Source organism: Gorilla gorilla, chromosome 20 (assembly GCF_029281585.2).
Source record: "Gorilla gorilla gorilla isolate KB3781 chromosome 20, NHGRI_mGorGor1-v2.1_pri, whole genome shotgun sequence".
In the NCBI taxonomy this organism is placed as follows: Eukaryota; Metazoa; Chordata; class Mammalia; order Primates; family Hominidae; genus Gorilla; species Gorilla gorilla.
This window is the reverse complement of record NC_073244.2, coordinates 12259405-12328832: the sequence shown is the minus strand read 5'-3', so window position 1 is coordinate 12328832 and position 69428 is coordinate 12259405. Positions and strand designations below refer to the sequence as shown.

Below are 69428 nucleotides of genomic sequence, written 5' to 3'. Positions count from 1 at the left end.
GGCACGCACCACGATGCTCAGCTAATTTAGTATTATTTGAAGAGATGGGGTTTCACCATATTGCCCAGTCCACCTCCTTGGTTCAAGTGATCTGCTCATCTCGACCTCACAAAGTGCTGGGATTATAGGCGTGAGCTACCTCGGTGGGCTGCTGAGTCGCCAGGCCCTTTTTCATTCTTATTTTTTATTTTATTTTATTGTATTTTTTCCTAAGTGAATGCACACAGGATATTTTATTTTATATTTTAATTGAGACAGAGTCTCTCCATGTTGCCCTGGCTGGTCTCTAACTCCTGGGCTGAATGGATCCTCCTGCCCTGGCCTCCGAAAGTACTGGGATTACAGGTGTGAGCCACCGCGTGCAGCCTTTTTTTTTTTTTTTTTTTTTTTCCTTAAGAAAAAGGAATGGCCAGGGGCGGTGGCTCACACCTGTAATCCCAGCACTTTGGGAGGCCAAGGCAGGTGGATCACAAGGTCAAGAGATCGAGACCATCCTGGCCAACATGGTGAAACCCGTCTCTACTAAAAATACAAAAAATTACATGGGCGTGGTGGTGCGCACTGTAGTCCCAGCCACTCGGGAGGCTGAAGCAGGAGAATCGCTGGAACCCAGGAGGCGGAGATTGCAGTAAGCCGAGATCACCCCACTGCACTCCAGCCTGGCAACAGAGCGAGACACCGTTTCAAAAAAAAAAAAAAAAAGCAGAAAGGAAAACGGGCTGGGCGCGGTGGCTCACACCTGTAATCCCAGCACTTTGGGAGGCCGAGGTGAGTGAATCACCTGAGGTTAGGAGTTCAAGACCAGCCTGGCTAACATGGTGAAACCCCGCCTCTACTAAAAATACAAAAAAAAATTAGCCAGCGTGGTGGCACATACCTGTAATCCCAGCTACTTAGGAGGCTGAGGCAGGAGAATTGCTTGAACCCGGGAGGCAGAGGTTGCAGTGAGCCAAGATCACACCTTTGCACCCCAGCCTGGGCGACAAGAGTGAAACTCCATCTCAAAAAAAAGCAAAAAAAAAAAAAAAAAAAAAAAGAGAGAGAGAGAGAGAGAGAAAGGACAATGGCAGAGTTTCTGGAAAGAGAAAAAAAATGGCAGGTAGTGGGAAACAGGAGTGTTCATTGAACCTGGAATGTGAATGTTGAAATTAAGACACACACATGCCCTCAGCGCTTGCCTCTACTCCCTCCACATCCAGGATCCAGAAGATGCATAGGTAGAAGGTCGCTCTCCAAGGAAGCTGACCAACCAGGAATAAAGATTTTTTCTTTTTTCTTGAGACAGTTTTGCTCCGTCATCCAGGCCAGAGTGCAGTGGCACCATCTCGGCTCACTGCAACCTCTGCCTCCTTTTAGTAGAGACAAGGTTTCTCCATGTTGGCCAGGCTGGTCTTGAACTCCTAACCTCAAGTGATCCACCCGCCTCAGCCTCCCAAAATGCTGGGATTACACACATGAGCCACCGCGACAGGCCAGGAATAAAGATTTAAAGATACTGATGCCACTGAGCATGGTGCCTCATGCCTGTATTCCCAGCTACTCAAGAGGCTGAGGTGGGAGGACTGCTTGAGCCCAGGAGGTCAAGGCTGCAGTGAGGTATGATTGTCCCACTGCACTCCAGCCTGGGCAACAGAGCGAGATCCTATCTTTAAAAAATAAATAAAATAAATAAAAAAAGGAAAAGAGAAAGAAATATAGCATAAAGGTTAAGAGCACTCTAGGCGGGGCGTGATGGCTCACGCATGTAATCCCTACACATTGGGAGGCCGAGGCAGGCGGATCACTTAAGGCCAGGAGTTCGAGAGCAGCCTGGCCAACGTGGTGAAACCCCATCTCTACTAAAAATACAAAAATTAGCTGGGCGTGGTGGTGGATGCCTGTAATCCCAGCTACTCGGGAGGCTGAGGCAGGAGAATCGCTTGAACCTGGGAGGCGGAGGTTGCAGTGAGCCGAGGTCACGCCACTGCTCGCCAGCCTGGGCAACAGAGCAAGGCTCTGTCTCAAAAAAAAAAAAAAAACTTAATTAATTTTAAAAAGATTTAAAGATCCTGATGCCACTGGGCATGGTGGCTCATGCCTGTAGTCCCAGCTACTTAGGAGGCTGAGTTGGAAGATCACTTGAAACCAGAAGGTTGCGGCTGCAGTGAGCTAGGATCGCACCACTGCACTCCAGCCTGGGTGACAGAGTGAGACTCTATCTCAAAAAAAAAAAAATGAAAAGAAATAATTACAGCATAAAGGTTAAGAACACTCTAGAGCCAGGATCAGCAAACTCCAGCCAAAAGCTAAATATGGCCCACTGCCAGTTTTTGTACAGCCTTGCAAATGAAGATCCTTTCACTTAATTGTTTTTGTTTTTGAATGTCTGGAAAAATGTCAAAAGAAAAATAACATTTCCTGACGTGCAAATGATATGAATTTCCCATTTACTGTCCATAAATAAAGTGTGCCTGGCACACAGCCACACTCATTCATTCCATATTGTCTTTTCTGGTTTTGTTTTTGTTTTTGTTTTGAGATGGAGTCTCGCCCTGTCGCCCAGGCTGGAGTACCATGGCATGATCTCAGCTCACTGAAAACTCTGCCTCCCAGGTTCAAGCAATTCTCTGCCTTAGCCTCCTGAGTAGCTGGGATTACAGGCACCCGCATCCATGCCTAATTTTTATGTTTTTAGTAGAGACAGGGTTTACACCATCTTGGCCAGGCCGGTTTTGATCTCCTGACCTCCTGATCCACCTCTTTGGCCTCCCAAAGTGCTGGGATTACAGGCCTGAGCCACCGCACCTGGCCTTCATTCATTCGAACTCCCAGGCTCAAGGGATCCTCCCTTCATTCCGTATTGTCTATGGTGGCTTTCCTGACACTATGGTGGAGTTGAAGAGTTGTGACAAGGGACTGACTAGCTCACAAAGCCCAAAATATTTACTGTCTGGTCCTTTTCAGAAAAATGTTTGCTGCCTCTGGAGTCTTCAATTCCAGCTCTTCAGAGTTCTGGCTGTGTGGGATGGGCACAGTGGCTCATGCCTGTAATCCGAACACTTTGGGAATCCAAGGTAGGATGATCGCTTGAACCCAGGAGTTCAAGACCAGCCTGGGCAGTATAGCAAGATCCCATCTCTACAAGAAAAAAAAAACAAGGCCGGGGCCAACATACTGAAACCCCGTCTCTACTAAAAATACAAAAATCAGCCAGGCATGGTGGCACACACCTGTAGTCCCAGCTACTTGGCGGACTAAGGCGGGAGAATCTCCTGAACCCGGGAGGCAGAGGTTGTGGTGAGCCAAGATCATGCCACTGCACTCCAGCCTGGGCAACAGAGCGAGACTCCATCTCAAAAAAAAAGAAAAGAAAAGTAATTAGCCAGATGTCATGGCACACACCTGTGGTCCCAGCTACTTAGAGAGGCTGGGGTGGGAGGATCGCTTGACCTGGGGAGGCAGAGGTTGCGGTGAGCTATGGTCACACCACTGCACTCCAGCCTGGGCAAAAAAGAGCAAGACCTTGTCTTTAAAATAAAAACAAAAATAAAAAAAGACAGGCTGGGCATGGTGGCTCATGCCTGTAATCCCAGCACTTTGGGAGGCCGAGGCAGGTGGATCACCTGAGATCGGGAGTTCGAGACCAGCCTGATTAACATGGTGAAATCCCGTCTCTACTAAAAATACAAAAAATTAGTTGGGCATGGTGGCACATGTCTGTAATCCCAGTTACTCGGGGGGCTGAGGCAGGAGAATCGCTTGAATGCGGGAGGCAGTGGTTGCAGTGAGCGGGGATTGTGCCACTGCACTCCAGCCTGGACAACAGAGCAAGACTCTGTCTCAAAAAAAGAAAAAGAAAAAAAGAGAGAGAAAGAGTGGGAGTTTTTGCTGTGTGATCTTGGGCAAGCTGCTTCACTTCTCTGATTCAGCTCCTTGTTCCGATGTGTTAAATGGGAATCATAGTGGATCTCAAAGAATGGGGGAAAGCTTGGCTCTGAGCACCGTGCCGAGCACATAGTAAATGTTCAGTAAAGGCAACCTGTCACTGTGATGGTCACTGACGTTTCTCTACAGCTCTGTGGTACAACATCATCCCTAAAACGTGGGCACAGAAATTAAAACTCCAGAAAGTGAGGTCTCTTGGCCGAGGTCTCACTGTGACTGGTCTGAACTCCTATCTGTGCTGGGGGGCTTGGCGGAGCTCTGAACATGCCCCCCAGGGAAGGGAAACAAGACCTCAACGCCTGGGGAAGACGCAGGCCGCAGTCAGGGAGCGCCGTGACGCACTGTGGTCGGGACATCTGAGCCAGGCGGCCCCGCCCACCGTGGAGCACTCAACGTCACCCTCTTAGCACCTCACGTTTGCTGGAGTCACACCTCTGTGCTCAGCTGTCTCCTCGAAGTAAGCGTGGGCCCTGGTTTTCCTCACCCACTGGGGAAGGGCCTCACTCTCCACCCTCACCATCACAGGCCTTGAGGGAGGGATTGCACAGGAAGTAGTTGGAAGGGACAGCACCCCAGGCTCTGCCAGGGGGGCCCTCCTTCTTCTGCCTCTGAGGTTGAGTGAACAGACTCCTCCCCCAGGAAGTCCACCTTGATTGTTTCCTAGCAACAATCTTCTCCTCTCAGGGTCCTTGTAGTGTGTCTCCCATCATGTAGCCAGTGACCTCTTCGAGTGTTAACTTTTACCTGGCCTGGGTCCTCTATCTACCCCAGGGCAGAGTGAAGCCTAACAGAGCATTAGTGGTGTGAGTGGAGCAATTTGCATGAGTCAGACAGCTACGGAGTGAGCTAGGGGCCAGATGGAACTGAAGAAAAGAGGAAAGGAAAGTGTGGAGTGAAGTGCATCTTATTGTTTTTTGAGACACGGTCTCGCTCTGTTGGCCAGGCTGGAGTGCAGTGGCATAATCATGACTCACTGCAGCCTTGAACTCCCAGGCTCAAGTGATCCTCCCACCTCAGTCTCCTGAGTAGCTGGGACTACAGGCACGTGCCACCACACTCAGCTATTTTATTATTATTATTTCTTGTAGAGATGGGGTCTCACTATGTTGCCCAGGCTGGTCTGGAACTCCTGGGCTCAACCAATCCTCCTGCCCCAGCCTCCCATGTATTAATAGCTGGGACTACAGGTGCACACTACCATACCCTGCTTTTTTATTTTTTTTTTTTTTGAGATGGAGTCTCGCACTGTCGCCCGGGCTGGAGTGCAGTGGCGTGATCTCAACTCGCTGCAACCTCCGTCTCCCGGCTTCAAACGATTGTCCTGCCTCAGCCTCCCAAGCAGCTGGGATTACAGGCACCCGCCACCACGCCCAGCTAATTTTTTGTATTTTTAGTAGAGACAGGGATCCACTATGTTAGCCAGGCTGGTCTCAAACTCCTGACCTCATGATCTTCCCGCCTCGGCCTCCCAAAGTGCTGGGATTGCAGGCATGAGCCACAGCACCAGGCCTTTTTTTTTTTTTTTTTTTTTTTTTTTTTTAAAGACGGGGTCTCGCTATATTCCCCAGGCTGGTCTCCAACTCCTGAACTCAAGTGATCCTCCTGCCTTGGCCTCCCAAAAATGCTGGGATTATAGGCATGAACACCCAGCCTGAGATTGATCTAGAGCCATAAAGGAGTGTTTACACATGTTGAAGGAGAAAAGAGACACAGAGAGGGGAATTACATCATCCAAATGAGTCGAGTAGCTGGAAAAGCTACATCCAGGTCTCTGGAAAACACGGACTGGCACCCGAGTGTGTGCACCTGGGGTTTTGTGTAAGAGTTGCAAGGTACAGGCCAGGCATGGTGGCTCACGCCTGTAATCCCAGCACTTTGGGAGGCCTAGGCAGGCGAATCACCTGCGGTCAGGAGTTCAAGACTAGCCTGGCCAACATGGTGAAACCCCCGTCTCTACCAAAAATACAAAAAAAATTAGCTGGGCGCAGTGGCGGGCGCCTGTCATCCCAACTACTTGGGAGGCTGAAGCAGGAGAATCACTTGAACCCACGAGGCGGAGGTTGCAGTGAGCCGAGATTGTGCCACTGCACTCCAGCCTGGGCATCAGAGCAAAACTCCGTCTCAAAAAAAAAAAAAAGAGTTGCAAGTCTTGCTCAGACTGGTCTGGAACTCCTGAAGTTGAGGAAACGACCACAACATTTCCTCAAGAGATCCTCCCGTCTCAGCCTCCCAGGGTGCTGGGATTAGAGGCAGGAGCCATCACTCCCAGCTTGCAAGGTATGATTGTGCAAAGCAATTGAGCTTTGTGAAGTTGAGGCACACATCCTCCTACTCTGGGACTGAGTGTCTCTGATGTGATACTGTGTACTCAGGAGGATGCATGCGGGCATCGATGTGTTTCCAGTTGAGCAGCAGCATAGCAAAGGATTTGACTCACTTGGCTTCAAATCCCAGCTCTGCCTCTGCTGGCTACATGACCTTGAAATCTCTCCATCTCTCTGTGCCTCAGTTTCCCCGCATATGAAATGAGACTAACACCAGTGACCACCTTGTGGGACTGTTGTCCAGAATCAGGGAGCCAGAATAGTGCCTGGCATACAGCAGGTGCTCAATAGGACCAGCCATCATTGCTGCCAGTGGGCTGAGAGTGCGGTGCCTCCACGTGACTGTGTACATGGGTTGATCTTGTTTGGGCAAAAAGGCAGGCACGGCCGGGGGCTCACGCCTGTAATCCCAGCACTTTGGGAGGCTGAGGGGGGCGAATTACTTGAGCTCAGGAGTTCAAAACCAGCCTGGGCAATATAGTGAGACCCCGTCTCTACTAAAAATACAAAAATTAGCCAGGCGTGGTGGTCCACACCTGTAATGCCAGCTACTAGGGAGTCTGAGGCAGGAGAATCCCTTAAACCCAGAAGGTGGAAGTTGCAGTGAGCCGAGGTCACGCCATTGCACTCCAGCCTGGGTGACAGGGCAAGACTTGTCTAAAAAAAAAAAGGCCAGGTGCAGTGGGTCATGCCAGCCTGGCTAACATGGTGAAACCTTGTCTCTGCTAAAAATACAACAAAAATTAGCTGGGCGTGGTGGTGGGCGCCTGTAATCCCAGCTACTCGGGAGGCTGAGGCACGAGAATCGCTTGAACCCGGGAGGCAGAGGTTGCAGTGAGCTGAGATCATGCCACTGCACTCCAGCCTGGGTGACAGAGAGAGACTCAGTCTCAAAACAAAACAAAACAAACAAAAAAACAAAAAAATAAATAAAAACAACGGGCAGGCAGGAATATGTGGTGCAAAATTGTTGAAGATGAAAGTAACTGCATTGGTCATCAGAAGGAAAACTGCCAGGTTATTACTCACAGAATCGGTTTAAAAATTAAAAACATGTCTGAGTCATCTCTTGACAGAGATCTCCAAGGGCTAAGAGAACAAGGCACTCAGACTTTGCCTCCTCTACTCTTTCAAAGATTAAGGTTTTTAGTGTCAAATGGGCCTTACCCATCAGGTTGAGTCTCTGTCCTGTTTGAACTTTAGGTTGAAAATTTGGCGTGATTATTCTATGTAATTGCTTTTTTGGGCAGATGGTTTACAAAACCTTTAAAGGGGGCTAGGCGGCCGGGCGCGGTGCTTCACGCCTGTAATCCCAGCACTTTGGGAGGCGGGGGCGGGCAGATACGAAGTCAAGAGATCGAGACCATCCTGGCCAACATAATGAAACCCCGTCTCCACTAAAAATACAAAAATTAGCTGGGCGTGGTGTCGAGCCTCTGTAGTCCCAGCTACTCGGGAGGCTGCGGCAGGAGAATCGCTTAAACCGGGGAGGTGGAGGTTGCAGTAAGCCGAGATCACACCACTGCCCTCCAGCCTGACAACAGAGTGAGACTCCATCTCAAAAAAAAAAAAAAAAAAAAAGAGGCTGGGCATGGTGGCTCACGCCTGTAATCCCTGTACTTTGGGAGGTCCAGGCAGGTGGATCACGAGGTCAGGAGTTCAAAACCAGCCTGGCCAACATGGGGAAACCCCATCTCTACTAAAAATACAAAAATTAGTCAGGTGTGGTGGCACATGCCTGTAATCCCAGCTACTCAGGAGGCTGAGACAGGAGAATCACTTGAACCCAGGAGGCAGAGGTTGCAGTGAGCCGAGATCATCATGCCACTGCACTCCAGCCTAGGCAACAGAGTGAGATTCTGTCTCAGGGAAAAAAAAAAAAAACCTTTAAAAGAATAACCAAGTGAGGAAAAAAAGAAACGAAAGCAAGGTGCAGGCTGCTATGTGCAGAATGCACGCTTTGGGTTTCAGAGCAGAAATAGGTTTGTATAAAACATTTCAGAAAGATGTGCAAAAATTGAGGGTATTGGGGTGAGAAGATGTGGATGTTTCATGGTGTATGATTTTGCATGCTTGCATTTTCCATGGGTTCGTTTTGTTTGCTTTGTTTTATTCTTTTTGTTTTAACATTAAGCACAGAATCGTGGCCAGCTTTCACACACGCAGAAAGAAACCAGTGGCCAGAGCCACTTGGAGGAAGGAAACTTTTTGTACCTAGTGACATCAAAGGCAGGAAATGGTGTTTCCCTGTTGAGGGCAGTGGAAGGAGGAGTCAGGGTTGGGGAAGACCCAGGCAGACTTGGGGCAGACCCAGCGACCCCTTCAAAGAGCTTGAAGAGGCAGCTCACGGTGCTGGGAAGTCAACCCGCTTTGGAAAGGGAATCCCAGCAGGGTAACTACCTGGAAAGGACTTTCCAACTCCCCTGGGGGAGGGACACAATTAGACACACACAGACACCAGAACACAAAGGGCACACCCATTCTGGACATATACAATCACACAAAACAAGACAGACATACAGACACACCATGCAGACATACACACAATCACACACACACACACACACACACACCTGGACACACAATCATAGATACACAACAACCATCAAAGCTAGCCACAGACCGGGTGCAGTGTCTCACGCCTGTAATCCCAGCACCTTGGGATGCCAAGGCAGTCGGATCACTTGAGGTCAGGAGTTCGAGACCAACCTGGCCAACATGGTGAAACCCTGTCTCTACCAAAAATACAAAAAAAAAAAAAAAAAATAGCCGGGCATGGTGGTGAGTGCCTGTAGTCCCAGCTACTAAGGAGGCTGAGATGGGAGACTCTCTTGAACCCGGGAGGCAGAGGTTGCAGTGAGCCAAGATGGCGCCGCTGTACTCCAGCCTGGATGACAGAGTAAGATTCTGCCTCAAAAAAAAAAAAAAAAAAAAGCTAGTAACAGACACACACAAGGACACAAGAGACATATATTCAGGGCATATAACCAAACACACCGAGACTAGAACACACCAACACAGACACACCATCACACACATACCAAAACAGACATGGAGGTACACAACACACACGTACACGGTTACACACTGAGACAGACACCCAAAGACACAATCGTAGATACACATGGCAGGCACCATGGCTAGTCATAGACATAACGCAAGAACACACGTTATGGGCATGCACAATCACATACACGGAGGTCCAGGTCCAATCCTACGACCATCCAAGGTCTGCCCCTCTCCCAGAGGAGTCCCCAGGGACTACCCCTCAGAACACCCAAGTTCCACCCTCTACCCACAGAGGACCACCCAAGATCCACTCCCGCCAGGGAACCCAGGACTCACTCCTCAGACCACCTAGGATCCATCCCCCAAGAGGAAACCCAGGCCCTTCCCTCTGGGGACCTCCCCCTCCCTCCCCTGAGGAATAATCACTCTGGGCCCCTTTTCTCCGCAGCGATACCCAGCTTGGGCAGCGGGCGCCCCCTGGTGGACCTGGAGCCCCAGTCCAGGACTGCACGGAGCTGGGGCCCAAGAGCCAAGGCGCGCGGGGAGTTCCGGTGCTCTAGGGCTTGGAAGCATTCATGGCAGAGCCGGGGAAGGAAAGAGCGTGGAGACGCGGGAAGGGGAGATGGGAGGCCGGAACTGGATCGGGCAGGGCATTGAGCGCGGGAACAGAACGTCGGAAGCAGGAATGGGTTGGAGGAGGTTGGACCGAAGATCTCCTACTCCCGCACCCCAGCCAGCCCCGCGTCTCCACCCGGCAGGTGCGGCTCCTGGAACGCGGAAGACCCCGGAGGCGGATTCCCAACGAGGCACAGCGAGGGCAGGGTCGGGGAGGTTAGAGTGCTGAGGGTGGGAGGTCTTCGGTCCCACGGCCGAAGCTCGCCTAGTCATGGCTCTCAGCCTGGAAGTAACGCCAAGAAATCGCCCGAGACTGGGAATGCCCAGCGCTCAGCCTGGATGATCACCAGCACCAACGTGGCTTTGGCTCGCGGGTTCAAGAGAAAGATGGGCCCGCGCCTTCCACGACTGATCCCTGTCAGTCTACCGAAGCCCCATTCCGCTGTCATCCGCCTCCCACCTCCCTAGCTTCTCCCCAGGCCCTGCCCTCGTACCCATCCGTTTGCCGCTCAGGCTCTGCCCCCTCCTCAGTCCTTCCCACTTTCCTGTCATTCTCTCGAGGACCGTCCACTTCCCCAGCACTCCCAGGCCCAGCCCACTCCTCAGTTCCCCTACCCCACTGTCATTCTCCCTAGACTCCGCCCACTTCATAGTCATTTGTCTCCCAGCCCTTACTAACTCCTTAGTCCCTCCCACTTCCCTGTCATTCTCCCCAGGCCCCGCCCACTTCCCTGCTGTCCGCTCCAGGCCCTTCCCACGCCACAGTTCCTCCCAATATTATCTCCAGGCCCCGCCCACTTCCCCTGTTATCAGCCTCCCAGGCCCTGCCCGCTCCTCAGTCCCTCACACCTCCCTGTCATTCTCCCAGGCCCCGCCCATTTCCCAATCATTAGTGACCTGGGAATAGGGCCTGGAGACTCTTCCTGCCCCACTCTGTTTTCTGCTTTTTTTTTTTTTTTTTTGGAGACGGAGTTTTGCTCTTGTCGTCCAGGCTGCAGTGCAATGGTGCGATCTCGGCTCACTGCAACCTCCGACTCCCGGGTTCAAGTGATCCTCCTGCCTCAGGCTCCCGAGTAGCTGGGATTACAGGCATGCACCACCACGCCCGTCTAATTTTTTTTTTTTTTTTTTTTTGTATTATTAGTAAGGACAGGGTTTCACCATGTTGGTCAGGCTGGTCTCGAACTCCTGACCTCAGGTGATTCACTCACCTTGGCCTCCCAAAGTTGTGGGATTACAGGTGTGAGCCACCACGCCTGGCACTTTTCTGCTTTTCTTAGTCCATACCACCCTCTCCTCAGGCTCGGCACCTCTCCCCCTTTGAGGGTTTGTCCTGTCTCAAACCCTAGCCCTTTTTCTGGGTTCTGCCCTTCCGGAGTCCTGCACCCTCTTCCCACTCCAGGTTTTCAAGCCATGCTCATCCCTCACCAATTTCGCTGGGACTTGCAGCCGCCCTTTGTTTCCTTTAGGCCTTGCCCCATTAGTTCTGCCCTCCAAACATGCAGGCTCTGCCCTCACCCATAATCCGCATGTACATCCACCAAGACCCCACCCCAGACCTGCCACGCCCCTGGTGTGGGTTGGGGGCTGTGTCTTAAATCACTAACAGGAGCTACGGAGGCCTTGGTTTCTCCGCCCCACCCTTCCTCCATGAGGCCTGGTCTGAGTGGGTGAACCCATCCCAAAGCCCTCTGCTCCCCTGACGTGGAAAAGGTCACCACGTGGGGTGATGGCCCCACCCCAGCAGGAATCCTTTCTCAGCGCCAGTGGCCTGGGGACTCGCACAGGATGCCCCCCAGCCACTCCACTGTCACCAGAACTCTGGCACCACCAAGATGTTGGATGCGGCTGGACACAGTGGCTCACGCCTGTAATCCAAGCACTTTTGGAGGCCGAGGCGGGTGGATCACCTGAGGTCAGGAGTTCCAGACCAGCCTGGCTAACGTGGTGAAAACTGTCTCTACTAGAACTACAAAAAAGTTAGCTGGGCGTGGTGGCACATGCCTGTAATCCCAGCTACTCAGGAGGCTGAGGCAGAAGAATCGCTTGAACCCGGGAGGCAGAGGTTGCAGTGAGCCAAGGTCACTCCATTGTACTCCAGCCTGGGCAGCAAAAGTGAAAATCCATCTCAAAAAAAAAAAGAAAAAAGGCCGGGCGCAGTGGCTCACACCTGTAATCCCAGCATTCTGGGAGGCTGAGGCAGGCAGATCGCCTGAGGTCAGGAGTTCGAGACCAGCCTGGCCAACATGGTAAAACCTCGTCTGTACTAAAAATGTGAAAAAATTAGTCAGGCATGGTGGCCAGCACCTGTAATCCCAACTACTCTGGAGGCAGGAGAATTGCTTGAACCCAGGAGGTGGAGGTTGCAGTGAGCCGAGATGGTGCCACTGCATTCCAGCCTGGGCAACAGAGCGAGACTCTGTCTCAAAAAAAAAATGTTGGATGCTTCTGACTTTTTCTATCTGATGCTGGGTGAGCCCCTCCATACCAGCCTTGAGCACCCCCAGCCTGAAATTCAAGGGCCCATGTTGGGGTCTGTCTGCTTGTCTGTCTTTATCTGAGGGTCGCTAGACTTGGGGGATGGCAGTCTGCCCTGGCTTGTGGACTGCAGTCGTGTGTGTGTCCTTGTGTGGGGGCGTCTGGGTCAATGTGTGTTTGAGTGAATGAGAGAAAAAACTCCCTACGGTGTGGCTTTTGTGTCCAAAGCACCCAGCATGTATGCCCGTGTGTTGCCAGCTCCCTGGGTCTGTGCGCTGGCTTTTTTTTTCTTTTTTTTTGAGTTGTGTATCCAGGTCTGTCTGTAGGGCTGTGCAGGTGCATTGCATATCTCTGTGTATGTTTGATTGCATGTATGTAGTATGTGTGTACCCAATTCTGTATTGTGTTTTTTGTTTTTTGGGGTTTTTTATGGAGACAGAATCTTGCTCTGTCACCCAGGCTGGAGTGCAATGGCACAATCTTGGCTCACTGCAACCTCCGCTTCCTGGGTTTAAGTGATTCTCCTGCCTCCGCCTCCTGGGATTACAGGCGCGCACCACCACCCCCGGCTAATTTTTGTGTTTTTAGTAGAGACAGGGTTTCACCATGTTAGCCAGGCTGGTCTCGAACTTCTAACCTCAGGTGATCCACTCACCTTGGCCTCCCAAAGTGCTGGGATTACAGTCGTGAGCCACCACGCCCGACGTGTGTTGTGTTTATAACCATGTATAATAGTCTGGCTATGTCTTAGGAGACTCCATTTTGTTCTGTACTAAGAAAAATTCTTCTGCCTTGGGATGCTGGTAATCTATAACCTTACCCCCAACCCCGTGCTCTCTGAAACATGTGCTGTGTCCACTCAGGATTAAATGGATTAAGGGCGGTGCAAGATGTGCTTTGTTAAACAGATGCTTGAAGGCAGCATGCTCCTTAAGAGTCGTCGCCACTCCCTAATCTCAAGTACCCAGGGACACAAACACTGCGGAAGGCCGCAGGGTCCTCTGCCTAGGAAAACCAGAGACCTTTGTTCACATGTTTATCTGATGACCTTCCCTCCACTGTTGTCCTATGACCCTGCCAAATCCCCCTCTCCAAGAAACACCCAAAAATGATCAATAAATACTAAAAAAATAAAAAAATAAAAATAGTCTGGCTATGTCTGTCCTGGGGTCTGATTCTAGGGCTATGTATCTGTGTGTATCTCATTGTGTGTGTGTGTGTGTGTGTGTGTGTGTGTGTGTGTGTGTGTGTGTCTTTTTTTTTTTTTTTTTTGAGATGGAATCTCGCTCTATCACCCAGGCTAGAGTGCAGTGGTGCCATCTGGGCTCACTGCCAGCTCCGCCTCCCGGGTTCATGCCATTCTCCTGCCTCAGCCTCCCCAGCAGCTGGGACTACAGGCGCATGCCGCCATGCCCGGCTAATTTTTTTTTTTTTTTGTATTTTTATTTTTAGTAGAGAGGGGGTTTCACCGTGTTAGCTAGGATGGTCTCGATCTCCTGACCTTGTGAACCGCCCACCTCAGCCTCCCAAGGTGCTGGGATTACAGGCGTGAGCCACTGCACCCATCTGCTCTCTCTCTCTCTCTTTTTTTTTTATTTAAAAAAAAAAAGGAGTCTCACTCAGGCTGGAGTGCAGTGGCACAATCTCGGCTCGCTGCAACCTCCACCTCCTGGGTTCAAGTGATTCTCATGCCTCAGCCTCCAGAGTAGTGGAACCACAGACATAAACCACACACGCTACCTAGGAGGCTGAGGTGGGAGGATCACTTGAGCCAGGGAGTTGGAGTCTGCAGTAACCTATGATCCTGCCACTGCACTCCAGCCTGGGCAACAGAGCAAGAACTTAACTCAAGATAGATGGATAAATACATTAATTAATTAATTAAAATAAAACTCCAGTCTCCCATTCATCCAGCTCTGCATGAATTAAACTCTTTGTTGCAATTCTCCTGTCTTGATACATCCATTCTCTCTGGGCAGGGGACAAAGTGAACCCACTGGGCAGTTACAGAGCCCTGCAGATCAGCCTGGGAGAGATGATTCATGTCCATGTGAACCCCAAATATCAGAGGCGGGTCTCAGTGAATTTAGTTTTTTATTTTTTACTTTTTTTTTTTTGGAGACAGAGTCTCATTCTATTGCCCAGGCTAGAGTGCAGTGGCACGATCTCAGCTCACTGCAACCTCCGCCTCTTGAATTCAAGCAATTCTCCTGCCTCAGCCTCCTGAGTAGATGGGATTACAGGCATGTGCCACCACGCCTGGCTAATTTTTGTATTTTTAGTAGAGATGAGGTTTCGCCATGTTGGCCAGGCTGGTCTCTAACCCCTGACCTCAGGTGATTCACCCGCCTCAGCCTCCCAAAGTGCTGGGATTACAGGCGTGAGCCACTGCGCCCGGCCATCAGTTAATTTAGAAAGTTTATTTTGCCAAGGTTGAGAATATGTATATGTGACACAGTCTCAGGAGATCCTGATGACATGTGCCCAGGGTGGTCAGAGCACAGCTTGGTTTTATACATTTTAGGGAGACATGAGACATCGATCAACATATGCAAGATGAACATTGGTTCGGTCTGGAAAGGAGGGACAACTGGAAACAGGGAAGGGTCTTCCAGGTCATAGGTAGATAAGAGACAAATGCTTGAATTCTTCTGAGTTTCTGATTAGCCTCTCCAAAGGAGCCAATCAGATATGCAGGTATCTCAGTGAGCAGGTGGGGACTTTGTTCTTGTTGTTTTTTGTTTTTTGTGGGTTTTTTTTTTTTTTTTTTTTTGAGACGGAGTCTTACTCTGTCGCCCAGGCTGGAGTGCAGTGGCGTGATCTCTGCTCACTGCAAGCTCCGCCTCCTGGGTTCACGCCATTCTCTTGCCTCAGCCTCCCAAGTAGCTGGAACTACAGGCGCCCGCCACCACGCCTGGCTAATTTTTTTGTACTTTTAGTAGAGACGGGGTTTCACCATGTTGGCCAAGATGATCTCAATCTCCTGACCTCATGATCTGCCCGCCTCGGCCTCCCAAAGTGCTAGGATTATAGGCATGAGCCACCGCGCCCGGCCCTTGTTTTTTGTTTTTTGAGAGGGACTTTCCCTCTTGTCACCCAGGCTGGAGTGTAATGGCATGATCTTGGCTCACTGCAACCTCCACCTCCCGAGTTCAAGTGATTCTCCTGCCTCAGCCTCCCAAGTAGCTGAGATTACAGGCATGCACCACCAGGCCCAGCTAACCACCAGCCTCAGCCTCCCAAAGTGCTGGGATTACAGGCATGAGCCACCACGCTGCCCAGCCAGAGGGGTGACTTTGAATAGAATGGGAGGCAGGTTTGCCCTAAGCAGTTCCCAACTTGACTTTTTCCTTTAGTTTAGTGATTTAGGAGCCCCAAGATTGATTTCTTCTTTCACAATCAGAACCTGCAGCCGAGCTTGCCGGCCTTCAAGGGCAAAATCTACAGGGCCATGGTTTATGAGCAGCGGAGCACCTTCATCTCTGGTGACATGGCCAGCTCCTCCCTGACCAGAATCTCCAAGATGACCATGGATAGCCTGCAGCCCCACTTTCTGACCATGTGCCTGCCACATCCGGCCTCCTTAAACTGTGAGAGCAGCTGCACACCAGCTACACCTGCAGCGGGTGCCCAGATGAGGTCCTCACTGCCAGGCAATGGGGTGGGTAGGGAAGAGGAGTTCAGGAAGTGTCCCCTCCCCATTCCAGCCCCAGCCCTAGCTGATCTCAACACTCCTCCCTCCCCATCTCCCAGGAAATCCTTCTATTATTATTTCTTTTCTTTTTCTTTTTCTTTTGAGATGGAGTCTTGCTCTGTCTCCCAAGCTGGAGTGCAGTGGCTCACTACAACTTCCCCTGCCCGGGTCCAAGTGATTCTCAAGCCTCAGCCTCCCAAGTACCTGGGACTACAGGTGCCTGCCACCATGCCCAGCTAATTTTTTGCATTTTTAGTAGAGATGGGGTTTCACTGTGTTGGCCAAGCTGGTCTCGAACTCCTGACCTCAGGTGATCCGCCCACTTCGCCCTCCCAAAGTGCTGGGATTACAGGTGTGAGCCACGGCATCTGGCCCTATTTTTTTATGGTTTTTGTTGTTGTTGTTGTTTGTTTGTTTGTTTTAATAGAGATGGTATCTGGCTTTGTTGCCCAGGCTGGTCTTGAACTCCTGGCCTCAAGTGATCCTCCTGCCTCAGTCTCCCAAAGTGCTGGGATTACAGACATAAGCCAACACACCTGGCTCAGGAAATCCTTCTAGTTTATTTACTTAATTATTTTAAATTAGAGACAGAGTCTCACTTTGTTGCCCAGGCTGGTCTTGAACTCCTGGCCTCAAGCGATCTTCCCTGCTTGGCCTCTTAAAGTGATTACCCACGTGAGCCACTAGGAAATCCTTCTATTCTGAACACGCCTTCTTCGGGATGTACTGCATGGGGTATCTGGTGGCGGTAGGCCCAGCAAGGCCAGAGAATGCTCCATTGTCCCCCTCCCCACCCCTTCCAGCACCCCCCACCCCATAATTGGTCCCAACAGTGCCAGGCACGGCTTCCACAGAGCTTGTGTGTGTCCCTGGAGTTGGGAGGGCTTCTCTTAAGACTCATTCAGCATCCCTGTCTCAGAACAGTAGCCGTTCCAACCCTCTGTCTCCCGCTGCCTCTAGCTGGAGAGGGCCCATGCTGGCTGTGTGAATGCCCAGGGATGGGCTCCACCCTGGCAGAGGAAAAGGAAATCAGACTCTACCGTCTGGGTGGGGAGGTGGAAGGAGGGGCCGGGAAGAAGGGGCGGCAAGGACCTTGGGAAAAGGGCCAGTGACCCACAGGCCAAGTACACAAAGACAGCATAGATTCCGATGCTGGAAGCTGACAGCACACATCAGAGCCAGCCGGGAACACCGGGCACCGTGGTGGGCAGACACATGACACAGAGAGGCCCAGGCCACGGAGCACGTGACAGTCACACGGCTGCCTCAACACCAGCAACATTTTCCTCCTGAAAGACAACTCACTGGATTGCCAGCCTTTTGGGTTTTTTTGTTTTTTTTTTCTTTTGACACAGAGTCTCGCTCTGACACCCAGACTGGAGTGCAGTGGCGCAATCTCAGCTCACTGCAACCTCCGCCTCACGGGTTAAAGCAATTCTCCTGCCTCAGCCTCCCTAGTAGCTAGGATTACAGGCACCTGCCATCACGCCCGGCTAATTCTTGTATTTTTAGTACAGACGGGGTTTCACCATGTTGGGCAGGCTGGTCTCAAACTCCTGGGCTCAAGCAATCCACGTACCTTGGCCTCCGGAAGTGCTTGGATTACAGGCATGAGCCACTGTACCCCGCCTCTTTTTTTTTTTTTTTTTAAGATCAAATAACAGGACGGGCATGGTGGCTCACGTCTGTAATCCCAGTAATTTGGGAGGCCAAGGTGGGCAGATCACCTGAGGTCAGGAGTTTGAGACTAGCCTGGCCAACATGGCGAAACCCCGTCTCTACTAAAAATACAAAAATGAGCCGGGTGTGGTAGTGTGCGTCTGTAATCCCAGGTACTCAGGAGGCTGAGGCAGGAGAATCACTTGAACCCAGAGGCAGAGGTCGTAGTGAGCCGAGATCATGCCACTTCAGTCCAGCCTGGGTGACAGAGCAAGACTCTGCCTCAAAACAAAAAACAAAAAACAAAACAAAAAAAGTCAAATAACAAAGTAACTCCAACATCCTGTAGCGATAAAGAGCAGGGTCTTTGGACCTGGAATGCGGGGCTCTTTTGACTCTATTCCCAGCCTCAACAGTACGGGACAGTCGGGTGAGATACTCAACTTCCTTAGGCCTCCATTTTCTCATCTGTAGAATAGGCATAGAACAGCAACTACCCCCTAGGTTGTGGTTTCATCAGCTAAAAATATAAACAAGCTGGCCAGGTGCCATGGCTCAGGCTTGTAATCCCAGCACACTGGGAGACCAGCCTGGCCAACATGGTGAAGCCCCATCTCTACTAAGAATACAAAAATTAGCCGGGCGTGGTGGTGGGCGCCTGTAGTTCCAGCTACTCAGGAGGCTGAGGCAGGAGAACCATTTGAACCCGGGAGGCGGAGGTTGTGATGAGCCGAGATCAGGCCACTGCACTCCAGCCTGGGTGACACAGTGAGACTCTGTCTCAAAAAGTAAATAAATAAGTAAAATATAAACAAGGCCAGGTGCAGTGGCTCATGCCTGTAATCCCAGCACTGGGAGGCCGAGGTGGAGGTTGCAATAAGCTGAGATTGGGCCACTGCACTGCAGCCTGGGAGACAGAGTGAGACTCCACCTAAAAAAATAATTATATATATATATACACACATACACACACACACATATATATACACATATATATACACACATATGTATATACACACATATACACACACACACACATATATATATATATATACACACACACAAGCTGATACAGCAAGCACTTGAAAACAAGATCTGGCCATAGATCTGGTCTACACAGCACTATTATTATTAATAATAGGCAGAGTGGGCTCTCTCTGTCCCCTCGGGGTGGATGAGGAGCTGGGGTGTATGTCAACAATTTCTCGAGGCTCACAGAGAGGGTGGAAACGTTGCCCTAGCCCCAGATGACAGGCAGATCACACCAACAAGGAGGCAGGCCTTTTCCTGGTTTTACGGACCTCAGAAAGAGAGATCAATTTTTTTCTTCTTTTTAGAGAGAAGGTCTCTCTGTCACCCAGGCTGGAGTGCAGTGGTACAATCTCAGCTCACTGTAACCTCTGCCTTCTGGGTTCAAGTGATTCTCATGCCTCAGCCTCCTGAGTAGCTGGGACTGCAAGTGTGCGCACCATCATGCCCAGCTACTTTTTGTATTTTTAGTAAAGACAGGGGTTTTGCCATGTTGGCCAGGGCAGCCTTAAACACCTGGTCTTCAGTGATCTACCTGACTCAACCTCCCAAAGTGCTGGGATTACAGGCATGAGCCACCACGCCCAGCCCACATCACTGCTTTTAAAGCTGGAAGAATCTTCAAACTTTCAGATATTCGTGAGCAAGATAAGAAGCACAGGGGCCGCGGCCGGGCGCAGTGGCTCACGCCTGAAATCCCAGCACTCTGGGAGGCTGAGGCTAGTGGATCACCTGAGGTTGGGAGTTCGAGACCACCCTGACCAACATGGAGAAACCCCGTCCCTACTAAAAATACAAAATTAGCCAGGTGTGGTGGCACATGCCTGTAATCCCAGCTACTCAGGAGGCTGAGGCAAGAGAATCCCTTGAACCTGGGAGGCAGAGGTTGTGGTGAGCCGGAGATCGCACCATTACACTCCAGCCTGGGCAACAAGAGCGAAACTCCGTCTCAAAAAAATAAAAAATAATAAAAGAAGCATAGGGGCCAGGCGTGGTGGCTCACGCCTGTAATCCCAACACTTTGGGAGGCCGAGGCGAGTGGATCACCTGAGGTCAGGAGCTTGAGATCAGCCTGGCCAACATGGTGAAACCCTGTCCCTACTAATAGTACAAAAACTTGCTGAGGGTGGTGGTGCACACCTGTAATCTCAGCTACTCAGGAGGCTGAGGCAGGAGAATCACTTGAACCCGGGAGGCAGAGGTTGCAGTGAGATGAGATTATGCCACTGCACTCCAGCCTGGACGACAAGAGCAAAACTCCATCTCCAAAAAAAAAGAAGTATAGGTGGGGAGGGGTTTGGGAGGGTTTTTTTTTTTTTTTTTTTTTTTGAGATGGTGTCTCTCTCTGTCGCCCGGGCTGGAGTGCAGTGGCGCAATCTCGGCTCACTGCAAGCTCCGCCTCCTGGGTTCACGCCATTCTCCTGCCTCAGCCTCCTGAGTAGCTGGGACTACAGGCGCCCGCCACCACGCCCAGCTAACTTTTTTTTTTTTTTTGTATTTTTAGTAGAGATGGGGTTTCACCATGTTAGCCAGGATGGTCTCGATCTCCTGACCTCATGATCTGCCCGCCTCCCAAAGTGCTGGGATTACAGGCGTGAGCCACCACGCCCGGCCTGGAGGGTTTTTTAAGGCACTGTTAGGTGTGGGTCAGAGAAACCTTAGGATGCCTTCAAGATTGTGCTGGAGCTGTAGAGAGTGCTAAGCCAAATTACTTTCCTATTGGAGCTATACTATGCGAGTAAATAAAAAATCATTTGCTGGCCAGGCGCAGTGGCTCACACCTATCATCCCAGCACCTTGGAAGGCCAAGGCAGTGTCTCACGTGTCCGTGTGAGGAGGCCACCAAACAGGCTTTGTGTGAGCAACAAGGCTGTTTATTTCACCTGGGTGCAGGCGGGCTGAGTCGGAAAAAGGAGTCAGCAAAGGGTGGTGGGATTATCATTGGTTCGTATAGGTTTTGGGATAGGCGGTGGAGTTAAGAGCAATGTGTTGGGGGCAGGGGGTGGATCTCACAAAGTACATTCTTGAGGGTAGGGAGAATTACAAAGAACCTTCTTAAGGGTGGGGGAGATTACAAAGTACATTGATCAGTTAGGGTGGGGCCGCAACAAATCACAATGGTGGAATGTCATCAGTTAAGGCTGTTTTCACTTTTTTTGTGGATCTTCAGTTGCTTCGGGCCATCTGGATGTATACGAGCAGGTCATAGGGGTTACGATGGCTTAGCTTGGGCTCAGAGGCCTGACAGGAAGGAGGACCACTTGAGCCCAGGAGTTTGAGACCAGCCTGGGCAACATAGTGAGACCCTGTCTCTACAAAAAATGCAAAAATTAGCCAGGCCTGGTGGTGCCCACCTGTAGTCCCAGCTACTTGGGAGGCTGACTTGAGAGGCTCACCAGAGCCTGGGAGGTCAAGGCTGCAGTGAGATATGATCACACCACTGTACTCCAGCCTGTGCAACAGGGTGAAACTGTCTCAAAAAAAAAAAAAAATGGTGGCCGGGTGCAGTGGCTCATGCCTGTAATCTCAGCACTTTGGGAGGCCGAGGTGAGGGGAATCACCTGAGGTCGGGAGTTCAAGACCAGCCTGACCAACATGGAGAAACCCTGTCTCTACTAAAAATACAAAATTAGCCAGGCGTGGCAGTGTATGCCTGTAATCCCAGCTACTCGGGAGGCCGAGGCAGGAGAATCGCTTGAACCCAAGAGGCGGAGGTTGAGATGAGCAGAGATTGCACCGCTGCACTCCAGCCTGGGCAACAAGAGCGAAACTCCATCTCAAAAAAAAAAAAAATGGCTTGCTAAAAAGATAAAAACATACATACACACATACTAACTGAGTTGAAGGAGAGAGAGTATATAAGTCACAGAAGCTAAGGGATCGCCCCACCAAACCCATATAAGGTCTAGCCCCTCTGGAATTTATTCTGGCATCTAGTGTGAGCGAAGGGGCTAACACAAATTTTTTCCCAAAATAATTAACACAGGATTTCTCAGCCTCAACCCTGTTGACATTGGGCCTGCATCATTCTCTGGGGTGGGGCCGTCCTGTGCACTGAAGGGCTTTCTGCAGCATCTCTGGCCTCCACCCACTAGATGCCAGTAGTGCACACATAGTCACACACACACACCCGCCCCCATCTGGGTACGACAACCAAAAATGTCTTCAGATATTGCCAAGTGTTCCCTGGGAAGGCAATATCACCGCCCTCCCCCCCGACACACACGCACACACACACACACACACACACACACACTCACACACACGCTGTTGAGAACCACTGGTCAAATTTAGTGGTCATTGGGCAGGGCACGATGGCTCACATGTGTAAACCCAGCACTTTGGGAGGCTGAGGTGGGAGGATTGCTTGAGCTCAGGCGTTGGAGACCAGCCTGGGCAACATAGCCAAGACCCCCATCTCCACAAAAAAATACAAAAATTACCCAGGCATATTGGTGCATGCCTGTAGTCCCAGCTACTCAGGAGGCTGAGGTGGGAGAATCACTTGAGCCCAGGAGTTCGAGGCTGCAGTGAGCCATGGCGATGCCACTGCACCCCAGCCTGGATGACAGGGCAAGAAAGAAAAAAAAAAAGAATTTGCTGGGCGCGGTGGCTCACACCTGTAATCCCAGCACTTTGGGAGGCCAAGGTGGGCAGATCACGAGGTCAGGAGTTTGAGACCAGCCTGGCTAACATGGTGAAAGCCCGTCTCTACTAAAAATACAAAAATTAGCTGGGCATGGTGGTACCCACCTGTAATCTCAGCTACTGGGGTGTCTGAGCCAGGAGAATGGCTTGAACCCAGGAGGCAGAGGTTGCAGTGAGCCGAGATGGCGCCACTGCACTCCAGCCTGGGTGACAGAGCAAGACTCTGTCTAAAAAAAAAAAAAAAAAAAAAAATTAGTGCCCATGGCAAATGTGAGGTCCCAACCACATGGCCAAGATGGCTTACCCCACCTCCCACCAGCAGTACACCAAAGTCCTTGATTGGGGAAGTCAAGGATGGGAGGTGAGGAGGAGACTTCCTGGGAGGGCGGGACTGGAGGCTGTCCAAGGAAGCAGCCCCAGGAGGCCTGACCTTCACATGAGGGGCAGCACAGGAAGTCCAGTCCAGCCTCTGATAATACTTAGACTCGAAAAAGATACAATTTATTGTTGACTCTGCAGGAGGGGAGACTAGCGCCACCTTGTTAACTGGGTCATCGCATAATCAGACCCTGGAGGGTGGGCCTTCTTCACCACCCCAACTTGCAAATGTGAAATTCAGACACAGAGAGGAGCACCAGGGCAAGGTCACATACCTAATGCTACAGGAAATGCAGAGGCAAGGGAGATGGTGTGTAATAAATTATAATACTGAGCTGGGCGCAGTGGCTCATGCCTGGAATCCTAGCACTTTGGGAGGCTGAGGCAGGAGGATCTCTTGAGCTCAGGAGTTGGAGAGCAGCCTGGACAATATAGCGAGACCCCATCTCTACAAAAAATCTTGAAAATTAGCCAGGCGTGATGGCATGCACCTGCAGTCCCAGCTACTTGGGAGGCTGAGGTGAGAGGATTGCTTGAGCCCAGGACATTGAGGCTGCAGTGAGCTATGAGCATGCCACTGCACTACAGCCTGAGGGACAGAGCAAGACTCTGTCTCAAAATATGTATATATAGGCCGGGCACGTTGGCTCACGCCTGTAATCCCAGCACTTTGGGAGGCAGAGGTGGGCAGATGGCCTGAGGTCAGGAGTCGGAGACCAGCCTGAACAACATGGAGAAGAAACTTTGTCTCTACTAAAAATACAAAAAAATTAGCCGGGCGTGGTGGCACATGCCTGTAATCCCAGCTACTCGGGAGGCTGAGGCAGGAGAATGGCTTGGACCTGGGAGGCTGAGGTTGTAGTGAGCCGAGATCGGGCCATTGCACTCCAGCCTGGGCACCAAGAGCGAAACTCTGTCTCAAAAAAAAAAAAAAAAAAAAAAGGATATAGATATAGATAAAGATAAATTACAATACTGGAGAGGAGGGGTGTTATTTTGGGAAAGCGAGGCAGCCCTGGGGACTCACTGTCCCCCTCCCAATATGAACCCAGCTGTCTTACTCCTCCACTCTCCTCCTTAGGCCAGGCTGGGGGTGACCCCACCTGGGACGAGCTCAACGCCCAGTAGAGGTGTACCAGGGGAGCCCACCAGCATCTGCACCCAATCATGGGAGGAAAATTGTGGTTTTACTATGCAGCTCCAGGACAAGCCCTTCGGGAACCTACCGCCCCCCACCCGCAAACCAGATCGCCGTTCCGGAGTCCCCAGCCCACTGGGAGGGCTCGCGGTTACTGCAAGGATTCTGGCGAATGCGGTCTAAATAGAATGAGAAGGGGGGCTGCGGACCGAGAAACTGAGGCAAGGCCTGGGGCGGGAGGGTGGAGGCTAAGGGGGAGGAGCAGGACTTCTCAGATGCCTGTTTACCAGGCGCTCCCCTCCCTTCCTCCGCCCAATTTCTGCGGGTGGCCAAGCCTGGCTGGGGGCTGGGACGGGGGAGACGGCACTGGTGGCTCCCTAAGGGGCCTCACCCCCAAGGCAGGGGTCGGAGCACGTGGCGTCCCGGACTTCTCTGGGAGGCCCCCTGGGGAGGGAGGTCCCCGCACCACCTCCCCCCACCCCAGCCCCCTCCATCATCCCGGGGCGGGACCAAGGGGCGGAGCGGGAGGGTGACCGGCCGTGACGCGTGCCCCGCCCGCTCATATAGCGGCTCCCGGGGGCGCAGGGACCGTGCTCCGCCGTCTCCGCCGCATCTTCCACCCGCGCCGCCGCCGCAGCTCCCCGCGCTCGCGCCACCGTCGCCGCGTCCACCCTCAGCGCCACCGCCATGCGGGAGATCGTGCACCTGCAGGCCGGCCAGTGCGGCAACCAGATCGGGGCCAAGGTGCTCGGGGGACGGGGCCCGGGGAGGCAGTGGCGGCCCCGGGGAGCAGCGCGGGGTCGGTCCCCGGAGCACCCCCCAACCTGGGAGTCTTTGGAGAGGAATGAGGTCCCCAGGAGGCCAGCGCGCCCCAGGGGCCTTGGGGGAAGGGTCGCGGGGTGGGGGTGGCAGGGCCAGGCTGGGAACAAAGAGGCTGCGGAGAGTGGGAGCCAGCCTTCTGTCCGCCTGTCACAGCTGGGCCCACAGCTGGGCCACTGTCCCCTCCTCACGCACAAAGAGCCCCCGTGCCTCCCCCGGGCTGCAGCCTGGGTGCGCTGGCACCAGCCGGCCCCGCTGGGTGCTGACTCGGCTGCACCCCGCCCCCACCGCTCCTTCTTGCTGCCTCATCCTCGCCCCGACACCATGCCTCTAGGTCCCCCGTTCACCTTGCTGGGGGAGAGGTGGCAGCTAGGGAGCTAGTTGGGGGCTGGGGGCAGTCCTCGGCTTGGCCACCGGCTTCCCCTCTCTCAACTCTTCCGACCACCTCTCTCTCTAGTTTTGGGAGGTTATCAGTGACGAACATGGCATCGACCCCACAGGCACATACCATGGGGACAGTGACCTGCAACTGGAGAGGATCAACGTGTACTACAACGAGGCCACAGGTAGGGCGAAGGAGGCACCTTCCAGGTGGGAAGGGGCAGCTGGGAGGGAACAGGATGCTACCGGGCACCTGTGGTTCCTGGCACGCACCGAACTGCCCTCCATCTGTTTCCCTGCAGGAGGAAATTATGTCCCCAGAGCGGTGCTGGTGGACCTGGAACCTGGCACCATGGACTCTGTCCGTTCCGGCCCCTTCGGTCAGATCTTTCGGCCAGACAACTTCGTGTTTGGTGAGTCCCCCAGCAGGGATCCAGAGGCTGGAAAACCTCCTTATTCCTGCTAACACCACAGAGTCAACAGCCACCACCAGGGCCCACAGACCAGAGATGGGGTGGACAGGGCACCAGGCACCAGCCCTGCATCCAGGGCTGTGATGAGGGGATGCTCAGGCCACTGTGAGAGCCCTGAGGAGGGCGGATACAGAGAAGGATTCAGGGAAGTCTTCCTGGAGGAGGTGGCATTTTAATTCAACGGTCTGAACCGGAACCAGACTGCCTGGGTGCACATCCCAATTCTGCCACTTCATGCATTCAACAAACAGTGAGCACTCACTGCATACCAGGCCCTGTTCTAGAAGCTGGAGATGCAGGTAAGAATCAAACAGCCGGAGCTCCCTCTCTGCCCTAGTGCAGCTCACATTCTGGTAGAAGGTGATAGGCCACAAAGGAGATAAATAAGTAAAGCTCTGCCAGGGGTTGATTCAGATGGATAACTTAGGATGGGCTCCTCAGCCTTTCTGGGCCTCAAAAATCCTCTTTTTTTTTTCAGACAGGGTCTGTCTGTCCTGCTGTCACCCAGGCTAGAGTGCAGTGGCATGATCACGGCTCACTGCCGCCTCCACCTCTGGGCACACGTGATCCTCTTGCCTCAGTCTCCCAAGTAGCTGGACCTACAGGCATGCACCACCACACCCAGCTAATTTTTTAGTTTTCTTTGTAGAGAGGCGGGTCTCTCTATGTTGCCCAGGCTGGTCTCAAACTCCAGGACTCAAACGATCCACCCAACTCAGCTCCCAAAGTGCTGGATTACAAGCATGAGCCACCTTGCCCGGCCTCATCGTCTTTAAGACAGGGATTTCACTGGGCATGGTGGTTCATGCCTGTAAACCCAGGACTTTGGGAGGCTGAGTCAGGAAGAGAGCTTGAGGTCAGGAGTTCGAGACCAGCCTGGGCACCACGGTGAGACCCTGTCTCTACAAAAAGAAAAAAATTTTAATTAGCTGAGTGAGGTGGTGTGCACCTGTAATCACAGTTACTCGTGAAGCTAAGGTAGGAGAATCACTTGAGCCTGGGAGGTTGAGGCTGCCGTGAGCTACGATGGTGCCACTGCACTCCAGCCTGAGCGATGGCGTGAGACCCCATCTCTAAAAAAGATCAAATAAAACAGGGATTCTAAAATGCTAACTGTTAGAATTGTGAGGCTCAGGGCGGGCACAATGGCTCACACCTATAATCCCAGCACTTTGGGAGGCCGAGGCGGGTGGATCACCTGAGGTCGGGAGTTTGAGACCAGCCTGACTAACATGGAGAAACCCCATCTCTACTAAAAATAAAAAATTAGCCAGGCATGGTGGCACATGCCTGTAATCCCAGCTACTCGGGAGGCTGAGGCAGGAGAATTGCTTGAACGGCAGAGGTTGTGGTGAGCCAAGATCATGACACTGCACTCCAGTGTGGGCAACAAGAGTGAAACTTCGTCTCCAAAAAAGAAAAAAAAAAAAAATTGTGAGGCTTAAAGTCATGAATATGTGTAAAGAGTTTAGAACAATGCCTGACACAGAGAAAGAGGTAAATAAGCATTTGTCGTTGTTTTCATTACTATCTGCAGTCTAGAATGTGAGTAGGATTTGGACTGGCCAAAGGGCATGGAAGGGAGGAAAGATGTTTAAGACGGAGGCAACAGCATATGTGAAGATAGTGGGGTGTCCACACCCTGGGACAATCCTTCCGGGAAAGCTTTCATGGCTCCAGCTGGCTGCATGTCCCCACCCTGGCTCCACCCGCCTCCAATACTCCCAGCATGTAAGACGTGCTAAATGCAGGACCTGTCCTGCCTCTCTGAATCTTTTCCGCAACTCGCCTCTTACTTCCATTTTACAGGTGAGAAAACAGAGGCACAGAGACGTTAGGTCACTTGCAGAAAGTCACACCGCAAGCCACTGGGGCTGTCAGGAGCCAGAGGGTCTGACTACTAGGTCCACGCTTTTTTTTTTTTTTTTTTTGAGACGGAGTCTCCGTTGCCCAGGCTGGAGTGTAGTGACGCAACCTCCACCTCCCAGATTCAAGCGATTCTCCTGCCTCACGAGTAGCTGGGACTGCAGGCACGCATCACCACACCTAGCTAATTTTTTGTATTTTTAATAGTGACGGGGTTTCGCCATGTTGGCCAGGCTGGTCTCCTATTCCTGACCTCTCAGGTGATCTGCCTGTCTCTGCTTCCCAAAGTGCTGGGATTACAGGCATGAGCAACCGCGCCTGGTCTGAGCCCACACTTTTAATGCTCCTCCCACCCCCTGGCCACCCAGAGGCCATAGAATCTCTTGGCCCAACCGTAAGCCCTCTGTGGTCCTCCTGAAATCACTCACACCATTTGGCCAATCTCATTTCATCTTGATTTCACCCAGCCACTTCCCAAGGACCTATGATGGGCCACGGCCACAAAACTGCATCATTATGTTTTGAAATCTTCCAACAGATCAGAAAGGGGAAGTCACTTGTCCAAGGTCACACAGTTTGTCTTGTCAGTCCCGAGAATCTGCAGTCTAAACCACCAGGCTCGGGAGGAGGAGGGAGGGGGTGACCAGAGGTGGCTTCTCTGAGGATGTGGCATTGAGCTGAGACCTGAAGGAAGTGAGGAAAAAGTCAGGTGAATACCTGGGGGGAAAGCATTCTAAGCAGCCGAGCCACTAGTGCAAAGGCCCCAGGGCAGGACCACACCTGGAAAGCTGGAGTAACAGCTGCGGCTGAAGCAGAGTGAGGGAGGGGATGGGACAGGTCCGGCAGGGCCTTGTGGCCTGCAGGGAGGATTTGGGCTTTGACCCCAAGGCAGGTGGGAGCCATGGAGGGCTGTAGGCAGAGGAGGGACGGGACCTGACTTACTTGCTCTCAGGTGTCCTCTTGTGGGTTCTGTGGAGAGGACAGACTGGGTGATAAGGGTAGGAGCCAGGGGACCAGGACAGAGGGAATTGAACTTATCCAGGAGGGTGATGCTGCAGCTGAACTAAGGTGGAGACAGATGAGGGGTGAAAGAAAACGTTAGCTGTTCACAGTAATACTGGCCAATATTCTTTTTTTTATTCAATTTTTTTTTTTTTTTGAGACGAAGTCTCACTCAGGCTGGAGTGCAGTGGCGTGATCTCGGCTCACTGCAAGCTCCACCTCCTGGGTTCACACCATTCTCCTGCCTCAGCCTCCCGAGTAGCTGAGACTACAGGCACCCACCACCACATCCAGCTAATTTTTTCTATTTTTAGTAGAGATGGGGTTTCACCGTGTTAGCCGGGATAGTCTTGATCTCCTGACCTCGCTATCCGCCCGCCTCGGCCTCCCAAAGTGCTGGGATTACAAGCGTGAGCCACCACGCCTGGCCAATATTCTTTTTTTTTTTTTTTTTTTCAGACGGAGTCTTGCTGTCGCCCAGGCTGGAGTGCAGTGGCACGATCTCGGCTCACTGCAGGCTCAGCCTCCCGAGTAGCTGGGACTACAGGCGCCCGCCACCTCGCCCAGCCAATTTTTTGTATTTTCAGTAGAGACAGGGTTTCACTGTGTTAGCCAGGATGGTCTCGATCTCCTAACCTCGCAATCTGCCCGCCTCGGCCTCCCTAAGTGCTGGATTACAGGCATGAGCCACCGTGCCTGGCCAATATTCTAATACTGATTCTTTTCCTCCGGGAGCTTGCATTCCACAGTGAGCTTGCAGACAATAAACATGATTAACAAGAAAACACAGGCCAAGCATGGTGGCTCACGCCTGTAATCCCAGCACTTTAGGAGGCCATGGCAGGTGGATTGCTCCAGCTCAGGAGTTCAAGACCAGCCTGGGCAACATGACGAAACCCCACCTCTACAAAAAAAAAATACAAAAATTAGCCAGATCTGGTAGCATAAGCCTGTAGTCCCAGCTACTCAAACGGCTGGGGCAGGAGGATCACTTGAACCTGGGAAGTCAAGGCTGCAGTGAGCCATGATTGCACCTCTGTACTCCAGCCTGGGCAACATACCAAGACCCTGCCTGAAAATGATAATAATAATAATGATGTTAAATATTAATCTTTTTATTGTTGTTATTATTTATTTGTTTTAGAGACAGGGTCTTGCTCTGTCTCCCAGGCTGCAATGGTGTGATCATAGCTCACTGCAGCCTCCAACTCCTAGGCTCAAGCAATCTCCCACCTGAGCCCCCCTAGTAACTGGTACTACAGGCGTGCCACCACGACTGGCTAATTTATATATATAATATATAATATATATATTATATATATATTATATATTATATATATAATATATATTATATATATATTATATATAATATATATTATATATAATATAATATATATAATATATATTTTATATATTTTATATATATTATATATTATATTATATGTATTATATATTATATATATATTATATATATATTTTTTTTTTTGTAGAGACATGGCCTCACTATGTTGCCCAGGCTAGTCTTGAACTGCTGGGCTCAAGCAATCCTCCCACCTCTGCCTCCCAAAGTGTTAGGATTACAGGCATGAGCCACCGTGCCCAGTCTTGGTTTTTTTTTTAGGCAGGGGGCGGGGGAGTGTTTTGTGTGTGTGTGTGTTTTTGAGATGGAGTCTCACTCCGTCGCCCAGGCTGGAGTGCAGTGGCTCAATCTTGGCTCCCTGCAGCCTCCTCCTCCCAGGTTCAAGCAATTCTCTTGCCTTAGCCTCCCGAGTAGCCAGGGACTACAATCGCCCACCAGCACACCTGGCTATAATTATTACTATTATTATTATTTTGAGACAGAGTCTCGCTCTATTGCCCAGGCTGCAGTGCAGTGGCACAATGTCGGCTCACTGCAAGTTCCGCCTCCTGGGTTCACGCCATTCTCCTGCCTCAGCCTCCCGAGTAGCTAGGACTACAGGCGCCCGCCACCACGCCCGGCTAATTTTTTTTGTGATTTTAGTAGAGATGGGGTTTCACCATGTTAGCCAGGATGGTCTCGATCTCCTGACCTCATGATCCGCCCACCTCGGCCTCCCAAAGTGCTGGGATTACAGGTGTGAGCCACCGCACCCGGCTATTTGTTATTATTTTTGATAGTTACTAGTATTCAACTACTAGAGGCCCTCCAGGTGGTGGAGAGACAGAGTCAAGGGTTGGGGCTCCCCATAACTGCATGTGTGTCCCCTCCCCTTCCCTCTCTAGGCCAATCCGGAGCCGGCAACAACTGGGCAAAGGGGCACTACACGGAGGGCGCAGAGCTGGTGGACGCTGTCCTTGACGTAGTCCGGAAGGAGGCCGAGAGCTGCGACTGCCTTCAGGGCTTCCAGCTGACCCACTCGCTGGGGGGTGGCACAGGGTCCGGAATGGGCACGCTGCTCATCAGTAAGATCCGCGAGGAGTTCCCAGACCGCATCATGAACACCTTCAGCGTGGTGCCCTCGCCCAAAGTGTCAGACACGGTGGTGGAGCCCTACAACGCCACGCTGTCTGTGCACCAGCTGGTGGAGAATACGGATGAGACCTACTGCATCGACAACGAGGCACTCTACGACATCTGTTTCCGCACCCTCAAGCTGACCACCCCCACCTACGGGGACCTCAACCACCTGGTGTCGGCCACCATGAGCGGGGTCACCACCTGCCTGCGCTTCCCGGGCCAGCTGAACGCCGACCTGCGCAAGCTGGCCGTCAACATGGTCCCCTTTCCTCGCTTGCACTTCTTCATGCCCGGCTTCGCACCCCTGACCAGCCGGGGCAGCCAGCAGTACCGGGCCCTGACGGTGCCCGAGCTCACCCAGCAGATGTTCGATGCCAAGAACATGATGGCGGCGTGCGACCCGCGCCACGGCCGCTACCTGACCGTGGCCGCCGTGTTCCGGGGCCGCATGTCCATGAAGGAGGTGGACGAGCAGATGCTGAGCGTGCAGAGCAAGAACAGCAGCTACTTCGTGGAGTGGATCCCCAACAACGTGAAGACGGCCGTGTGCGATATCCCGCCCCGCGGCCTGAAGATGGCCGCGACCTTCATCGGCAACAGCACGGCCATCCAGGAGCTGTTCAAGCGCATCTCCGAGCAGTTCACGGCCATGTTCCGGCGCAAGGCCTTCCTGCACTGGTACACGGGCGAGGGCATGGACGAGATGGAGTTCACCGAGGCCGAGAGCAACATGAATGACCTGGTATCTGAGTACCAGCAGTACCAGGACGCCACGGCCGAGGAGGGCGAGTTCGAGGAGGAGGCGGAGGAGGAGGTGGCCTAGGCTGCTCCCATCGCTTCCCACCTGTCCCCTCGAGGCTTCTGACCTTTGATCCGCTAGGCCCCCCATCTCTGACCCCTAGAGCCCCGCTTTCCCTCCAAGGCTGACTCCCCCCTGACCCTAACAATACCTTTGGAGCTCGCTTTACCTCTGGCTACTTCATCTCCGACCCTGGCTCCCCTTTGAGCCCTAATTTATCTTTAACCCCCTTGAGCTCTTCCAACCTTGACATTCCCAGGAGGAGCCCCGCTTCACCCCTTCTGACTCTGGAAACCGCACCTTTAACTTTGCAGACCCTCCTTCACCCCGACTTCTGCTTCACCTTTGACCCCTGCCCCCCATGAATCCCATTTTACCTCTAGACCTATAAGTTCTGGTTTATGTTTGACCCCTCCCTCTGAGCTGCACTTCACCTCTGACCTTGCCTCACCTTTAACCCCCCACCTGAGCCCCAGCTCCTACCTCTGACCCCAACTTCTCTTTGATCTCTGAATCCCCTCTGACTCCAACTTCTGTTTCACCCTCTATGAGTCCCATTTTACTTCTACACCTGTAAGTCCTGGTTTACATTGGACCCCTCCCTCCGAGCTGCAGTTCACCTTTGACCTTGCCTCACCTTTCACCCCCCACCCCCCACAGCATCAGCTCCGACCTCTGACCCCAGCTTCTCTGTGGCTCCCACAGGCCCCATGCACCCTCCCTGCCTCACTCCCCTCAGCCCCTGCCGACCTTAGCTTATCTGGGAGAGAAACGAGGCCTGGTGCCTGTGAGGAAGAGAGGTCACCCCTGCCTTCCCTCCCCGCTTCCCTGCCTCACCCTCAGTAAATAAATAAATTGTTGTCATGGATGTTTCTGCCGAATTCCTCTTTCCTCTCTTACAGCAAGTGCAGGCTTTTCTCTACAGGATGGAGGAGGGTACCGATGACATCTCATCTCTGGGTGGGGGGCGTGCTGGGGAGGGATCAGACGGGCCAGGCTAGGCCACCCACTAACCCTGAGGTTTTGACTAAGCCACTTGCCCTCTCTCAGCCTCGGTCTTCCCACCTGTAAAATGGGATCGTATGTTTTCCCCCAGGATCCCCCCACAACTGTTATAGGAATGGGGTCCCAATCCAGACCCCAAGAGAGGGTTCTTGGATCTCACTCAAGAAAGAATTCAGGACAAGTCCATAAAGTAAAAGCACGTTTATTAAGAAAGTAAAGGGGTGGGGCACGGTGGCTCACACCTGTAATCCCAACACTGGAAGGCTGAGGCGGGTGGATCACCTGAGGCCAGGAGAGACCAGCCTGGTCAACATGGCAAAATCCCATCTCTACTAAAAATAAAAAAATTCGCAGGGCGTGGTGGTGGGCGCCTGTAGTCCCAGGTACTCCGAAGGCTGACAGGAGAATCACTTGAACCTGAGAGGCAGAGGTTGCAGTGAGCCAAGATAATGCCACTGCACACCAGCCGGGCAACAGAGTGACACTCCGTCTCAAAAAATAATAACAATTAAATAAATAAATAAAGGAGCCAGGTGCAGTGGCTCATGCCTGTAATCCCAACACTTTGGGAGGCTGAGGTGGGTGGATCACCTGAGGCCAGGAGAGACCAGCCCGACCAACACGGTGAAACCCCAACTCTACTAAAAATGCAGAAATTACCTGGGCGTGGTGGCAGGCGCCGGTAGTTCCAGCTACTTGGGAGGCTGAGGCAGGAGAATCACTTGAACCTGGGAGGCAGAGGTTGCAGTCAGCTGAGATGGCGCCACTGTACTCCAGCCTGGGTGACAGAGCAAGACTCTGTATCAAAAAAAAAAAAAAAAAAAGACAAAGAATGGCTGCTCCACAGACGAGAACCGCTGGTTGCCCATTTTTATGTTTTTTTCTTGATGATATGCTAGACAAGGGGTGGATTATTCATGCCTCCCCTTTTTAGACCATGTAGGGTAACTTCCTGACATGGCCGTGGCATCTGTAAACTGTCATGGCGCTGGTGGGAGTGTAGCAGTGAGGACAACCAGAGGTCATTCATCATCATCTTGGTTCTGGGTGGGTTTTGACCAGCTTCCTTACTGCAACCTATTTTTTGTTTGTTTGTTTGTTTGTTTTGTTTTGCTTTGCTTTGTTGTTGTTGTCGTTTTTGAGACAGAGTCTCACTCCGTTGCCCAGGCTGGAGTACAGTGGCGCGATCTCGGCTCACTGCAAGCTCCACCTCCCGGGTTCATGCCATTCTCCTGCCTCAGCCTCCCGAGTAGCTAAGACTACAGGCGCCCACCACCACATCCAGCTAATTTTTTCTATTTTTAGTAGAGACGGGGTTTCACCGTGTTAGCCGGGATAGTCTTGATCTCCTGACCTCGCGATCCACCCGCCTCGGCCTCCCAAAGTGCCGGGATTATAGGCGTGAGCCACCGCGCCCAGCCTACTGCAACGTATTTTATCAGCAAGGTCTTTATGACCTGTATCTTATGCCGATCTCATCCTGTGAGTTAGAATGCCTTAACCATCTGGGAATGCAGCCCAGTAGGTCTCAGGTCTCAGCCTCATTTTACCCAGCTCCTATTCAAGATGGAGTTGTTCTGGTTCACACGTCTCTGACACACCCACCTCAGAATTGTTCGTGAGGATCTGAGGAGATCTCAGGAGCACAGAGTGGGTGCTTGGTGGCAGAGGTGCTGCTGTTCTCTGTGCAGCACCTTGCAAATATGGAAGGCAGGAAGGGGAATCTCTAGGGAAGGGTGCCAGGAAGATGGCAGCCTGAGCTGGCACCCAAGTGGCAATCTTGCCAGAGTAACAACACAGCTCACCCACATGAAACTTTTCTGTGTGCATGACTCATGCCTCATTTCATGCAAGCCTCACACCAACCCTGGAAGGCCTAAGCTTCTATCCCCCTTCCAAGCCAAGGTTTAGAGAGAGAAGAGCGTTATCAGTTAGCTTTTGCTGTGTAACAAACAATCCCCCAAAACTTAGTGACTTAAGACAAAAACAGGTATTTATTTTGCTCCCAAATCTGTAATCTGAGCAAGGATTGGCGAGGCAGTTCATTTAGGCTCCCTATGACATTAGCCAGAGCATCTTAGCCAGAGGTAGAGGGATCTACTTCCAAGGTGGCTCACAACAGACTGGCCAGGTGGTGCCAATTATCAGCTGGGGGCTCAGCAGGAGTAAGGAGAACAAAGACCTTAGTGTCTCTCCATAGTCCCCTTGGGCTTCCTCACAACATGGCTGCCAGGTTCCCCCAGAGCAAACACCCCAAGAGAGCAGGACAGAAGTAAATGCAAAAAAAAATGGATTGCATTTTTATGACCTAACTTCAGAAGTCATACAGTGTCACTTATTCAGGACTCACCAACAAGGCAGTCACTAAGCCTTTTTCAGATTCAAGGGGATGAAGTACAGACTCCAGCTCTTTTCTTTTTGAGACAGGACCTCACTCTGTCACCCAGGGTAGAGTGCAGTGGTGTGATCATGGTTCATTGAAACCTCAAACTCCTGGGCTCAAGCAATCCTCCCACCTCAGCCTCCAGAGTCACTAGGACTACAGGCACATGTCACCACATCTGGTTAATTTTTTTGTATTGTTAGTAGACATTAGAGATAGGGTCTCACTTTGTCACCCAGGCTAGTCTCCTGCCTCAGCCTCCCAAAGTGCTGGGATTACAGGCATGAGCCACCACACTTGGTCCATCCTCCAGCTCTTTTATTTTCTTTTGTTTTGTTTTGTTTTGTTTTGTTAGAGTTTCACCCTTGTCGCCCAGGCTGGAGTGCAATGGCATGATCTTGGTTCACTGCAATCTCCACCTCCTAGGCTCAAGCAATTATCTTGCCTCAGCCTCCTGAGTAGCTGAGATTATAGGCACCCACCACTACACCCAGCTAATTTTTGTATTTTTAGTAGAGATGGGGTTTCACCATGTTGACCAGGCTGGTCTCAAACTCCTGACCTCAGGTGATCCACCCGCCTTGGCCTCCCAAAATGCTGGGATTACAGGCATGTTCCACCATGCCCAACCCACACTCCAGCTCTTGATGGTAGAGTGGCAAGATTCTAGAAGAGCACATAGGGTGAGTAATAGAGCCATGGCCATCTTTAGAAATTACAAATTTTTGGCCAGGTGCGGTGGCTCACTCCTGTAATCACAAAATTTTGGGAGGCCAAGGCAGGCAGATTACTTGAGTCCAGGAGTTTGAATCCAGCTTGAGCAACATGGCAAAACCCTGTCTCTACAAAAAATACAAAATAATAATAATAATAATAATAATAATAATAATAACTCGCTGTGGTGGTGCACAACTGTAGCCCCAGCTACTCAGCAGGCCAAGGTGGGAGAATCACCCAGGCCAAGGAGGTCAAGGCTGCAGTGAGCTGAGCTGTAATTGCACCACTGCACGACAGCCTGGGTGACAGAGTGAGACACTGTGGGAGAAAAGAAAGGGAAGGGAACGGAAGGGGAGGGGAGGGGAAGTGAGGGGAGGGGAGGGGAATGTACTGGGCACGGTGGCTCACACCTGTAATCCCAGCACTTTGAGAGGCTGAGGCGGGTGGATCACGAGGTCAGGAGTTCAATACCAGCCTGGCCAACATGGTGAAACCCCATCTCTACTAAAGGCACAAAAAATTAGCTGGGTATGGTGGCACGCACCTGTAATCCCAGCTACTCAGGAGGCTGAGGCAGGAGAATCACTTGAACCTGGGAGGCAGAGGTTGAAGTGAGCTGAGATCGTGCCATTGCACTTCAGCCTGGGCAACAGAGTGAGACTCTGTCTCAAAAAAAGAAGGAAAGAAAGAAAAGAAAGAGAGAGAGAAAAGAAAGGAGGGAAGGAAAGAAGGAAGGAAGGAAGAAAAGAAGAAGGCAAGAAGACAGGAAGACAGGAAGGAGGGAAGGAAGGAAGGGAGGGAGGGAGAGAAGAGGGAGGAAGGAAGGAAAGAAGGAAGGAAGGAAAGAAGGGAGGGAGGGAGCAAGGAAGGAAGGAAGGAAGGAAGGAAAGAGGGAAGGAAGGAAGGAAAGAAGGGAGGGAGGGAGCGAGGAAGGAAGGAGGGAAGGAAGGAAGGAAAGAAGGAAGGAAGGAAAAAAGGAGGGAAGGAAAAAAGGAAGGAATAAATTACAATTTGCCACACAAAGCCACTTGCCCATGGTCACATGGCTACTAAACAGTGAGCTGGAATTCAAACCCTGCTAGTTGAACCCTAGAATCCTGACACGGGCAGCCGGAGTTCCGTGTGGGGACCATTCTAGGTATATTAAGCAGACAGGAACTTAATACAAGAATCGATGGTGCTTGCAAAATCACTGGAAGACGCTGAGAGAGTGGGCTGTGTAGGCTTCTCAAATTTTACCGTGCAAAAGAATCAGTAGAACAACTTGCTAACGCACAGTTTCTTCAGTCCCACCCCCTCACAGTTGCAGATTCAGTAAGTAGGTCCGGGGTGGGGCTCAAGACTCTGCGTTTTTAACAAGTTCTCAGGAGATGCTAAAGATGTGTGAATAAGACCACAGATTGAGCAGCCCCGGAATAGGTAGGACCCTCGTGACACCACAGAGGTGGGTCACCAAGGAGCAGCTCCTTTGTATAGGGAGAAAGGTGGAGAACAAAGAGGCAGTTACCAGAACTATGACCTGGAAATGGGTCCAACAAAGAACACGAATTCATGAAAATAAAATGTATAGCTCCACAACCCTGCTTCTCAGCAAGATATACACACAAGCCCACACTGCCTCACTTCCACTTTCTAAATCTCTCATGAGCATTTCTCATTGGTAGAACCAATTCTGCATCCAGAAACAGAGCAGCAAAGCCATCTGGGAAATGTAGGGTTTGGAGGAGTTTTTTGCAGCGTCTGCATTAGGAAGACGAGCCAGGGGCAAGGGTAGGTGAGAGGGGGACACGCGGAGAGCCAAGCAGTAACGTCCACCACTCTATGCTAGACACCAGACACCCAGGCTGGAGCCTCAGTCTTCTTGCTACGTCCCCCTGCAGCCAGGAGTAAGGAGAGGCATGAGGGAAGCAGCGTGGACATCAGCCCACAGCAACTTCAGCAGGCCCAGCAAAGCACAGCACAGCACTGGGTGGGAGACCAGCAATACAAAGGATTTAGGTAGCAGCATAATGGATAGATCTGGGTTGGGTTCCCCACTCAGCATCCTCCTTCCTTGCACAAGGCACTTAACTACTCAGAAGTGTACGGACTTTTTATTTGTTTTTTTGTTTTTTGTTTTTAGTTTATTCATTATTTATTTATTTATTTATTTATTTATTTTTGAGATGCAGTCTCGCTCTGTTGCCCAGGCTGGAGTGCAGTGGCGCAATCTCGGCTCACTGCAAGCTCCGCCTCCCGGGTTCACGCCATTCTCCTGCCTCAGCCTCCCGAGTAGCTGGGACTACAGGCGCCCGCCACGACGCCAGGCTAATTTTTTGTATATTTAGTACAGATGGGGTTTCACCGTGTTAGCCACGATGGTCTTGATCTCCTGACCTTGTGATCCACCCGCCTCGCCCTCCCAAAGTGCTGGGATTACAGGCGTGAGCCACCGCGCCCGGCCTATTTATTTATTTTTGAGACAGAGTTTCGCTCTTGTTGCCCAGGCTGCAGTGCAGTGGTGCGATCTTGGCTCACTGCAATCTCCACCTCCCAGGTTCAAATGATTCTCCTGCCTCAGCCTCCCAAGTAGCTGGGATTACAGGCACCCACAGCCACACCCGGCTAATTTTTTTTTGTATTTTTAGTAGAGACGGGGTTTCACCATGTTGGCCAGGGGCTGGTCTCGAACTCCTGACCTCAGGTGATCAGCCCGCCTTAGCCTCCCAAAATGCTGAGATTAGGTGTGAGCCACCACACCCAGCCTGGTTTTGTTTGTTTCTTTTTTTTTTTAAGTATTTCCCCAAACTTTGATGAGGCAGTTGCTTTGGGGGGTTCAACTTTTTTTTTTTTAGTCTCTTTCTGTCACCCAAGCTGGAGCGCAGTGGCACAATCATGGCTTACTGCAGCCTCGACTTCCTGGGCTCAAGTGATCCTCCTACCTCAGCCTCCCAAGTAGCTGGGACTACAGGCATGTGTCACCATGCCAGCTAGTTTTTCTGTAGAGATGGCGTTTCACCATGATACCCAGGCTGGTCAGAGGCTGAGGTGGGAGGATCCCTGAGCTCAAGCAATCCACCCACCTCGGCCTCCCAAAGTGCTGGGATTACAAGAGCAAGCAACCGTGTCCGGCCAGGTGTAGGTTTTTTTGTGTTTGTTTTTGAGACAGAGTCTCACTCTATTGCCTGGAGAGCAGTGGCGTGATCATGATTCACTGCAGCCTCGACCTTCTGGGCTCAAGTAATCCTCCCACCTCAGCCTCCCGATTCGGAACTACAGGCGTGTACCACCACATCCAGCTAATTTTTAATTTTTTTTTTTTTTTTGAGGTGGAGTCTGACTCTGTCGCCCAGGCTGGAGTGCCATGGCATGATCTCAGCTCACTGCAACCTCCACCTCCCAGGTTCAAGCGATTCTCCTGCCTCAACCTCCCGAGTAGCTGGGATTATAGGCATGCGCCACCACACGTGGCTAATTTCCATATTTTTAGTAGAGATGGGGTTTCACCATGTTGGCCAGGCTGGTCTTGAACTGCTGACCTCAGGTGATCCACCCACCTCAGCCTCCCAAAGTGCTGGGATTACAGGTGTGAGCTACCACAGCTGGCCTGCACCCAGTTATTTTTTTAGATTTTTTATAGAGACGGGATCTTGATATATTGCCCAGGCTGGTCTTGAACTTCTGGCCTCAGAAGATCCTCAGGCTTCAGCCTCCCAAAGTGCTGGGATTACAGGCGTCAGCCACCATGCCTGGCCAAGTTAAGGATTTTAAGATAACAGGATTATGGCAAATTATTTGGGTGGGTCCAATACAATCACAAGGGTCTTTATAAGAGGGAGACAGAGGATCAGAGTCAGAGAAGTGAGGACAAAAGCAGGAGTCCCAGCAAGTGAGAGAGATTTGAAGATAAATGCTACTGGCTCGGCCAGGCACTGTGGCTCAAACCCGTAATCCCAGGACTTTGGGAGGCTGAAGCACAAAGATCTCTTGAGGCCAGGAGTTTGAGGCCACCCTAGGCAACAGAGCAAGACCCTGTCTCTATGAAAATTGTTCCAATAAGTTAGCTGGGTGTGGTGGCACATTGCTGTAGTCCTAGCTCCTTGGGAGGCTGGGATGGGAGGATAACATGAGCCCAGGAGTTCGAGACTATAGTGAGCTATGATCGCACCACTGCACTCCAGCCAGGGCAACAGATGGAGACCCTGTCTCTAAAAAAAATAAAAAATAAAAATAAAAAGGCTAGGCGCAGTGGCTCATACCTGTAATCCCAGCACTTCAGGAGGCTGAGGCAGATGGATCACCTGAGGTCAGGAGTTCCAGACCAGCCTGGCCACATGCTGAAACCCCGTCTCTACTAAAAATACAAAAATAAGCCAGGTGTGGTGACGGGTGTCTATAATCCCAGCTACTTGGGAGGCTGAGGCAGGAGAATCGCTTGAACCTGGGAAGCGGAGGTTGCAGTGAGCTAAGATCGTGCCATTGCACTCAGCCTGGGCAACAAGAGTGAAACTCCATCTCAAAAACAACAAAAAAATTAATGATGTGTGGTGGCTGTGCCTATAATCCTAGTTGCTCGAGGCTGAGGTGGGAGGATCACTCGAGCCAAGGAGTTAGAGGTTGCATTGAGCTATAATGGTACCACTGCACTCCAGCCCAGGAGACACAGAGAGGGAGACCCCATCTCTTAAAATAATTAAAAAAATAAAAACAGGCGGCCGGGCCCGGTGGCTCATGCCTGTAATCCCAGCACTTTGGGAGACCGAGGCAGGTGAATCACTAAGTCAGGAGATCCAGACCACCTTGGCTAACACGGTGAAACCCCGTCTCTACTAAAAATACAAAAAAATTAGCCGGGTGTGGTGGCGGGCACCTGTAGTCCCAGCTACTCGGGAGGCTGAGGCAGGAGAATGCCATAAATCTGGGAAGTGGAGCTTGCAGTGAGCCAAGATCACGCCACTGCACTCCAGCCTGGGCGACAGAGTGAGACTTCGTCTCAAAAAATAAATAAATAAATAAAATAAAAATAAAAACAGGCTGGGCACAGTGGCTCGTGCTTGTAATCCCATTCATTTTGGAAGACCGAGGCCTGGGGATTGCTGGAGGCCAGAAGTTCAAGACCAGACCGGGCAATAAAGCGAAACCCCATCTCTACAAAAATATTTTTTAAAATTAGCTGAGCCGACCAGGCACGGTGGCTCATACCTGTAATCCCAGCACTTTGGGAGGCCAAGGCAGGCAGATCACTTGAGGTCAGGAGTTCAAGACCAGCCTGGCCAACATGGGGAAACCAGATCTCTACTAAAAACACACACAAAAATTAGCCGGGCATGGTGGCGGTCACCTGTAATCCCAGCTATTTGGGAGGCTGAGGCAGGAGAATTGCTTGAACCCAGGAGGCAGAGGTTGCAATGATTGCGCCACTGTACTCCAGCCAGCCTGGGTGACAGAGCAAGGCTCCGTCTCACAAAAAAAAAAAAAAAAAAAAAAAAAAAAAGGCCGGGTGTGGTGGCTCATGGCTGTAATCCCAGTACTTTTGGAGGCTGGGGCGGGTGGATCAGTGGATCACGAGGTCAGGAGTCCAAGACCAGCTTGGCCAAGATGGTGAAACCCCATCTCTACTAAAAATACAAAAATTAGCCGGGTGCAGTGGCAGACGCCTATAATCCCAGCTACTTGGGAGGCTGAGGCAGGAGAATCGCTTGAACCCGGGAGGCAGAGGTTGCAATGAGTGAAGATCGTGCCACTGCACTCCAGCCTGGGTGACAGAGTGAGACCCTGTCTCAAAAATAAAATTAAATTAAATTTTAAAAAAAAACAGTTGCGTGTACAGTAGCACACAACTGTAGTCCCAGCTACTCAGGGGGCTGAGGTGGGAGGATCACTTGAGCCCAGGAGGTCAAGCCTACAGTGAGCTATGATGGCGCCACTGCACGTCGGCCTGGGTGACAGAGTGTGACCCCATCTCTCTTTTTTTTTGGGTAGGGGGATGGAGTTTCGCTCTTATCACCCAGGCTGGAGTACAATAGCACGATCTTGGCTCACTACAACTCCCAGGTTCAAGCGATTCTCCTGCCTCAGCCTCCCAAGTAGCTAGCTACATAGCCGCGCATGGTGGTACAGACCTGTAGTCCCAGCTACTTGGGAAGCTGAGTCAGGAGAATCGCTTGAACCTGGGAGGCAGAGGTTGCAGATATTTTGTCATAGCAGCCTTAATTTTTTTTTTTTTAAACATAGAGTCTTGCTCTGTCACCCGCTGGAATGCAGTGGTGCAATCAAAGTTCACTGTAGGCTTGAACTCCTGGGCTCAAGTGATCCTCCTGCCTTAGCCTCCCAAGTAGCCGGGACTACAGGCGCTATCACCCCACCTAGCTCAAACCTCTTTTTATTTATTTATTTTTTTATTTATTTTTTTATTTTCCCGAGACAGGGTCTCTCTCTGCTGCCCATGCTGCAGTGCAGTGGTGCAATCTTGACTCACTGCAACTTCTGCCTCCTGGGTTCAAACAATCCTCCCACTCAGCCTCCCAAGTAGCTGGGACTACAGGTGCACACCACCATGCCCAGCTAATTTCTGTATTTTTTGTAGAGACGGGGTTTCACCATGCTGCCCAGGCTGGTCTCAAACTTCTGCCTCAAGCAATCCACCCCCCTCAGCCTCCCACAGTGCTAGGATTACAGGTGTGAACCACTGCACCCTGCCAGAGCCACCGCACTGGGCCTCAAGCCTCTTTTATAAAGGCACTAATCCCACTGTTGAGGGTGGATACCTCTTGACCTCATCACCTCCCGGAGGCCTCACCTCTTTTTTTTTTTTTTTTTTTTGAGACGGAGTTTCACTCTTTTTGCCCAGGCTGGAGTGCAATGGCGCGATCTCGGCTCCTCTTACTACTGCCTTGGGGCTTTAGGTTTCAACATACGAATTTTGGAGGGACACATATTCGGACAATAGCACATGTACATCAGACTGTGTGAGGATGTGGCTGATGGGATTCTGACTCTGTATGTGTCCAGTGACTGTGGGTATGAGATGTCTTCTTCTTCTTTTTTTTTTTTTTGATGGAGTTTTGCTCTTGATGCCCAGGCTGGAGTGCAATGGCACGATCTTGGCTCACCACAACCTCCGCCTCCCATGTTCAAGCAATTCTCCTGCCTCAGCCTCCTGAGTAGCTAGGATTACAAGTATGTGTCACCACCACACCCGGCTAATTTTGTATTTTTAGTAGAGACGGGGTTTCTCCATGTTGGTCAGGCTGGTCTCAAACTCCCGACCTCAGGTGACCCGCCCACCTCGGCCTCCCAAAGTGCTGGGATTACAGGTGTGAGCCACCGCACCCGGCCACACAGTGGTCTGAGTCTGTCTGCAGGATTTCATGTGTAGGTGTGACCCTGACTATATCATGTTCTGTTTTTGTGCCTGCAGATATGTTCACATATCCTGTCTCAACATGACTACATCTGTCCACCTGTGTGCCTGTGTCTTTTTGGTTGTTTTTGTTTGTTCCTGTGTTTGTTTGGAGATAGGGTCTTACACCGTTGCCCAGGCTGGAGTGCAATGGCACGATCACAGCTCACTACAACCCCCACCACCTGGGCTCAAGGGATCCTCCCGCCTCAGCCTACGGAATAGCTGGGACCACTGCACCTGGCTAAAGTTTTAATTTTTGTAAAGATGGGGTCTTGTTATATTGCTCAGGCTGGTCTTTAACTCCTGGCCTCAAACAATCCTACCTCAGCCTCCCAAGGTGCTGGGATTACTGAGCCACTGCCTCCAGCCCCTGTGTCTTTCATAGTCTGCAGCACGGCTTGAGTGTGTCGGGCTGTCATGAGTATCTGGCTGTCATGTGAGTCCAGCTGTGTCTCTCTCTGCATGCAGCCGGGTCTTGGCTATATCTATATCTGGTTATTACTTGAGCTATGTCTGTGCTGTGTTTCCATCTATCTGGGTCTATTTCTCTGTTATTCTGTTTGTATCAATGGCTGTGGTCTCTGTGTAACTGTTTATTGTGTCTCTGTCTCTCTCTCTCTGCATTTTTTTGTTTGTTTGTTTGCTTTGTTTTTGTTTTTGTTTTTGAGATGGAGTCTCACTCTTTCACCCAGGCTAGAGTGCAGTGGCATGATCTCGGCTCACTGCAACCTCTGCCTCCCGGATTCAAGTGATTCTCCTGCTTCAGCCTCCCAAGCAGCTGGGATTACAGGCACATGCCACCATGCCCAGCTAATTTTTTGTTTGTTTGTTTGTTTGTTTTTGATTTTTTGAGACAGAGTCCTGCTCTGTCGCCCAGGCTAGAGTACAGCGGCGCAATATTGGCTCACTGCAAACTCCGCCTCCCAGGTTCAAGTAATTCTGCCTCAGCCTCCTGAGTAGCTGGGATTACAGACGCCCACCACTGAGCCTGGCTAATCTTTGTATTTTTAGTAGAGACTGGGTTTCACCATCTTGGCCAGGCTGGTCTCGAACTCCTGACCTCGTGATCCACCTGCCTCCCAAAGTGCTGGGATTACAGATGTGAGCCACCACACCCGGCCTGTATTTTTTTTTAATTAGAGACAGGGTTTCACCATGTTGGCCAGGCTGGTTGCAAACTCCTGACCTCAAGTGACCCGCCTACCTTGTCTTTCTGCGCACAATGGGTGTGTAACTGTGACTAAGTTGTTGTTTTGTTGTTGTTTTTTTTTTTTAACAGGATCTCACTTTGTTGCTCAGGCTGGAGTACAGTAGTGCAATCTTGGTTCACTATGGCCTCAAACTCCCCAGGCTCAGGTGATCCTCCTGACTCAGCCTCCTGAGTAAGCTGGGACTACAGGTGCGTGCCACCACCGCCAGCTATAATTTTTGTAGCTTTTGGTAGACACGGGGTTTCGCCATGTTTCCCAGGCTGGTCTCGAACTCCTGGGCTCAAGCAATCCTCCCACCTTGGCCTCTCAAAGTGCTGGGATTATAGGCGTGAGCCACTGTGCCCAGCCTGGGACTATGATCCGGCTGTAGGACTCCCTATCTCTCCATGTCTGTTGTCTCTGGCTCTTCTGCACTCGGTTTGTCTGTGCTGGTGACTTCCTGAGTGTGTAACTGTCTGTGTCTGTGTCTGTCTGTCCATCCCTGTGCCTGTACTTCGTGCTCTTTGTCCCCATCCCTGGCCTCCCCCACCGTCCACTTTACAGGTGGCTCCCTCTGGTGGTCCACCAGTGACCGTCCAGGCCAAATGGACCAAGGGAAAGAAGAGTTAAAGAGACGGGGAGGCATTTTATTAATAGACAGACTGTGAATCTTGGCTGCTGCGGAGCGGGGAAGGAGAGATGAGGGCCCAGGCACGATGGGGGGAACCAGACACAGTCCAGCCTGGCGGGGACGGAGCTGGGGGTCTGCCTTCCCAGGCTGACCACTTATTGCCCACCCATCCCCAACATAATTAGCAGGCAGGATGCCTGGGTTTCTCACGGGGGTGGGGGCAGGGCCTCTGTCCGGGGACGTCACCCGTTAAACTTCCTCTCTCAGCCACACAGGAAGCTGAGCCGGCTTGGGGCCCAGCATACACAGGCCCCCAGGACCCCTGGGGAGAGGGCCCCGCTGGGCTGGCCCTGCAGGGACCATGGAATCCAGAGCTGAGTAAGAGCCACCCCATCCCTCATTCTCTGGTACAAGATTCCCGGGCCAGGCCTGAGCCGGGGCAGAGGGGAACTGGGGCTGGAACAGGCCCGGGAGGTGCAGTGACCTGCCGGGGCAGGTGGCTGGAATCAGATACTCTGTGGGCCTCCGCTATGACCTCCACTCTGGGACAGGCCACTCTCAGTCCCCTCCTCTCTCTCTCTCTCTCTCTCTCTATCCAGCTCCTGTGATTATGTCTATAGCTCTGTGAATGCATGTACCCCTCTAAGCTTTGTCCTCGGTATGTCTGAGTGATGGCTTCAAGGGGTCCACAGGGCGGATGATCAGGGCAGAGGGGAGGCTGGGTGTTGGTATGAGTGGGTGATCGTGTGTGATTTGTGTCGGCATGAGGGTGAAGTGCTGGGGTACCCATGGTGGGGACTGTGTGTGCAACTGGGCGGGACAGTGTGTGTGCAGCTGATCTCCCTCCAGATCTCCCTGTCTCTCTCCTTGAGCCCAAGGCTGCCTCTTCTGCTTGATATGGGGGCAGAGGAGGAAAGCAGAGATTGCAGGGCTTACAGTAAGTACCTAGGTATCCTGCCCTCCTTTCTCTGATGAGACATGTGGGATCAGCCACGAGGGTTCTATGGGGTCTCACACACAGAGACACACAGACAGCCCACAAGGATCCCACACGGTTACCCAGTGACACTCACAGCTGTACAGGAAACTATAGATCTCATTCACTTGCTCGGGCACACACACTCACATCTATACAAGAAAATATAGATGGCATGGCTAGATGCAGTGACTCAAGCCTGTAATCCCAGCAATTTGGGAGGCTGAGGCGGGCAGATCACCTGAGGTCAGGAGTTTGAGAACAGCCTGGCCAGTATGTGAAACCCTGTCTCTACTAAAAATATGAAAATTAGCTGGGCGTGGTGGCGGGCACCTGTAATCCCAGCTACAGGGAGGCTGAGGCAGGAGAATCACTTGAACCTGTGGGGTGGAGGTTGCAGTGAGCCAAGATCATGCCACTGCACTCCAGCCTGGGTGACAAAGCAAAACTCCATCTCAAAAAAATAGATAGACGGATAGATAGATAGATAGATAGATAGATAGATAGATAGATAGATAGATAGATAGATGGATGGATGGATGGATGGATGGATGGATGGATGGATGGATGGATGGATAGGTGGGTGGGTGGGTGGATGGATGGATGGATGGATAGACAGACAGACAGACAGACAGACAGACAGACAGATGGATATATATATAGAGAGAGAGAGAGATGTAATTCACTTAGCTTGGGACTGCACGGGCTGTCCTGCATATCTGTGCAGTCTCACGCCACAGATATAGGGGACAGTCTCATCTTTTCAGGCAGACAGCAGACAGGATCACACACACACTGCCTGCTCACAAAAGCCATGCACTCAGCCACACACAATCATACACAGCCACACACACACAGTCACACTTTCTCACTCCATCCTGTACTTGTGTGCGCAATTAACACTGCTGCACACACAGCCTCACACAACCACACACTCACAGCCGCAAACCCCCAGAGTCATGCACATGCCGACGCACCTTGTGGCACACGCACACACAACCACACTTGTGTGCAAAGTGGCAGACACAACTACACATGCATAGAAGCAAGTCTCTGGACCCCTTCTGCATCCCACAGAGGGGGCTCCCCTGCCGTGTTTGATTGGTTCTTCGAAGCGGCCTGCCCTGCCTCCCTGCAGGAGGGTAAGTTGGGAGCCTGGGAGTGAGGGAGTGGGAGGGGAGGGTGGGCCTGGGTCGCTGAACTTAGAGACGTGCTCTCTTCTACAGATCCCCCCATCCTGCGGCAGTTCCCTCCAGACTTCAGGGACCAGGTATTCAGGCTGGCTCCTTGCTCCCCCAGGGCGAGGGCCAGTCTCCCAGGGGGAGGGGACTTGGTTTCTTGGACCTGGAGCCCAGGGAGGTGGTGCCCGACCTCAGTGGCCAAGCAGTCTGCGCTTTTCTTCACCTCCAGGAAGCTATGCAGATGGTGCCTAAATTCTGCTTCCCTTTTGATGTGGAAAGGTACGGAAGGGCGGGGAGATCCAAGGACTCAGGGACTCAGATCTCTCAGGGGCCCCAAGGACTCAACACCTAGAGACTCAGACATCTGGAAACCCATACACTCAAGGACCCTGAGACTCAGAGACTCAGACACTCAGGGACCCTGAGAACTAGGGACCTATATACATTAGCATCCAGGGACTCAGACACTCAGGGACCCAGAGATCTAGGGACTCAGGAACCCAGGGACCCAGGGACTCAGGGACACAGGGACTCAGGGACTCAGGGACACAGGGACTCAGGGACTCAGGGACACAGGGACACAGGGACTCAGGAACCCAGGGACCCAGGGACTCAGGAACTCAGGGACACAGGGACTCAGGGACACAGGGATTCAGGGACTCAGGGACACAGGGACACAGGGACTCAGAGACTCAGGGACACAGGGACCCAGGGACTCAGGGACACAGGGACTCAGGGACACAGGGACTCAGGGACACAGGGACACAGGGACTCAGGAACCCAGGGACCCAGGGACTCAGGAACTCAGGGACACAGGGACTCAGGGACTCAGGGACACAGGGACCCAGGGACTCAGGGACTCAGGGACACAGGGACACAGGGACTCAGGGACACAGGGACACAGGGATTCAGGGACTCAGGGACACAGGGACACAGGGACTCAGGGACTCAGGGACACAGGGACCCAGGGACTCAGGGATTCAGGGACACAGGGACACAGGGACTTAGGGACACAGGGACACAGGGACACAGGGACTCAGGGACACAGGGATTCAGGGATTCAGGGACTCAGGGACACAGGGACACAGGGACTCAGGGACACAGGGATTCAGGGACTCAGGAACTCAGGGACTCAGGGACTCAGGGACACAGGGATTCAGGGACTCAGGGACACAGGGACTCAGGGACTCAGGGACACAGGGACCCAGGGACTCAGGGACATAGGGACACAGGGATTCAGGGACTCAGGGACACAGGGACTCAGGGACTCAGGGACACAGGGACCCAGGGACTCAGGGACACAGGGACTCAGGGACTCAGGGACCCAGGGACCCAGGGACTCAGGGACACAGGGACACGGAGACTCAGGGACACAGGGACTACAGATTCAGGGACCCAGGGACCCAGGGACTCAGAAACCCAGGGACCCAGGGACTCAGGGACACAGGGACACAGAGACTCAGGGACACAGGGACTACAGATTCAGGGACCCAGGGACCCAGGGAATCAGAAACCCAGGGACCCAGGGACTCAGGGACACAGGGACACAGAGACTCAGGGACACAGGGACTACAGATTCAGGGACTCAGGAACCCAGGGACCCAAGGACCCAGAGACTCAGGGAATCAGGGACTTAGGGACACAGGAACACAAGGTTCAGGGACTTAGTAACCCAGAGACTCAGAAACTCAGGGACATAGGGACTCAGGGACACAGGGACCAGGGACTCAGGGACTCAGGGACTCAGGAACCCAGGGACTCAGGGATTCAAGGACCCAGAGATCCAGAAACCCAGAGATCCAGGGACTGAGGAACCCAGGGACCTAGGGACTCAAGGACCCAGGGACTCAGGGACCCAGAGATCCAGAAACCCAGAGATCCAGGGACCCAGAGATCCAGGGACCCAGAGATCCAGGAACCCAGAGATCCAGGGACCCAGAGATCCAGGGACCCAGAGATCCAGGAACCCAGAGATCCAGGGACCCAGAGATCCAGGAACCCAGAGATTCAGGGACCCAGGGACTCAGGGACCCAGGGACCCAGGGACTCAGGGACCCAGAGATCCAGGGACCCAGAGATCCAGGGACCCAGGGACTCAGGGACCCAGGGACCCAGGGACTCAGGGACTCAGGGACTCAGGGACCCAGGGACCCAGGGACCCAGAGATCCAGGGACCCAGAGATTCAGGGACCCAGGGACTCAGGGACTCAGGGACCCAGGGACTCAGGGACTCAGGGACCCAGGGACCCAGGGACTCAGGGACCCAGAGATCCAGAAACCCAGAGATCCAGGGACTGAGGAACCCAGGGACCCAGAGATCCAGGAACCCAGAGATCCAGGGACCCAGAGATCCAGGGACCCAGAGATCCAGGAACCCAGAGATCCAGGGACCCAGAGATCCAGGGACCCAGGGACTCAGGGACCCAGGGACCCAGGGACCCAGGGACCCAGGGACTCAGGGACTCAGGGACCCAGGGACCCAGAGATCCAGGGACCCAGAGATTCAGGGACCCAGGGACTCAGGGACTCAGGGACTCAGGGACCCAGGGACCCAGAGATCCAGGGACCCAGGGACCCAGAGATCCAGGGACCCAGAGATTCAGGGACCCAGGGACTCAGGGACTCAGGGACCCAGGGACCCAGGGACTCAGGGACCCAGAGATCCAGAAACCCAGAGATCCAGGGACCCAGAGATTCAGGGACCCAGGGACTCAGGGACCCAGAGATTCAGGAACCCAGAGATTCAGGGACCCAGAGATCCAGGGACCCAGGGACTCAGGGACCCAGAGATCCAGGGACTCAGGGACTCAGGGACTCAGGGACCCAGGGACTCAGGGACCCAGAGATTCAGGGACCCAGAGATTCAGGGACCCAGGGACCCAGGGACTCAGGGACTCAGGGACCCAGAGATCCAGAAACCCAGAGATCCAGGAACCCAGAGATTCAGGGACCCAGAGATCCAGGGACCCAGGGACTCAGGGACCCAGAGATCCAGGGACTCAGGGACTCAGGGACCCAGGGACCCAGGGACCCAGGGACTCAGGGACTCAGGGACCCAGGGACCCAGGGACCCAGGGACTCAGGGACTCAGGGACCCAGGAACTCAGGGACTCAGGGACCCAGGGACTCAGGGACCCAGAGATCCAGGGACCCAGAGATCCAGGGACCCAGGGATTCTGAGACCCAGGGATCCAGACCTTCAGGGATCCTGACAACTAGAGACCCATACACTCAGGGTCCTAGGAGCTTTGCTGGGGAGGGGGGACATCCTCAGACGGCTGGGATGTCCAGGTCTCTCTAACAGCCCTTCCCACTCCAGGGAGCCCCCCAGCCCCGCTGTGCAGCATTTCACCTTCGCCCTCACAGACCTTGCCGGCAACCGCAGATTTGGTTTCTGCCGCCTGCGGGCGGGTACCCAGAGCTGTCTCTGCATCCTCAGGTGCGGGATATGGGGGTTGGAGGGGGGGATGGGAAAGGCCGAGGCCTAGGGACACTTCGTGGAACCTGTCTCCTCTCTCCACAGCCACCTGCCTTGGTTCGAGGTGTTTTACAAGCTACTGAACACAGTGGGAGACCTCCTAGCCCAGGACCAAGTGAGACCAGCCCCTCTCTCACTCCTGTGGGAGTCCCAGCCCCCACCCCCCTCAACCTCCCAACCCCTCCCTCTCAGATCTCCCAGGCTTGGCAGGGCACACTGTGTCACACCTGTAGTCCCAGCATTTTGGGAGGCCGAGGTGGGAGGATCCCTTGAGCCCAGGAGTTCGAGACCAGCTGGGCAACATAGTGAGACCCCCGTCTCTACAAAATATAAAAAATAATTGGCCAAGTGCGGTGGCTCACGCCTGTAATCCCAGCACTTTGGGAGGACAAGGCGAGCGGATCACCTGAGGTCAGGAGTTCGAGACTGGCCTGACCGACATGGTGAATCCCCGTCTCTACTAAAAATACAAAAAAAAAAAAAAAAAACATTAGCCGGGCGTCGTGGCACACGCCTGTAATCCCAGCTGCTCAGAGGCTGCGGCAGGAGAATCGCTTGAACCCGGGAGGCGGAAATGGCAGTGAGCCGAGATCGCACCATTGCACTCCAGCTTGGGCAACAAGAGCGAAACTCCGTCTCAAACAAACAAAAAAAATTAGCCAGGCGTGGTGGCGCACACCTGTGGTCCCAGCTACTCAGGAGAGTAAGGTGGGAGGATCAACTGAGCCCAGGAGTTCGAAGCCATAGTGAGCTATGATCGCAGCACTGCACTCCAGCCTGGGCGACAGAGCAAGACCCTGTCTCAAGAAAAAAAAATTTTTCTTTTAGATGGAGTCTTCCTCTGTCGCCCAGGCTGGAGTGCGGTGGTGCGATCCCGCCTCACTGCAACCTCCGCATTCCGGGTTCAGGCGATTCTTCCGCCTCAGTCTCCCAAGTAGCTGGGACTATAGGCGCGGCCCACCAGCCCGGCTAATTTTTTTTTTTTTTTGTACTTTTAACAGAGACGTGTTTTCACTATGTTGGCCAGGCTGGTCACGGACTCCTGGCCTCAGGTGATCCGCACGCCTCAGCCTCCCAAAGGGTTGGGATTACAGGCGCGAGCCACTGCGCCCGGCCTACAAGGAAAAATTTAAATTAAAAAATTAAAAAAGCCGGGCGCGGTGGCTCACGCCTGTAATTGTAGCCCTTTGGGAGGCCGAAGCAGGAGGATCCCTTGAGCCCAGGAGTTCAAGACCAGCCTGGGCAACATAGGGAGACCTTGTCTCTATTATTATTATTATTATTATTATTATTATTATTATTATTATTTCTTTTAAAGAAAGAAAAAAAAAACCTCCCAGGACTGACCTGAGCCCTTGGCTCCTCCCAGACCACTCAAGCTTAGTCATAGCCCTCAGAATCCCCAATCCCCACATCTGGCTCAGCCACCCCCGCCCCTCCACGTCCCACCCAGGTCACCGAGGCAGAGGAACTTCTTCAAAATCTGTTTCAGCAGTCCCTGTCTGGGCCCCAGGCCTCAGTGGGGCTTGAGCTGGTGAGTAGCTCCCATTCCCTGGGCGCTGGACCTTAGCTGGATGGGAAGGCTGCGTCGCAGCCATGATGACCACAGAGTCGTGCCTCTTCCCCAGGGCAGCGGAGTGACGGTCTCCAGCGGGCAGGGTATCCCACCCCCTACCCGGGGGAATAGCAAGCCGGTGAGCGGGGCTTGGGGACCCTGGAAGGTCGGGGGTCCAGGTGAGGCCAGCCTCCTGACTGATTGATCCCCCTGCCAATACCCCCACCAGCTTTCCTGCTTCGTGGCCCCGGACTCCGGCCGCCTGCCATCCATCCCTGAGAACGTGAGTGGGGAGGGGTCTCTGGGGGTGAGAACAGGTCCCGAAACCCGGACCGGGGATGCAAGATCCAGGGACCCGTCCACGCCCAGCGCGACTCTCTGATCCTCAGAGGAACCTAACGGAGCTGGTGGTGGCCGTGACTGACGAGAACATCGTGGGGCTGTTCGCGGCGCTCCTGGCCGAGAGAAGAGTCCTGCTCACCGCCAGCAAACTCAGCACCGTGAGGCGGGGTCCGCCGGGCCGGGATGGGAGCAGGGCCTGGCTCCGCCCCGGGGGGCGGGACAACGGGGCTGATTCCTGGCTCTAACCCTGCTGCGCAAGACCTGAGGGCGAAGTCCTGGCCCCGCCCCTTCGAAGGTCTTGGAGAGTTGAACTCTGGCCCCGCCCTCGTGGGAGGGGGCTGCGCTGCAGCTCCTCATTTTTGGGAGTACTGTGCTCAGGCTCCACCCACTATGGGCCGCAACACGTCTGGCTCCACCCCTCCGGACCCTCAGGGACACTGAGAACTAGGGACTTATACACATGGGAATCCAGGGACGCAGGGACCCAGGGACTCAGGGACTCAGAGATCTGAGGACCCAGGGACCCGAATACCCAGGGACCTAGGAACACAGGGACTCAGATAACAAGGGGCCCAAAAAACTAGAGACCCACACTCCCAGGGACCCTGAAACCCAAGGTCAAAGACGGAAGAGGAGACTGGCTCCACCCCTAGGGGCGGGGCCAAATGATTGCATTCCGGCTCCACCTCTTTGGGTGGGGTTATGTCTTGACTCCACCCCTAGGGGCGGGACAAGGGCGGTCAACGTCATAGCTCCACCTCTTTCGGGGTGGAGTCAGTGGAGGCTCAGTCCTTGCTCTACCTGCATGGGGGAAGACTCAGGGGTGTTGCCTATTAACTGCGCCCCTTACAGAGAGGGATCAGGACGGTATGAGTCCTAGCTTCACCCGCTTAAAGCACTGTAAGTGGCCAAATTCCTGGTCTCCACATGATTTCTAAAGGGGTTCGAGTTGTCACTCATTATCCAGCAGTGGATGGGGAGGGGGAACAGGAGACTGGGGACGTGGGAAATGCAGCTGGAAGAGACCCTCGCGCTAGAGGGTCCAGGCCCTGACTCCACGCCCCGCCATCGCTCCCCAGCTGACCTCGTGCGTCCACGCGTCCTGCGCGCTCCTGTACCCCATGCGCTGGGAGCATGTGCTGATCCCCACGCTGCCCCCACACCTGCTGGACTACTGCTGGTGAGCGAGGGCAGCTGGGAGGGGCAGGGCCTGGGGGCAGGCCCTGGGGGCGGTGCCTGCATGACCCCGTCCCCTCGGTCCGCAGCGCGCCCATGCCCTACCTCATTGGAGTGCACGCCAGTCTCGCCGAGGTGAGCGCGGATCTACCCAGACGACGGGGACGTGAGGGTTCCCCCTCCCTCTACATCCCCAGATGCCCTCCTCTGCCAAGGACTCCCGGGCTCTGAGCGGCCGGCCCCGCTTTTCCGCAGAGAGTACGAGAAAAAGCCCTGGAGGACGTCGTGGTGCTGAACGTGGACGCCAATACCTTGGAGACAACCTTCAACGACGTGCAGGCGCTGCCTCCAGACGTGGTCAGTGTTGCCCCTCCCACCTTCCTGCCCCGGGAGGCGAGGGCCCCACACCTGCCCACTCAGGGCCACTCCCTTGTGCTTCAGGTGTCCCTGCTGAGGCTCCGGCTCAGGAAGGTCGCCCTGGCCCCCGGGGAAGGGGTGTCCCGTCTCTTCCTCAAAGCCCAGGCCCTGCTCTTCGGGGGGTACCGCGACGCACTCGTCTGCAGCCCGGTGAGCAGCGGGGACGCTGCGGGAGAGGTCTCATGGGTTCCTGAATGAATCGCAATATAACGATAGGTACAGTAGATGGCCGGACACAGTGGCTCACGCCTGTAATCCCAACACTTTGGGAGGCCGAGATGGCAGAATTGCTTGAGCCCAGAAGTTCAAGACCAGCCTGGGCAACACAGTGAGACCCCTCCCATTTGTTGTTGTTGTTGGTTTGTTTGTTTGTTGTTTGTTTGTTTTTGAGACGGAGTTTCACTCTGTTGCCCAGGCTGGAGTGCCTCCCGGGTTCAAGCAATTCTCCTGCCTCAGACTCCCAAGTAGCTGGGACTGCAGGTGCGCACCACCATGCCCAGCTAATTTTTGTAGTTTTAGTAAAAACGGGGTTTCTCCATGTTGGCCAGGCTGGTCTTGAACTCCTGACCTCAGGTGATCTGCCTGCATCAGGCTCCCAAAGTTCTGGGATTACAGGTGTGAGCCACCATGCCCGGCCACCGTTTCTATTTTTTTTTTAATTAAAAAATAATAATGATAGGTAGCATGAATGGAGTGCTTACTTTGTGCCTCTGTTTGCCCCTCTGTAAAATGGGACCCCAATAGTGCCACCCAAAAGGATATTAGAATCAGTGAATCAGCATCTTCCCAGCCCTTTGAATCGTACCTGACATACAGCAAGCACTCAATAAATGCTAGCTCCTACTACTGCTATTATCTCATTTAATGCTCATAACATTTTGAGATGGATACTGTGATAGTCCCATTTTCCATATGAGGAAACCAAGGCTTTGGAGAAGTCCCACGGTGGGTGAATGTTGAAGCCAGGGCCTTGATCTCTGAAGCCCCCTCCCCCGTTTTTCACAACCAATCTGTAAAATCATTGCGGGGTTCCAGTATCACTTGAGCATCTGACGTTTTTGTCATCTCTGCATCCTGAATCTGCACACAGACCACCCACTTCCTCTGTCTCCATCCTGGCCTGGACCCTTTCATTGTTTGCCTAAAATTAATGCACTGATCTCTCCCAAAAACTGGGACTCCCCCGCAAGCAGTCTTCTTCTTTTTTTTTTTTTTCTTTTTCTTGAGACAGAGTCTCGCTCTCTTGCCCAGGCTGGAGTGCAGTGGCACAATCTCGGCTCACTGCAACCTCCACCTCCCGGGTTCAAGCAATTCTCCTGCCTCAGCCTCCTGAATAGCTTGGATTACAGGCATGCACCACCACATTGGCTAATTTTTTGTATTTTTCGTACAGATGGGGTTTCACCATGTTAGCCAGGCTGGTCTCAAACTCCAGACCTCAGGTGATCCATCCACCTCCTCTTCCCAGAGTGCTGAAATTACAGGTGTGATCCACCGCGCCCAGCCTCCTGCAAGCAGCCTTCTGCTTTATCTCCCAGAGTCTGTCCTCCCTGCAGTGGCCAGAGGTCACCTGTGAACACCCGAGTCAGATCATTTCCCACCCCCCACCCCCCCGCCCACACCCTTCCCAGGCTTCCACCTTACTCGAGATAAATGCTTAAATCAGCCGGGTCGGTGACTCACACCTTTGAGAGGCCAAGGTGTGTGGATTGCTTGAGCCCAGGAGTTTGGACCAGCCTGGGAAACATAGTGAGACCCCGTCTCTACAAAAACTACAAAAATTAGCCAGGCATAGTGGCGTGCACCTGTGGTCCCAGCTACTTGAGAGGCTGAGGTGGGAGGATCGCTTGAGCTCAGGAGGCAGAGGTTGCAGTGAACCAAGATCATACCACTGCACTCCAGCACGGGTGACAGAGTGAGACCCTGACTCAAAAAAAGAAATGAAAAAAGAAAAAAAAAAAAACAGGGCTGGGCGCGGTGGCTCACATCTGTAATCTCAGCACTTTGGGAGGCCGAGGTGGGTGGATCACGAGGTCAAGAGATCAAGACCAACCTGGCCAACATGGGGAAACCCAGTCTCTACTAAAAATACAAAAATTAGCTGGACATGGTGGCACGTGCCTGTAGTCCCAGCTACTCAAGAGGCTGAGGCAGGAGAATCGCTTGAACCCTGGAGGCAGAGGTTGCAGTGAGCTGAGATCACGCCACTGCATTCCAGCCTGGCGACAGAGCAAGACTCTGTCTCAAAAAACAAAACAAACAAACAAACAAAAAAACAGCTTAAGTCCTCCCTGCCATCCATGAGGCCCCACACAGGATCAGACACACAGCAAGTGCCTAATCAATGTTTGCTACGTAAATATATAGTAGAATGAGGGAGGGCCAGGAGCACCCCAGGGAGCTCAGAACTCCAACGTTTCTTCCAGGGCCAGCCAGTGACCTTCAGTGAGGAAGCCTTCTTGGCCCAGAAGCCTGGGGCACCTCTGCAGGCCTTCCACCGGCGGGCTGTGCACCTGCAGCTGTTCAAACAGGTATGCCAGAGCCCTGAGGGTCCAGCTGGTACTGGAGGTGGACTGCTGAGTCCCCGAGGGCTTGTCTGAACTGGCAGGGTTGAGGGCAGACTCCTGGGTCCCTGAGGGTATAGCTGGAGACAGTCCAGCAGGATCCCCTACTCCAGGGTTCCCAAGTGGGGAAGGACTGAACTCCTGGATTCCTAAAGATGGGAGCCCCCAGCCGGGCACAGTGGCTCATGCCTGTAATCCCAGCACTTTGGGAGGCCGAGGCAGGCGGATCAGGAGGTCAGGAGTTCGAGACCAGCCCTACCAATATGGTGAAACCCCATCTCTACTAAAAATACGAAAATTAGCTGGGCATGGTGGCGTGCGCCTATAATCCCAGCTACTCAGGAGGCTGAGGCAGGAGAATCGTTTGAACCCGGGAGGCAGACGTTGCAGTGAGCTGAGATCACACCACTGCACTCCAGCCTGGATGATAGAGCGAGACTCCGTCTCAAACAAAACAAAACAAAACAAAAACATGGGAGCCCCCACCTCCTGGGTTCCTGGGGGACAAGACCTACTCCTAGGTCCCTGAGGGAAGTCAGGGTGGGACCAACTTCGCAGGTCCCTAAGCAGGTGTCTTTCTGGGACTGGGGTGGCAGTCCAAGCTGGACTCCAGAGGGGACGGGTCCTGACTGTGAAATCCCAGGATTTCCTGAGTCCTAGGGATATGGGTGGGGGGGTGGGGTGGCACATAGGGCTGGAATTCTAGGCCCCTGGGAGAAGGTAGCTTGGACCACAAGATCCCTAAAGATGGGGTCCACCTACTCTTGATTCAATGAGAGCAGGTGGGTAGTTCTAGAGGGGGCAGAAATCAATTTCTGGGTCCCTGAAAGGGGCAGGGCTTGGTCCCTGGGGACAGGTCCTGACTCGGGGAGGGAGGAGAAGGTAGGATCTCTGGTTTCTAAAGTGGGCTCCGGGCCAGGGACAGTGGCTTACGCCTGTAATCCCAGCATTTTGGGAGCCCAAGGCAGACGGATCACCTGAGGTCAGGAGTTCAAAACCAGCCTGGCCAACATGGGGAAACCCTGTCTCTACAAACAATATAAAAGTTAGCTGGGCATGGTGGTGCGTGCCTGTAATCCCAGCTACTTGGGAGGCTGAGGCAGGAGAATCACTTAAACCCGGGAGGCGGAGGTTGCAGTGAGCCGAGATCACGCCACTGCACTCCAGCCTGGGTGACAGAGCGACTCCATCTCAAAAAATAAAAATAAAAAATAAAGTGGGCTCCAGTTTCCCAGGTGCTTGGGGGTGGGCAGGTTGGAGGCCAGAGATGGCTTCTACATCTTGACAGCAGGCAGGTTTCGAAGTGCTGGCATTCAGATGTGTCTCCTGCTGTTTCTCATTTACTGTCCCCCACCCCAGTTCATCGAAGCCCGGCTGGAGAAGCTCAACAAGGGGGATGGCTTCTCAGATCAATTCGAGCAGGAGATCACTGGCTGCGGGGCCTCCTCAGGTGAGCCCTGAGTCCAGCCCCTGGGTCCCCCACTACCCTCCACCAGCACCCCCAGCCTCAGCCAGCCTTCGGTGACCACCACACTCTCTCCTTACCCCAGGGGCTCTTCGATCCTATCAGCTCTGGGCCGACAATCTGAAGGTAAGACCACCAGAACAATAGGCCGTGGGCGTTGGCTTAGGCCTGTAATCCCAACACATTAGGAGGTGGAGATAGAAGGATTGCTGAGACCAGAAGTTTGAGACCGGCTAGGGCAACACGACGAAACCCCATCTCTACTGAAAAAAAAAAAATTCGCTAGGTGTAGCGGTAGTCCCAGCTACTCGGGAGGCTAAGGTGGAAGGATGGCTTGAGCCCCAGGAGGTGGAAGTTGTAGTGAGCTGAGATCATGCCACTGCACTCCAGCCTGGGTGACAGAGCAAGACCCTGTCTCAAAAACCACTTTATTGCCTGGGCACGGTGGCTCATGCCTGTAATCCCAGCACTTTGGGAGGCTGAGGCAGTCGAATTGCCTGAGGTCAGGAGTTTGAGGCTGAGGCGGGCGGATCACAAGGTCAGGAGATCGAGACCATCCTGGCCAACATGGTGAAACTCTATCTCTACTAAAAATACAAAAATTAGCCGGGTGTGATGGCAGGCGCCTGTAGTCCCAGCTACTCGGGAAGCTGAGGCAGGAGAATCGCTTGAACCAGGGAGGTGGAGGTTGCAGTGAGCCAAGATGGCACCACTACATTCCAGCCTGGGTAACAGAGCGAGACTGCATCTCAGCAAAAAAAAAAAAAAAACTCTGTTCTTTGAGACTCCATCTCAAAAAAAAAACAAAAACAAAAACAAAACACTTAAGTGTGTCTCATTGGATTAATTTAATTCCGCAAGTCACCAGGTAGGGTCATGACTACGATCATGTTCATTTATAGAGGTGAAAAAATGGAGACTCAGAGAGGGAAAGGGGCCTGATTGGTATCACACAACCTGGGATGGGGAGGTGGGGTCTGGCCCTAGCCTCTCCCCCTTGGTATCTTCTCTCCCACAGAAAGGTGGTGGTGCCCTCCTGCACTCAGTCAAGGCCAAGACCCAACCAGCCGTCAAGAACATGTACCGCTCGGTGAGGCTGAGCTGGACAGGCCACTCTTGCTGGGGTGACGAGGGGGAGGGGACAGAGGACACTTTGACCTCCCAAGGATGGAGTATTTTGACCCTGGCAGACACTTTAAACACAAATGATTTAATCAGAACTGAACCAGCAGTTAAACCATTAACAACTCTTCCCCCTTTTATTTTTTATTTATTATACTCATTTTTGTTGGAATCCTACCCCCACCCCCCACCCCCGCCCCTTTAAAATTGACAGCCAAGATTTGCTGGCAAACATTCTTTGTCCTTGGATGCTGCAGTTCCAGGTTCTGCCTTTTTTCTCCCAAGCTCAGAAGTTTCCTGGGGCCAATTTTTGCAGATCAAAATTGTCCGTGCGATTTTGTTCTTCACCGATTTGAAACAGGAACACTTTGCCCTGTTGCTTTGCCACTCCCCATTTTCTTTGGGGATGACTTCCTCCAGGAATACTCATTTTATATTAGTCAAAGGGGTGAAAGTTTGCATTGACTTCTTAGGTGGTGTATGGGGGGTGGTGAACATATTTGAGACATGCAGATGGCAAAATAAAGCTATCTTAGGGGACAGAAGGCTGAGCTCTCAAATGCCCAGGATCCCACCACCCTTGGGTAATTCTCTCTCCACTCCTTTATAGGCTAAGAGTGGCTTGAAGGGGGTGCAGAGCCTTCTAATGTATAAGGTAAGATCAACCGGCCGGGTGCAGTGGCTCACCCCTGTAATCCCAGCACTTTGGGAGGCCGAGGCAGGAGGATTGCTTGAGCCCAGGAGTTTGAGACCAGCTTGGGCAATATAGTGGGGCCTTGTCTCTACAAAAAAATATTTAAAAATTATCTGAATATGGATTACTTGAGTCTAGAAGGCAGAGGTTGCAGTAAGCTGAGATAGCGCCTCTGTACACCAGCCTGGGTGACAGAGAGACCCTGTCTCAAAAAAAAGAAGACTGTGGCTGGGCACGGTGGCTCATGCCTGTAACCCCAGCACTTTGGGAGGCCGAGGAGGGTGGATCACTTGAGGTCAGGAGTTTGAGACCAGCCTGGCCAACATGGGGATACCCCGTCTCTATGACAAAAAATACAAAAATTAGCCGGGTGTGGTGGTGGGCACCTGTAATCCTAGCTACTCAGGAGGCTGAGGCACGAATATTGCTGGAACCCAGGAGATGGAGGGTAGTGAGCTGGGATCGTGCCACTGCACTCCAGCCTGGGTGATAGAGGGAGACTCTGTCTCAAAAAAAAAAAAAGGAAGACTGGCTGGGTGTGGTGACTCATGCCTGCATGACTGTAATCCGACCACTTTGGGAGGCCGAGGCAGGTGGATCACTTGAGGTCAGGAGTTCTAGACCAGCCTGACCAACATGGTGAAACCCCATCTCTACTAAAATACAGAATTAGCTGGGTATGGTGGCGCACGCCTGTAATTCCAGCTACTTGGGAAGCTGAGGCACGAGAATCGCTTGAACCTGGGAGTCAGAGGTTGCAGTGAGCCGAGATGGCACCACTGCACTCCAGCCTGGGCAACATGAGTGAAGCTTCATTTCAAAAAAAAAAAAAAAAAAAGACTAACTAAAGACCAGTGGTAGGGGGTGGTGGGGAGACTCTGTGGCAGAGGTTCCCAGTTCACTCTTCTCTTCCTAGGATGGGGACTCTGTCCTGCAGAGGGGGGGCTCTCTGAGGGCCCCAGCCCTCACCAGCCGCTCAGAGCGCCTGCAGCAACGCCTCCCAATCACTCAGCACTTTGGAAAGGTGAGAGCGCCCCTCCCCCCATGCACACACCTGGAATTATCACTGAATTCTCCACCCATCCCAGTCCCCATCCAGACATCTCACCTCCTTCTTCAACTCCCCTAATATGTGGCACCCACTTCACACTCACCCTTCTCCAGCAAGCCTCAGCCCCCCGATTCTGCAGTCTCCTGAGGTCCTATCGCCCCCACCCTTTGCAGAACCGGCCCCTTCGCCCCAGCAGGAGACGCCAGCTGGAAGAGGGACCTTCCGAGCCCCCAGGGGCGGGGTAAGGCAAAAAGGGAACAGCGGTGTTGAAAGTGGGAGGCCAGGACTGATGGGGAGGAGGGTTCCCAAACTCCAGAGCAGCCTGACCAGGGCTGGGGGTCTTGGGCAAATATCTGAGGCTGCCCATCCTCACCCAGGACACCCCCACTGAGCCCTGAGGATGAGGGGTGCCCGTGGGCAGAAGAAGCTCTGGACAGCAGCTTCTTGGGGTCTGGAGAAGAACTGGATTTGTTGAGCGAGATTCTGGACAGTCTTAGTGTGGGAGCCAAGAGCGCAGGCAGCCTGAGACCGAGCCAGAGTTTAGACTGCTGTCACAGAGGAGACCTGGACAGCAGCTTCAGCCTGGTGAGAGCCTCACCCACTCCCCCAACCCTGCCCCAAGTCTTCCCCTAATGGTCCATCCAACTTGCCAGCCCCTCTGCCATCTAAAAGCCACAACTTCCCTATCCATCTCACCTAGCCCAACATACCAAGATGGCAACCAGACGATAAGAAACTACCAGAGCCGGAGCCCCAGCCCCTGTCCCTGCCATCCCTGCAAAATGCCTCGTCTTTGGATGCCACCAGCTCTTCAAAGGACTCCAGGTCCCAGCTGATACCCTCAGAGTCCGACCAAGAAGTCACGTCTCCATCCCAGTCCTCAACAGCTTCTGCAGACCCAAGCATCTGGGGGGACCCCGAACCCTCTCCTCTCACAGAGCCCCTAATTCTTCATCTCACCCCTTCCTACAAGGCAGCTGAAGATTCTACAGCCCAGGAAAACCCCACTCCCTGGCTCTCCACTGCACCCACTGAGCCCAGCCCTCCAGAAAGCCCCCAAATTCTGGCCCCCACAAAGCCCAACTTTGATATAGCCTGGACGTCCCAGCCCCTTGATCCTTCCTCAGACCCCAGTTCTCTGGAGGACCCCAGAGCCCAGCCTCCCAAAGCCCTGCTGGCAGAGCACGCTCACCTCCAGCCACAGGAGGAACCAGGAGCCCTGAATTCCCCTGCTACACCCACCAGCAACTGGCAAAAGCCCCAGCCCAGCAGCCGGCCCAGAGTCACTGATCTTAAGAAGTACTTTGAGGGTTAAGAATCAGGGGTCCAGGAGAGACCCCAGTCCCTCAATAAAGCCACAAGAGCCCAAAAAAGCTGTTTTTTTTCCTGGTGAATTTCTCTGGTGCCCTCACTCTGCTCGGGAATCCATCCCACCCACCTCTGTCCCTCCAAGGGCAGCCTCTCTAACTGGCTCCTAGCATGGAATTCCAGGAAGCCTCCTGGTCCTCTAGAATCCTGGCAACCTTACAATTCCTCTCGGCATTTGTCACTTCCATCTCAGCTAATGCACCCACCAGCTCAAACACACCAATAAAGCTTTTGTTACATCTCACTACTAATTTTATATAAATATATAAAAGTGAATAGCCCCATCCTCTCTTGACCTCAGGGGCAGAGTCTTTGAAGTACCTTCTTCCCTGCTATTAAGCACTGGGTGGATCTGACTGCTCAGAGAGGGCACTGCCTTTCCCCAAGGTCACACAGCAATGAAGGGAGACAGATGCAGGAGAGGGGACCTAGATGGGCAGGCAGCCCTGCACCGTCTCCTTGGAGTCCTGAGGGGCCCGGGCCTCGGCTGCATGGGAGAACTGAAAGAAAGGAGAGGGGGTTGTGGGGCCTGCTGGACACACAGAGAAAAGTTGATTCCGCAAGCAGGGGGGTGGGTCCCGAGCCCCAGCACCCTGAGCTGCAGGCACAGCCAAGCAGAGGCAACATGCTGCACAGAGCCCACCAGGTGGGTGCCCCCAGCCTCTCCCCACAAGTCCTCCTGAGCCATCAGAGGCTGGTGTCTCGGTGGCAGCTGCGGTGTACAAGCCAGCAACCCGCAGTCCTGGGCAGTGTTGGTGGCTGCAGCACGCCCCAGCGTTCAGATGAGCCGCTCTTCCGGCGGCAACTTGAGGTTGGGGGTCGGTGGCACGCGGGCACCCACCTGCTCCTCGCTACTGGGCCGGTAGGTGCCCTCCGTCTGCCGCTTCTCCCGAAGCTTCCGCACCAACAGTGCCAGCCCCACAGCCAGGAGCAAGGCAGCCAAGAGGGAGAAGACCACAATGATAGCAGTGGTGGCTTCCGGACGCTGCAGAGAGGGGACAGGTGTGAATCACCTGAGCCTGGGTAGCCTGTCCACCTCCACCTGAATGGCATCCCCCTCATCACCCCCTACCCCACAACACACACACACATACACACATCTGCCACTTTTGGTGATCTGATCCCCACACTGGGGCTTCCTGGATCCCTACCTACCTTGTCTGGGGTGCAAAGGCTCCCCACCACCTGCCATGTCCGGGACACCCCTCGCAAGCACCTGCCATGTATGGGACTCCGGCTTTTTTTTTTTTTTTTTTTTGAGACCGAGTCTTGCTCTGTTGCCCAGGCTGGAGTGCAGTGTCACAATCTCGGCTCACTGCAACCTCCGCCTCCTGGGCTCAAGCGATTCTCCCTGCCTCAGCCTCCCAAGTAGCTGGGATTACAGGCGTGTGCCACCCCGCCTGGCTAATTTTTTGTATTTTTAGTAGAGACAGGGTTTCACCATGTTGGCCGTGCTGGTTTCAAACTCCTGACCTCATGATTTGCCTGCCTCAGCCTCCCAAGGTGTTAGGATTACAGGCATGAGCCACCGCGCCCGGCCGGGACTCCTGCTTTCATCACATCTACCAAGTCTGAGCTCCTTGCTCCCCCACCCACCTGAGAGGCATATGGAATTCCTGAGCCCACACATCTGACAGCTACGGTATTCCTGCCCACTCCCTCCAGGGTGTGCCAGTCTTCTTGGTCTAAGACTTCAGGTCTCTCCTACTTAGAGCTCTCCAAAGCCACCTTGACCTGCCACCTCTGGGGGGAGGGGGTGTCTAGTCCTCTCTACATGCTATATGTGTGACCCCTGGATAACATCCTTGCTGCCATCTTCTCACATATACCTCCAACTCACCAGGTTGCCATCGGAGCTGGAGCTGGAGCTGGAGCTGGAGCTGGTGGATGAAGGCAAAACAGTGCTATCCTCATTTGCAGAAGCGGTCTGTACTGTGGAGGGTGAAGGCAGAGAATAACTCAGTCTCCATCTTTCTCTCCCATCCCCGCCCATCTGCACCTGCTTTGGGCATTCCCCTTCACCTCCCCCTAGCAGGTCCCAATTCAAACTCTGCCTTTCATTCGCACAGAGATGGTGGGTGCCTTGCAGGTAAGACCTGTCCCTCGGGTGTTTGCTCCCCAGGACACCCCCCCCCCCACCCAGTCCCACAGAGCCCAGTAGGGTGTCCGGAAGTCCAACCCTCCCCTACTCACCTCTCGGCCCTGGGCCCTTAAGGATCTGGGCGGGCCTAGCTTTTCCCTGGAGTGTCTGACTCACACCTCCCCACAGGCTCCCAAAACAAATCTAAGACTGAATGGCTGGGGTCTACACCTTCAGCCAACCGGGTCGACCCGGCTCGGCAGGCCTCCTCCCAGCTCCCAGTTCACCCAAAAACACCTGCACTATACCAAGACTCAGGTACGCAGCCCTTACCTCCCCCCAAGTCCTACTTAGGAGCTCCCACTCCAACGCACAATTCCACCTCGCTGGGGAACTCAGGTCTCCTAAACCAACTCCCAGTGTCCAAGGAAGAAACTAGAAATCTTAATCCCCCGGAGCCCTAACCCTGTAGACCCTTCCCCAAGGTATTTCTTCCCCGCTCCCCAATTCTTGACCCTCTCTGCGCCCCAGATACCCAGCGCTTCTAAGCCACGTCCCCAGCAGAGATCCAGGAATCCAGACCCCTCCCCCCCCAGCGCTCTCAGCTGGTACCTACTTTGCCCCCAGGCTCGGCCCCAGCGGGCCAGCAGGAACGGCAGGCCCAGCGCCAGAAGCAGCCCCAGCCCGGGGTTCGCCATGGGCTGGGTGGCGGGTTGGCAGCGCCGAGGAAGGGGCTTCTCGCGCTCGCCCCTCCTACCGCATCTCCGGCCAGGGGCACCTGCGACGGGGCACCTGGGGACAGGAGAAGGAGAGGCCCAGGCGTTGGGATCGGGGTCGGGACCCCGGCGCAGGCCCACAGGAGAGACAACTGGCGCCAGGGCACCCATGAGTCCCGCCCCGCCCCAGCCGCCAGAGGTCAGCGATTAAAGATTAACTCCCAGGAGCGCGTTCCTAGGCTGGGGAAAGGAAGGGGACGGGACGGGACGGGACGGGCAGGGTGGAAGGGCGAGGGGGCAGGCCTAGCGGTGCGTCCTGCCTTCCTACCTGGCCCGGGCGTCTTTGACCTAGCTCAGGTTCCTGGTCCGTGTCCCTCCCTCGAACCCTCGGTCCGTCGGTCGTTCTGTGGGTCCGACCCCACCGGCTCCGCCCGCTCACGTGACCCGGAAAGTTTAGTCACTCACCTGGGAGAGCGCACTTCCGGCTTGTGCACCTGAGCCTCGCTGAGAGGGCGGAGTCAAGAAGGGGGCGGGGCCGCGCTGTGGGCGCACCTGTAACGGGACCCCAGTCCCTTAATGGGGATGCGGGGAGGGAGACCGCGGAAGCGCGCAGATGTGAGGGGGACCTTACACCTGCATTGCGAGCATATCTGTGGGAGCGCACAGGTGTGGAGACGCACGGGGTATGTATGTACCCGTGCACTAGGCACTCCTGCCTAGGGCAGACTTGGATGGGGAGCGCTTAGTGAGAAAAAATACCTGCCCAGGAGCAATGGCTCACGCCTGTAATCCCAACACTTTGAGAGGCCGAGGCAAGAGGATTGCTTGAGGCCAGGAGTCCGAGACCAGCCTGGGCAACACAGCGAGGCCTCATTGTCTACAAAAAATAAATAAATAAATAAACAAATAAATAAAAAGAAGAAAATAAGCCGGGGGCGGTGGCGTGATCCTGTAATCCCAGCGCTTTGAAAGGCCGAAGTAAGAGAATCACTTGAGGCCAGGAGTTCGAGATCAGCCTGGCCCACAGACGGAGGCCCCATATTTACAAAAAATAAGAATTAGCCGGATGTGATGGCACGCACCTGTAGCCCCAGCTACTTGGGAGGCTGAGGTGGGAGGATCGATTGGGCCCAGGAGTGGAGGTTACAGTGAGTGAGCTATGATTGTACCACTGTACTCCAGCCTGGGTGACAAAGTGAGACCCTGTCTCTAAAAAAATTTTAAAAACAAAAAAACACCTGTATGGTAAACACCTGTGTGGAACCAAACCTGTACAGAAGACAACTGCACGAGTGTTCACATATAAAAACATACAGAAAACAGATGGCCGGGTGCGGCGGCTCACGCCTGTAATCCCAGTACTTTGAGAGGCCTAGGCAGGAGGATCACCTGACGTCAGGAGTTCGAAACCAGACCAGCCTGCCCAACATGGTGAAACCTTGTCTCTACTAAAAATACAAAAATTAGCTGGGTGTGGTGGCAGGTGCCTGTAATCTCAGCTACTCGGGGGGCGCTGAGGCAGGAGAATTGCTTGAACTTAGGAGACAGAGGTTGCAGTGAGCCGGGATTGCACCATTGCACTCCACCCTGGGTGACAAGAGTGAAACTCCATCTCATAAAAAAAAAAAAATCTGCATTGAATCACAGCTATAAGAAATATAGCCAAGGCTGGGCATGGTGGCCCACGCCTGTAATCCTAGCACTTTGGGAGGCCGAGGCAGGTGGATCACGAGGTCACGAGTTCGAGACCAGCCTAGTCAAGATGGTGAAATCCCCGTCTCTACTAAAAAATATACAAAAATTAGCTGGCATAGTAGTGGGCGCCTGTAATCCTAGCTACTTGGGAGGCTGAGGCAGGAGAATCGCTTGAACCCTGGAGGCGGAGGTTGCAGTGAGCCGAGATCACGCTACTGCACTCTAGCCTGGGTGACAGAGCAAGACTCTGTCAAAAAAAGAAAAGAAAAGAAATATAACCAAATGGATACATACCACCAGGGTGGACAGTATCTCTATAGAACACGCCTGCATTATCATCACAAACAGCTAACTAAGGCGCTGTGATGTGGAATAGACCTGTTTTAGGAACATATCTGCATGGCTCACCTATGAAATGTACAGCACTTGTATTGGGGAATTCCCGGGTGTCAGTGTCTTGTAAATACCTGTATGAGACACACCTGCATTTACGTAAACCTGTATGGGACTCGGTTGTATGGAAACATACCCAGATGGGTGTATACTTAACTGAAACACACCTACGGGGCGGGAGACTGTAGAATGCATTCATGGGTGGAGGGAAACCTGTTCAGAAACATACCTGTGAGGTAAGAGAAAGCACCTTGTAGGAGGAGCACCTGTATGGAGTTGAGCTCAAGTGAGGGGAAGAACTTGGAACATCTGCACGGGGCACACTCACATTGACACACATCTGTGGGTAAAACCATCAGGGCAGGGGCTCACATATACTGAGGCCCACCTGTCAAGAATGTATCTGTGGGAAAACACCTATTTAGGGGCACTTACATGGAAAAAAACCTCTGTATCACTCCATGCTGTATGGCACCTGCAAGGAACAACTGTAAATGAAAACTTCTGCTGGGGAGCCTCTTAGAAGAGATTCATTTGTCTGGGGCGCACCTGTTCCAGCACACCTGTCTAGGCAGAGGCTGGGCGTGAACTAAATATGCCCTCACGACTGCATCTTTGTTTTCTTTCCTTTTTAAAAAACTTAATTATTATTATTATTATTTGTAGAGTTGGGGATCTTGCTATATTGCCCAGGCCGGTCTCAAACTCCTGACCCCAAGCAATCCTCCCATCTCGGCCTCTCAAATTGCTAGAATTAGAGGCCTAAGCCACCAAGACCGGCCAATGCTGTATCTTTGGATAAAGGATGATGATAATAACAAGACCCCCTCCTGAGGACCCTTGGGTGACGAGTGATGATTAAAGAATAATTAGGCCAGGCCGGGCGCGGAGACTCACGCCTGTAATCCCAGCACTTTGGGAGGCTGAAGCGGGAGGATAATCTGAGGTCAGGTGTTCGAGACCAGCCTGGTCCCCAGGTGAACCCCCCCCCCCCCCCCCCGTCTCTAATAAAACTACAAAACTCACGGCTGCGGTCGGGCATGGTGGCTCATGCCTGTAATCCCAGCACTTTGGGAGGCCGAGGCAGGCGGATCACGAGGTCAGGAGTTTGAGACCAGCCTAACCAACATGGTGAAACCCCGTCTCTACTAAAAATACAAAAATTAGCCGGGCGTGGTGGTGTGCGCCTGTAATCTCAGCTACTTGGGAGGCTGAGGCGAGAGCATTGCTTGAACCCGGGAGGCGGAGGTTGCGGTGAGCTGAGATCGTGCCATTGCACTCCAGCCTGGGCAATAAGAGCGAAACTCCGTCTCAAAAAAAAAAAAAAAAAAAAAAACTCACTGCTGCGTGCGGTGGCTCACGCCTATAATCCCAACACTTTGGGAGGCCGAGGCGGGCGGATCACGAGGTCAGGAGTTCGAGACCAGCCTGGCCAACAGGGTGAAACCCCGTCTCCACTAAAAATACAAAAATTAGCTGGGTTTGGTGGCGGGCGCCTGTAATCCCAGCTACTCGGGAGGCTGAGGCAAAAGAATCGTTTGAATCCGGGAGGCGGAGGTTGCAGTGAGCCGAGATCGCGCCATTGCACTCCAGCCTGAGCAACAACAGCGAAACTCCGTTTCAAAAAAAAAAAAAAAAAAAGATAATTAATTCTTTCTAGGGTATAGAGTGATGGTTAAGGATCCCAGATCTCTTTAAACCCTATTTTGCCCCTTAGTGGTCATCAGGACTGGGGAGAATGACTTAACCTCCGCTTCCTTATCTGCAAAGTGCGAACGCCAGTACCACCTACCTTATAGGGTTTTGGCAAAGACGACTCGAGAGGTGAGTAAAAGCCCTGGCATGTGCAAAGCACTGAATCAAAGTGAGATTTGTTATGATTATTCGCTGTCAGGTGGTCTGGGCTCCCTTCCCCCTAATGGTGGATCGAGAAACTGCGCCTGAAACTAGCAGTAGGGACATTCCGCAGGTGCAGCGAGTGCGACGGGCTGGGGCCCTGCCTCCAGCGCTCGACCACTGGGATCCTCAACCCCGCGCCCGGGTCACTGAGCCACCCCCTCCCCACGCCGCTCAGCGTCTGATTGCGGCCGCGGCCCCTTTAAGATCTCCTGGCAGGCGGTGGGACTGCGG

The 69428-nt window shown here is 53.1% G+C and overlaps 3 protein-coding genes across 3 annotated transcripts; 2 read left to right on the top strand and 1 right to left on the bottom strand.

Annotated features, from left to right (window-relative positions):
• The first annotated feature begins 24450 nt into the window (after positions 1 to 24450).
• Positions 24451 to 32583, top strand: TUBB4A (tubulin beta 4A class IVa). The gene is made up of 4 exons (XM_031004243.3): positions 24451 to 24640; positions 25173 to 25281; positions 25399 to 25509; positions 30682 to 32583. Exons 1-4 carry the CDS (start codon positions 24584 to 24586, stop codon positions 31737 to 31739), a joined length of 1335 nt encoding a protein of 444 aa, XP_030860103.1. The 5' UTR covers positions 24451 to 24583; the 3' UTR covers positions 31740 to 32583.
• Positions 32584 to 45269: 12686 nt separating this feature from the next.
• On the top strand, positions 45270 to 62379 carry DENND1C (DENN domain containing 1C). Its single transcript, XM_004059843.5, has 23 exons — positions 45270 to 45403; positions 47079 to 47143; positions 47228 to 47271; positions 47412 to 47461; positions 50502 to 50621; positions 50706 to 50775; positions 52114 to 52194; positions 52289 to 52354; positions 52445 to 52498; positions 52605 to 52715; positions 53637 to 53737; positions 53823 to 53868; positions 53989 to 54090; positions 54175 to 54300; positions 56577 to 56681; positions 58074 to 58164; positions 58265 to 58305; positions 59198 to 59269; positions 59912 to 59956; positions 60912 to 61019; positions 61220 to 61287; positions 61424 to 61631; positions 61747 to 62379. The coding sequence occupies exons 1-23, from the start codon at positions 45387 to 45389 to the stop codon at positions 62359 to 62361; spliced, it is 2406 nt and encodes an 801-aa protein (XP_004059891.2). The 5' UTR covers positions 45270 to 45386; the 3' UTR covers positions 62362 to 62379.
• Positions 62380 to 62647: 268 nt separating this feature from the next.
• CRB3 (crumbs cell polarity complex component 3) lies at positions 62648 to 67894 on the bottom strand. The gene is made up of 6 exons (XM_063702031.1): positions 67528 to 67894; positions 65539 to 65762; positions 65111 to 65286; positions 64255 to 64346; positions 63256 to 63399; positions 62648 to 62914 (listed from the first exon to the last, which is right to left on the bottom strand). The coding sequence occupies exons 3-6, from the start codon at positions 65190 to 65192 to the stop codon at positions 62843 to 62845; spliced, it is 390 nt and encodes a 129-aa protein (XP_063558101.1). The 5' UTR covers positions 65193 to 65286; positions 65539 to 65762; positions 67528 to 67894; the 3' UTR covers positions 62648 to 62842.
• Positions 67895 to 69428: the final 1534 nt, after the last annotated feature.

Excerpts from the sequence above, each read along its gene's own strand:
- TUBB4A (XM_031004243.3), top strand. The coding sequence starts at position 24,584 with ATGCGGGAGATCGTGCACCTGCAGGCCGGCCAGTGCGGCAACCAGATC. Across the intron at positions 24,641-25,172 it reads GCAACCAGATCGGGGCCAAG|TTTTGGGAGGTTATCAGTGA; the intron begins GTGCTCGGGGGA and ends CTCTCTCTCTAG. Across the intron at positions 25,510-30,681 it reads GCCAGACAACTTCGTGTTTG|GCCAATCCGGAGCCGGCAAC; the intron begins GTGAGTCCCCCA and ends TTCCCTCTCTAG.
- DENND1C (XM_004059843.5), top strand. Across the intron at positions 47,144-47,227 it reads CCCTGCCTCCCTGCAGGAGG|ATCCCCCCATCCTGCGGCAG; the intron begins GTAAGTTGGGAG and ends TCTCTTCTACAG. Across the intron at positions 54,091-54,174 it reads AGGCGCTGCCTCCAGACGTG|GTGTCCCTGCTGAGGCTCCG; the intron begins GTCAGTGTTGCC and ends CTTGTGCTTCAG.
- CRB3 (XM_063702031.1), bottom strand. The coding sequence starts at position 65,192 with ATGGCGAACCCCGGGCTGGGGCTGCTTCTGGCGCTGGGCCTGCCGTTC. Across the intron at positions 64,347-65,110 it reads GGGCCGAGCCTGGGGGCAAA|TACAGACCGCTTCTGCAAAT; the intron begins GTAGGTACCAGC and ends CACCCTCCACAG. Across the intron at positions 62,915-63,255 it reads GGCCCAGTAGCGAGGAGCAG|TTCTCCCATGCAGCCGAGGC; the intron begins GTGGGTGCCCGC and ends CCTTTCTTTCAG.